The following is a 72,089-nucleotide window of genomic DNA, read 5'->3' on the forward strand; positions in this document are numbered from 1 at the left end:
ACTGGGCGACCAATCAAAAAATCCTCCAACGGATCACGCCAAAGAATACAAGCAGAAAGTACAAGTCACAGTGATTGTTTTCCCAAGATGTTGTCGGAAAGATCTGTGAAATTGATGCAAGACCAAGGAGTGCTGCAGAACAAAATACTGCAAGCCATCAAGGACAAGGCATCTATACCAGCAATAGAAGCATTGGTAGACCAATTTACTACTAACAACAATGCGCTGGTAAAATTGGGAGTTGGCGATCATCAATATTTTAATGATCAAATATTTATTAAAACTATGGATGCTGTCAAGGCCTACAAGGAGTCGCAATTAAAGGTAGAAACACTTGAAGAGATAAATATACCAAGTGGATCAAAATTATCTGATTCCGCATGAGCTCGGAGCTCCAGTCCAGTTGATAATCTAGTTCAACTGGTGGACAGAAGAGCGGACAGGGTGAGGCAACAGATAAGCCTAATATACGAAACCCTGGATAGTTCAAGTGAGATTGAACTAGTCAAGCAGCTGGAAATGATGAAAAGTCATTGGTCCAACGTGACGGACACACTGAAACTGCTTGAAAACAAGTATGACAGAACTGCCTTTGATCAAGATGAGGCAGACATTCTGCAATCTGATGTTGCCGCACTAGAGATGGTACTTCAGAGGAAGTTGGAACAGTTCAAAAGTTCCAACTACGTCGTGTTAGAACTCCCAAAAGTGGACCTTCCAACGTTCAATGGAAATGCGAAGGAATGGCTAACATTTTACGAGCTGTTCTCTGAACTAATAGACAGCAGGAAGGATCTCAGCAACACAAGGAAGCTGGGATATTTAAGAGCCTGCTTAAAAGGAGAAGCTTAAATGGTGGTTAGCTATTTGATAACGGGATCAGCGGCTAGCTATGCAGCAGCGTGGGAGCTTATCAGCAAACGCTATGAGAATAGCAGAAAAATATTCTCCCAACATGCCCCATGATGAGAAAAATGTAGGGAAGTTTTTGGATACTGCGACCGAGAGCATATTCATCATAAAGCAAAAAGGGAAAATAGGAAGTTTTGCTGACGTAATTTTAGCAGAAATTCTGCTGCGGAAATTTTCGCCAGAAGCCTTGCAGCTGTATGAACAGCATGTAAAAAAGGCAAGAGCTATACAGTCCTTACAAGATGTACTGGAGTTTATTGAGCAACAATACAACTCAGTAAATGCCATTACCAAAAATACCGCTCAGCTTGCTACAAGAAAAGTGCAAGTTAGATCGTGTGCCTTTTGCTCTAAGGATGGCCACGATATGATGAAGTGTCTCAAATTCAGAGCACAATCAATCGAAAAAAGAAAAGAATTCGTTCAAAAGAACAGCATGTGCTTTAGATGCTTTGGAAAGCATAATGCTATCGACTGCAGAAAGGAAATTACATGCAATCGATGCTCCAAAGGACACAACAGCCTTCTTCATAAAGACACAAAACGCAGTATCAACAGCAATAGCTCTAAGCAAGGCCAAGACACACTATTGGCTACAGCTGTTGTTTTAGTGAAAAACAAAGCTGGAGGTTACAACGAGTTAAGGGCGCTTATTGACGGTGGATCCCAGAAGACGCTGATTTCAGAGGAAGCAGCACAAATATTAAGGATTCCCAGAGTAAGGAGTACTATAGAGGTCGAAGGTATCTCCCAGACTACTCAATTATAGTGTCCACCTGACGATCAAACCAAAAATTCCAAGCAGCTTCAAAGCATCAACGGAAGCATTGGTTTTACCAACACTCCATAGAGCCCTTCCCAGCAAAAAGTTTAATATTGATATCAACAAAGATTGGAAGGGCTACAGGCTAGCAGATCCACGATTCAACGAACCAAGCAGAATTGACATGGTGATAGGTGTGGATCTATTTCCCCTGATTATGATGGAGAAAATAAAAACCGTGAATGGAATCTTGGGACAAAAAACCAGATTTGGATGGATTGTGTGCGGAAATATAACTCGAGCAGCAAAGCAAAAAATTATAAGTGCCACTACAACAATAAATCTAAAGGACCTGGATCGCTTTTGGGAATTGGAAGATGAAGCCGATGAGACGATTACAGACAATGCAGAATGCGAAAGAAAATTCCAAGAAACAACTGTCATCAACGAGGAAGGCAGATTTGTGGTTTCAATTCCATTCCACCAAGATGCAAAGCTGGGGGACTCTCGCAAACAGGCAATGGCAAGGCTTATGCAAATGGAAAAGAAGTTCCAAAGAAACCCAAAGAACTGGGCTGCATACAACGAATTCATGAAAGAATACCTTAAGATGGGACATATGGAATCTGTATAGACAACGGGTCAAGGTAAATACTATTTACCCCATCAAGCAAACATCAGGCCTGGAAGCTTAACTACGAAGCTACGAGTAGTTTTTGACGCATCCGCAAAGACGACAAATGGACTAAGCCTAAATGACGTTATTATAGCTGGTCCTAAGATTCAAAAGGATATATTAATTAAATAATTAAATGGCGCAAGTGGCAATATGTTATGTTAGCTGACATTGAAAAAATGTATCGCTAAATAAAGGTTGCTGAGAAAGACCAAGAATACCAATATATCCTATGGAGAGATGATCCAAAATTGCCGATCAGTGAGTTTAAGTTAACAACCGTAACTTATGGCACCTCGGCAGCACCTTTCTTAGCAGTCCGATGTCTACGAGAGTTGGCAGATCGCTTTTGCCAAGAGGATAGCGTCTTAGCAGAAACAATAAGAGACGACTTTTATATGGATGACCTCATAACTGTTGGAGACACAGTCAACGAGTGCTATGAACTTCAAAGGAAATTGAGACAAGTGATGGAGAAGGCATGCATCTGCGAAAATGGGTTGCAAATGACGAACGTATTTTAGCCGACATTCAGGACGACGGTGCTACGGAAAAAATCTGCATTGGGGAGAATGAATCGATCAAAACCTTAGGACTTCAATGGGATCCGAAGAAGGATACATTTACGTATTCAGCGTTAGTGTTATCACAGTTGTCCAGAATTTTCGACCCACTAGGATGGTTGGCACCTGTAACGATTCAAGGCAAATGTTTCATTCAGGAACTGTGGAAGTTACCGATGACTTGGGACGTTGAATTGGAATCCAACTTAGCTAACTGGTGGATGGAATATGCTAAAGGTCTATCCGATTTAGAAGAAATTAGCATTTCACGCTGGACTGGATGCTCCAAAGGTATTATGGAGCTACATGGATTCTGCGATGCATCAGAGAAAGCATATGCAGCGGCTGTGTATACAAAAGTAGGCGGCAGAGTTACCTTGCTAGCAGCAAAAAGCAAAGTAAATCCTATAAAAAACAGGAAAACAATTCCAAAGTTGGAATTATGTGCTGCGCATTTACTAGCAAAGTTATTAGCGAAAGTGCAGGCTATATGGAGCAACAAGATTACAACGCATGCATGGAGTGATTCGCAAATTACTATTGCTTGGATACAGAACAAGCGCAGCAAAGATAGGTTCGTCAGAACTAGAGTGGAAGATATCAATAAACTAATTCCCAATGTCAAATGGAATTACGCTAAATCGGAAGAAAATCCAGCAGACGTAGCTTCAAGAGGGATATCACCGCAAGCTCTTAAAATTTGTGAAATTTGGTGGAGAGGGCCGAATTGGCTATCTATAGATGCACAATACTGGCCCACTCAAAAGGAATCGGAAATTGTTGTGGTAAAATCCGAATATCTGCAAAACCATCTTTTATCGAAGTATTCATCGATCGACAAACTTCTTAGAGTAATGGCGTATGTAGTACGCTTCATAACAAAGCTGAGAGGAAAATCGCAACAGCCGTCACATCTTACGGTGGAGGAATTAAAGCTAGCGAAGATTGCTGTAGTAAAGATACAACAACAGCTAGATTTTGAACACGAAGTCAGACTACTCAAAAACAAAAGACCATTAGACCCAAAGAGTAAGTTACAGGCGCTAAATCCGTTTTTGGATAGTGTTGGCGTACTTCGAGTTGGTGGACGACTACAAAACGCAATGATACCGTATAATGTAAAACATCCAATTATACTGGATAAGTCACATTTGACTTGGTTAATTGTAAAGGATTCTCATAAAGAAACTCTGCATGGCGGAATTAACATTATGAGAACTTATATTCAGAGGGAGTTCTGGATATTTGGCATACAAAATTCCTTAAAGAAATATTTAAAGGAATGTATTGTATGCATACGCATACCCCGACTCGCGTCGGGGTAAGACGTATTTTCATCGAGCTCTGTACAAAATCAATTTATTTAAGTGAAGTGAATAAATAAAACAAAATAAATTACAAATATCAGCGAAAAGACGCTATTAGCAATGTTAAATTGCAAATCTATAATATTTGTTGTGTGTGGAAACATTAAATTAAAACAAAAGCTGATTTAAATAGACAACAAACAAATCGACAGTTCCAAAATGAGCCAACGCGAATTGCGCGCTCAGCGGCAAAAAGAGCAAGACGAGCGCCGGCTCTCTCTCCAACGAAACAATGCATACTTCACCTTCGTGTCTGACGCCCGTGAGTGCCAAACAACCCATCGAGTCAATGACCTAGCACCTGCAGAAAGCAAACAATCGCGGTCCTGCTCACCAATGCTTATGACTGCACGATGTGAACCCGAACGCATTGAGAGCGTCTCTCTCGCGAGCGTCTCTCTCGCGCAAACGGTGCCAAGCTCTGTAGCTACCAGCACAGTAACTTCGATATCTACTGCAACTGCACCTATAGCAACAACAACAACATCAACACTATGCGAGAGTTGTGTACATTTCAGCTGAAACAACAACAACCAAAGCAAGTGCACTCTCTCCGACTCTAGAAAACAAAAGCGGACAAGAACCAAAACAAAACACAAAACTGTTTCAAACAGGGCTGGATCGCTACATTCAAATAAAGCGAAAGCTAAGCCCACAACACAAACAGGCTGGCAATCAGCCGAAAATAAATCGCACCAACGTTGACAACTCAACTTCAAATAGGTTTGCACTACTGGATGACTGCGAAGTGCATCCAATGAAAGAACAGGAGCAGAAGAAGATTAAGCCGCCACCAATATATATACGAGAGAAAACCTCAAGCGCACTGGTTAACAAACTAGCTACGATCATCGGAGATAACAGGTTCCACGTTATACCTCTTACCAAGGGAAACATACATGAAACGAAAGTGCAGACTCCGGATGAGTCTAGCCATCGATCAGTGACCAAGTACCTGGATGAAGCTGGAAAGAGTTACTATACCTACCAGCTTAAAAGTGCCAAAGGATTGCAGGTCGTCATTAAAGGAATTGAATCATCAGTGACCCCATCCGAAATTATCGAGGCACTAAAGGAGAAAAACTTTAAGGCAAAAACGGCGATCAACATTCTTAACAGGAAGAAAGAGCCGCAGCCACTCTTCAAAGTCGAACTGGAGCCATCGAGTCAAAAAATCAGCAAAAATGAAGTACATCCTATTTATAAACTCCAGCTTCTACTGCACCGGAGAATAACCGTCGAAGAGCCACACAAGCGCAAGCAGCCTGTGCAGTGCACTAACTGCCAAGAATATGGCCACACCAAAGCGTACTGCACCCTAAAATCTATCTGCGTCGTTTGCAGCGATGCTCACAGTACCGCAAACTGTCCCAAGAACAAGGACGACAGCTCAATTAAATTATGCAGCAACTGTGGCGAAAACCACACAGCCAACTGGCGAGGATGCATTGTTTACAAGGAACTTAAGTGTCGCCTAAACAAACGAGTGACTTCAGTTCGTGATCGTACCACATCAGCAATTCACAAAGCAATGGAACCGAGTACAACTAACATCCCTCTGTCTACCAGCTACCGAACAGCGCCAAATATTTCCTTTGCAAGTGCACTAAAATCAGGGATCCAAACACCAGCAGCGGATACCCCCATTCATCAAACAAACACTCACGATAACATGCAACAGCAGCCAATTGGCGTTGAAGCGATTATGCTTTCGATGCAGCAAAGCATGAAAGACTTTATGGCCTTCATGCAAACAACTATGCAAGAGCTTATGAGGAACCAAAACATCCTTATTCAAATGCTCGTTTCCTCTAAAACAGTATAATGACTCCCCTAATAATAGCAACCTGGAACGCTAATGGCGTTTCGCGGCACAAGCTAGAACTTGCTCAGTTCTTAGCCGACAGAAACATTGATGTTATGCTACTCTCAGAGACTCACCTCACTGAAAAGTACAATTTTCAAATACCAGGATACAAATTTTACTTTACGAATCACCCGGATGGCAAGGCCCATGGAGGCACTGGCATACTAATACGATCGCGAATCAAACACCACTTTGCTAGTAATTGGCAAGAAGATTGCCTACAATCTACCTCTATAAGCCTCCAATGCTATAACGGTGCTCTCACACTGGCTGCTGTCTATTGCCCACCCCGCTTCACACTATCAGAGGACAAATTCACAACACTCTTCGACTCGCTCGGTGAAAGGTTTGTTGCAGCTGGTGATTGGAATGCCAAGCACATGTACTGGGGATCTCGGATAGCGACCCCTAAAGGAAAACAGCTATACAACGCAATTATTAAACCGCAAAACAAGCTTAATTATGTTTCTCCGGGTACGCCTACATAGTGGCCAGCAGATCCTAAAAAGCTTCCAGACTTGATTGACTTTGCCATCACCAAAAGGATATCCCAATCAATGATTACAGCTGAGGCACTTTCAGAACTTTCATCTGATCACTGCCCGGTGCTCTTTAATCTTTTGTACCAACTACAACACATCGAGCGGCCGTATAGACTCACAAGCAACAGGACCAACTGGGAGAGGTACAAAAAATATGTTTGTTCACATACCGACTTCTCAAGCTCATTGGAAACCGAGCAAGACATCGATCAGTTTGCTGGTAGCCTTGAATCAACACTAGTCGCAGCAGCAAAAGCGTCAACTCCACAAGATACCAACGGATGCAGTAAAAAGTTCAACATGACAAGTCGAGATACCGAACTCCTTGTGCTTGAAAAACGACGACTTCGAAGGGAGTGGCAGGAGCACAGATCACCTGGCGCAAAGAGTAGACTAAAAGCAGCTTCTCGCAGACTTACTAAAGCGCTTAAGAAAAAAGAAGCGGACGCACAACTGCGTTACATCGAGAACCTCACGCCCACCAGCACAAAAAACTCATTGTGGAAAGCCCACAGGAATCTGCAGGCACCAGCAGAAACTGTCGTACCCCTCCGTAACCCTACCGGAAACTGGTCTCGTAGTGACATGGGCAGAGCAAGAGTCTTCGCTGATCATCTCAAAAAGGTATTCCAACCCAATCCAGCCACTAACTCATTTACTCTCCCACCCTTAACTGCATCTGAATTAGCACCACAAGATCCCATAGAATTTCGGCCAAGCGAAATAACGAAAGTCATTAGAGACCAACTGAAGACTGGAAAATCGCCTGGCTTCGATTTAATAACACCGAAAATGATCATCGAGCTTCCAATGTGTGCAGTTCTACAAATCTGCCTACTCTTCAACGCTATTACCAAAATTGGATACTTTCCTCAAAAGTGGAAGAAATCAGTTATAGTTATGATCCCTAAGCCTGGGAAAGACAAAACACAGCCATCATCATACAGGCCAATAAGCCTACTTACTTGTCTCTCCAAGTTATTTGAAAAAGTACTGCTGCTACGAATCAGTCCCCACCTTAAAACAACGACACACTCCCATCGCACCAATTTGGTTTTCGGGCAAAACATGGAACTGTTGAGCAGGTTAACCGCATCACAACGGAAATTCGCACTGCTTTCGAGCATCGTGAATATTGTACAGCTTTATTCTTAGACGTTGCACAAGCATTCGATAGATTATGGTTGGATGGACTTATGTTTAAAATAACCAAACTGCTGCCCCAAAACTTACATAAGCTTCTAAAGATGTAGTTCAAGCACTTCAAGCGATTGTACTATAGAAGCTGGAGTGCCCCAAGGAAGTGTATTAGGTCCAATTCTATACACCCTATACAAGGCGGACATCCCAACAGACTACCAGCTAACAATATCCACATTCGCTGATGACACTGCAATACTGAGTCGATCCAGATGCCCAGTAAAAGCTACGATGCAACTAGCACGCTATTTAACATGTGTAGAGAATTGGCTTGCAAATTGGCGCATACGAGTAAACGAACAAAAATGCAAACAAGTTACGTTTCCCCTTAACAAACAAAGCTGCCCGCCCTTGGTTATGAACCACACGCGCATCCCACAAGCCGATGACGTAACATACTTAGGTATTCATCTGGACAAGCGGCTCACCTGGCGGAAACACATAGAGGCCAAGACGACGCACCTGAGACTAAAAGCAAAGGATCTACACTGGCTTATAAACGTTCGGTCTCCCCTAAGCCTGGAGTACAAAGTCCTTTTGTATAACTCCGTTCTTAAACCCATATGGACCTATGGCTCCGAGCTATGGGGCAATGCATCGAGAAGCAACATCGACATCATTCAGCGAGCACAGTCTAGGATTCTGAGAATCATAACCGGAGCTCCATGGTATCTTCGGAACGAGAATATACACAAAGACCTAAAAATAAAACTTGTCATTGAGACAATAACAGAGAGAAAAGTTAAATACAAGGAAAAACTAGGCTCACATCCAAATCCCCTGGCAAGAAAACTTCTTCGAGTATGCAGCCAAAGTCGACTGCACCGCAACGATCAACCAGCCCAGCGTTAAATTTGTTAGGCCACATAGCACAAATCATCTCATAAAAGGATAATTAGTTAGCTTAGAATAAGATTTGAAAACTTATTGTTAGTCTCTTAAGTAAAAGGGAAGATTCAATAAATAAGAGAAAGAAGGCAAAAAAAAAAAAAAAAAATGGTCAATGGGAAGAATCATTAGTACGACTAAAGGACGAGATGATAAAGTCCGGGTAGTCACGGTTAAAACAAGCGATGGCGAAGCAAAACCAGCTGGAGCTGCAACGCCATCTATAACGGAGTCAATTCAGCTAGGCAAGGACAAGAAGCTTAGGCAGCGAGTTCCAAAAGGCAAAAGGAATGGCACTGGAAGCATAGCTACTTTGCTATGCTGTTTATTGATTTTGCAAGCTACAACTGCGACAAAAAATTTGGAAAAAATTCCCAAAGAACTTGGGAAAATTTACGACATCGACGCAAAAGCTGCAGTTATGGTGAACAAAATTGGTAAAATTGAAGTCGCTACATCCAGTTGGCAATTATTGTTTTATTATGACATGGAAGCCTATTTTGATGTCATAAAACAATCAGAGGACTTCCTGGAAAAATCCCGCCTGGTTTGCAAAAAAATGGGAGACTTACGGACAAAAATTGACAACATAAAAGAAAAAGACAAAATACTACGGCACCGTACCAACCGAAAGAAAAGGTTTATACTGTTCTTTGACATCGGAAATGCAAATAGAATACAGGAAAATATGCAAACGATCATAAAAAACGAAAAACATCCAATGGAATATGTTGACAATCAGACCTCGGTCATCAACGCCACGGAAGAATTAGTAAGAGCAACTACGATAGAAACAAACCGGAATTTGAAAAACTGACCCTACAAGTCACTATTATTGCAGAAACCATGAAGGAGCTCTTTATGGTATATAAGGAGTCAATTAAATTCCTTATGTTATCAAATCAATTGCGAAACTGGATTGAAGAGGCAGAAAGCCTACAAGCAACAGCGATCTCAATGATAACGGACATTAGTGAAGGAAGAATTTATCCTACACTAATTGCGCCTAATAACATGCTAGAGGAGCTCGAAAAAGTTAAGCAAAAATTAGGACGAAAACAAATGCTACCGGGTGGAAATTCAGTTATACAATTACCACTGATCTATAAACTGATGAAGGCACAAGCTATGTTGAAGGATAATGTCCTATTCATTGAAGCAAAATTGCCGATATACAACAATCAGAAAACGGATCTCTTTGAAGTAATCCCAATACCACTGTGGACAAACGGAACAAAGCTTATTCCGAAATTGAATTCTACATTTTTTGCGTTCAATACAGACATTAACGCATATCACCTAATGTCTGAAATGGAAATTAACCAATGGAGACAAGAGGATTCGACAACATGGCTTTGCGAAAGTAATTGGGCATGGAAAATCGCGGATAATCACTCTTGCGAAATATCTCCATTGAAACCAAGCAAGGCACACTCATGCGAAATGATGGAATTCCAAGGCAATTCGTTCATCAAAGAGATAAGTGGATCCAATCGTTGGCTATTTAGACTGTTTCGGAATACAACTGCTAATATAAGATGCAACGAACAGCATCAAGTTATAAGACTGCCCAATCAAGGCATTATACAACTACTTGCAGGATGGACAGCAATATTAGGGGATACAACAATAATTACTCCTCAAAAAGTAATTTCAACAGCGTCTGAAATGTCTATCTTCCCCAGTTTACGAATTATAGATGACAAGGAGACATGGAACGTGGTCCCGCTGAAGCACTTGATTGTCAACAACACTAATGAACTGCAAAATCTTCAAACGCGCATCAAGACTCTGAAAAATAACAAAGTACACATTGATGACTCAATTTTCCACACGGCAAGCGGACACTCGGCTCTAGCGTTGACAACGATTATCATAATTATAATGGTCATTTATATCCGGAGGCAACGCATAAATGAGAGACAACTACTGGCCGTACATTTCCGTACGGCCGTACATTAGATGATAAGAACCTATGTAAGAATGAATAAAAGGCGATGCCCTCGCAGTAGCGAGTCAGTTAGATTCAAACACCCGAATTGAACTCATTAAGTGTACGCATTGGTTTATAGTGTGAACATACGGCTTAATGCAGTCAGGAAGGGCCTGGAACAAAATGCTAAATGGCGTTTTGGTGGATATGGGATTTATTTCCTGCAAAAACGAGCCATGTTTATACAAACAGAGCGGACAAGGTAGCCAATCGCACGAGGATTTGCAAGAAATTAAAAACAGCATTTCACAATCGTTTGAGTGCGTTGACAAGGGTCCGTTGAGCCATTTCCTGGGAATGGAAATTGAGCGAGAAGGCGACCTTGGAGGCATTACTTTGGGACACTCGGAATACATCAAGGATTTATTGCGAACCCATGGAAGCGAATTATGCATGTCGGCGAAAACTCCCCTGGATGCAGGTTTCCAGATAGATTGCACCAGCGACAAGTGCAATAAGGTGGATCCCACGGTCTATTAATCTGTGGTGGGAGAGCTTATGTGGCTAGCTCTGACAACAAGACCGGACATACTGCATTCGGTGTCCAAATTGGCTCAACGAAACCAAAATCCGCATGCTGAGCACATGGCTGGCATAAAGCACATCCTAAGGTATCTCTCGTCCACAGTTGACATGAAATTACATTATCAGCAATGAGGTCAATCGTTCTGTGGATACGTGAATGCGGATTGGGCAGGCGATAGGCTTGACAGGAAGTCTTACACTGGCTACATCTACTTGTTGGCCGGTGGTCCAATTTCTTGGCGTTCAGAGAAGCAGCGAAGCGTGGCGTTAAGCAGTACCGAGGCGGAGTACATGGCACTGTCGGCGGCTTTTAAGGAGGCGATAGTCATGCGAAGGCTAATTTTGGAAATTGGCTGCGGAGACGACAACACCCCGATCGTCGTGTATGGCGATAATCTGAGCGGGCAGGCGTTAACCAAGAATCCTGTTAACCATTCCAGAACGAAGCATATTGACATATTGACGTTATCATTTTGTTAGAGATGTCGTAAAGGAAGGGAAAGTTTTGTTAAATTATAAATGTACAACCGAAATGATAGCAGATATTTTGACCAAGAACCTTCCGAAGACCAAACACGAATTGTTTACAGAAATGCTAAATTTGTATTAAATATAATTTGTAAACATGCATGCATAACCATTTTGTCAGTTCTTTCATTCCATACTCAGTCGCATATAAAACAAGAAATTACGCTATAGTCGAGTTCCCCGACTATCTGATACCCGTTACTCAGCTAGTGGAAGTGCGAAGGAGAGTCTTCAGCACTGACAGTTTTTGGCGGTTTGTGGGCGTTAGAGTGGGCGTTAGAGTGGGCGTTAGAGTGGGCGTTAGAGTGGGCGTGGCAAAAAGTTTTTTAGCAAATCAATAGAAATTTAGAAGACTAATCCAAAAATGAAAAAATATCAAAACATTTTTCAAAAGTGTGGGCGTGGCAGATTTGTGCGGTTTGTCGGCGTTAGAGTGCGCGTGGCAAAAAGTTTTTTGGCAAATCGATAGAAATTTACAAGACTAATACAAAAATGAAAAAATGTCAAAACATTTTTTAAAAGTGTGGGCGTGGCAGTTTTGGGCGGTTTGTGGGCGTTAGAGTGGGCGTGGCAACATGAATCGACACACTTGCGCTGCGTCTTTGTCTCTGGACTCTGTAAGCTTATCTCATTTTTCTATCTTTTGTAGTTCCTGAGATCTCGACGTTCATCCGGACAGACAGACGGACAGACGGCCAGACGGACAGACGGACGGACAGACGGACGGACAGACGGACATGTCCAGATCGACTCGGCTATTGATCCTGATTATGAATATATATACTTTATATGGTCGGAAACGCTTCCTTCTGCCTGTTACATACTTTTCAACGAATCTAGTATACCCTTTTACTCTACGAGTAACGGGTATAATTACTCTACGAGTAACGGGTATAATTAGCAGCGAACACACGGTGTTTATACTTAGCTCTCATAGAATTCTGCCGCTCAATAAAATCCCATTAAAAAGGGAAGCAACTGGGACAGTAAGTCAACCAGCCCAGAAAGGTATGAGAATAAATAACACTGATGAGGATCATTTTTTAAATCAAAGTCCTAAAAAAAAAGACAGAAATACAAAAAAACAACTAAAAATATTAATTGACACAGGAGCCTCTTCTTGCTATATCAAAAAGGGATTAGAATCTGACTTATTAATTGGGTACAATCTATTAAGGAAAATTGGAGCTTTCAAAGAGATGTAGAAAAAGGTATTCTGGAATGTAATGGAAAAAAAGAAAAACTAGAATGTTATGACAATGAGGAGAAAAACGATTTGTGTTTAATTGGAGTAAATTATATTCTTCCATTAAAGAAATATATTATAAAAAAATAGAATATAAAACTGAATCAGTTATTGCAGAAAGAAGAAATTATAGCTGGAGATCTTATAATCTCGAGCACGCCGACGATGGTAATTCCGTGAAATTACAATTGAAAAGTTTGGGATCAAAAATTCCTGAACGCGCCGACGATGTTAATTCCGTCAAATTAAAATTTAAAAGTTTGGGATCAAAAAATCCTGAACACGCCGACGATGTTAATTCCGTCAAATTACAATTGAATCAAAAAGTCCTGATCACGCTGACGTTGAATTATCCGTCATTAATAAAACTAATAGTTTGGGATCCACAAATCCTGAACACGCCGTCGTTGAATTTTCCGACAAAGAAAAAATTCATAATCTAATAACAATTTCAAATCAATTTAAAGATTTCGAAAAGAAAATTATGAATAAAATTGAAAAGTAGCATTCTAAAATAAATATGCAAATCCCTTTTCGAACCGATATTTGAAGAGAAATAAATACTGACAATGACAGGGCAATTTCCAGCAAACAATATCCTTATGCTATGTCAGTCTCAGATTTCGTTCATAATGAAATCGATAGAATGTTAAAAGAACAAATTATAAGACCTAGTAGAAGCCCCTATAATTCACCAGTCTTAGTAGTACCCAAAAAGGGTCAAAACTAAGATGGACCTCTAAAACATCAACTAGTTATCGACTATAAAAAATATTTCTCAACAATTAATTTGGAATCAGGATTCCACCAAATTTTAATAAAAGAGTCAGATATTGAAAAAACAGCTTTTTCTATTAATAATGGGAAATTTGAATTTGAACAATTCCAATATTTAATATTTTACAACAAGCAAATATGAAAATTTCTCTTGAAAAGTCTTAATTCTTTAAATTAGAAACAGCATTTCTTGGTATGATGTAGCTACCGAAGCGGTATTATCACAGGATAATAAACGAATTACTTTCATATCTAAAACTTTTAATAAAACTGAACAACTTTACGCCACAAATAAAAAAGAATTGTTTTCCATAGTTTGGGCTCTTAAAAATCTCAGAAATTATTTATATGGAGTAATCGGTATAGAAATACAAACATACCATTAATTTTTATCTTTTACAATATCGGATAAAAACCCGAACGTAGAAATGAAAAGATGGTATTCTTTCATAAAAAGTTTCACCCCAAAAATAATATATAAACCCGAAACAACAAATGCCGTCGCTGACGCATTATCTCGAATAAAATTAAATACTATTTCAAACAGCGATATAGAACAATCAAGCTCTGAGAAAAATACACAGCATTCTGCCGAAAGTAGTTTTGAAAATGTAATACAAGAGACCCGTAAACCGCTAAATCAGTTTCAACAACAACTGTTATTAACATCGGGGAGGTATACAATACATGAGTCATTGAAAGTTGTTGATAAGACACGACATATAATCGAATATGATACGCCAGGAAATTTAATAACAATACTAAGAGAATATCTACCACCAAACATAACGGTACGAATTCATTGCACCTTCGAATTTCTTTATAATATTCAATTACCTTTAAAAATAATTTTACTAACAAATTTCTTTTTACCAAAATATTTCTACAAGACATGGAAAATAATGAAATAAGGCGATTATAATAATCACATAGAGGACGAGACGAAAATTACAAACAAATCAATAGATTATATTATTGGCCAAATTTGGAATACATAAAAAATTTTACAATTTGCATCGAAAATAAATATAACAGGCATCCAATTAAAATTCCAATTGGGGAAGCTCCTATTCTAACTAAAAAGGGAAAAAATTTACACATCGATATTTATTACAAGCAGAATCTTATTTTCTTGTATTGACGCATATTCAAAATTCCTAGTAGTAAAAGAAATTTAAATTAAACTAAACATCGAGAATTAAGTAATGGAATTACTTTAACAATTTCCCCACGCCAAAGTAATTATGACCGATAACGAACCGAGCTTTACCTCTGCTCAATTTAAATCCTTTGCACAAAGATGTGGTTTAACTCTACATTTCGCAGACCCCAGACGCAGTACCTCGAACGGACAAATTGAAAGAGCACATTCAACATTAACAGAATTAGCTCGTTGCATAAAGGAAGAATTTAATCTCATTGACTATTCTGAAAGAATTATTAGAGCCGCAAAAGAATTCAATCAGAGCATTCATTCTACAACAAACCAAAAACCTTTTGATATTCTCTATAATAAAATTGAACACGAAAACATTCCAAACATTCTAAAGAACACTCAGGAAAAAATGTTAGAAACACATAATGAAGGTCGTAAAGAAAAAGAATATCATGTAGGACAAGTTGTTTATGAAAAGAAACATGGAGAAAGAAATAAGCTAAAAACGAGATTTAAACAAGAGAGAACGCTATAGTCGAGTTCCCCGACTATCTGATACCCGTTACTCAGCTAGTGAAAGTGCGAAGGAGTCTTCAGCACTGACAGTTTTTGGCGGTTTGTGGGCGCTAGAGTGGGCGTGGCAAAAAGTTTTTTGGCAAATCGATAGAAATTTATAAGACTAATACAAAAATGAAAAAATATCAAAACATTTTTCAAAAGTGTGGGCGTAGCAGCTTTGGGCGGTTTGTGGGCGTTAGAGTGGGCGTGGCAAAAAGTTGTTTGGCAAATCGTAAGAAATTTATAAGACTAATACAAAAATGAAAAAATATCAAAACATTTTTCAAAAGTGTGGGCGTGGCAGTTTTTAGCGGTTTGTGGGCGTTAGAGTGGGCGTGGCAACATGAATCGACACACTTGCGCTGCGTCTTTGTCTCTGGACTCTGTAAGCTTATCTCATTTTTCTACCTTTTGTAGTTCCTGAGATCTCGACGTTCATACGGACAGACAGACGGACAGACGGCCAGACGGACAGACGGACGGACAGACGGACATGTCCAGATCGACTCGGCTATTGATCCTGATTAAGAATATATATACTTTATATGGTCGGAAACGCTTCCTTCTGCCTGTTACATACTTTTCAACGAATCTAGTATACCCTTTTACTCTACGAGTAACGGGTATAATTACTCTACGAGTAACGGGTATAATTAGCAGCGAACACACGGTGTTTATACTTAGCTCTCATAGAATTCTGCCGCTCAATAAAATCCCATTAAAAAGGGAAGCAACTGGGACAGTAAGTCAACCAGCCCAGAAAGGTATGAGAATAAATAACACTGATGAGGATCATTTTTTAAATCAAAGTCCTAAAAAAAAAGACAGAAATACAAAAAAACAACTAAAAATATTAATTGACACAGGAGCCTCTTCTTGCTATATCAAAAAGGGATTAGAATCTGACTTATTAATTGGGTACAATCTATTAAGGAAAATTGGAGCTTTCAAAGAGATGTAGAAAAAGGTATTCTGGAATGTAATGGAAAAAAAGAAAAACTAGAATGTTATGACAATGAGGAGAAAAACGATTTGTGTTTAATTGGAGTAAATTATATTCTTCCATTAAAGAAATATATTATAAAAAAATAGAATATAAAACTGAATCAGTTATTGCAGAAAGAAGAAATTATAGCTGGAGATCTTATAATCTCGAGCACGCCGACGATGGTAATTCCGTGAAATTACAATTGAAAAGTTTGGGATCAAAAATTCCTGAACGCGCCGACGATGTTAATTCCGTCAAATTAAAATTTAAAAGTTTGGGATCAAAAAATCCTGAACACGCCGACGATGTTAATTCCGTCAAATTACAATTGAATCAAAAAGTCCTGATCACGCTGACGTTGAATTATCCGTCATTAATAAAACTAATAGTTTGGGATCCACAAATCCTGAACACGCCGTCGTTGAATTTTCCGACAAAGAAAAAATTCATAATCTAATAACAATTTCAAATCAATTTAAAGATTTCGAAAAGAAAATTATGAATAAAATTGAAAAGTAGCATTCTAAAATAAATATGCAAATCCCTTTTCGAACCGATATTTGAAGAGAAATAAATACTGACAATGACAGGGCAATTTCCAGCAAACAATATCCTTATGCTATGTCAGTCTCAGATTTCGTTCATAATGAAATCGATAGAATGTTAAAAGAACAAATTATAAGACCTAGTAGAAGCCCCTATAATTCACCAGTCTTAGTAGTACCCAAAAAGGGTCAAAACTAAGATGGACCTCTAAAACATCAACTAGTTATCGACTATAAAAAATATTTCTCAACAATTAATTTGGAATCAGGATTCCACCAAATTTTAATAAAAGAGTCAGATATTGAAAAAACAGCTTTTTCTATTAATAATGGGAAATTTGAATTTGAACAATTCCAATATTTAATATTTTACAACAAGCAAATATGAAAATTTCTCTTGAAAAGTCTTAATTCTTTAAATTAGAAACAGCATTTCTTGGTATGATGTAGCTACCGAAGCGGTATTATCACAGGATAATAAACGAATTACTTTCATATCTAAAACTTTTAATAAAACTGAACAACTTTACGCCACAAATAAAAAAGAATTGTTTTCCATAGTTTGGGCTCTTAAAAATCTCAGAAATTATTTATATGGAGTAATCGGTATAGAAATACAAACATACCATTAATTTTTATCTTTTACAATATCGGATAAAAACCCGAACGTAGAAATGAAAAGATGGTATTCTTTCATAAAAAGTTTCACCCCAAAAATAATATATAAACCCGAAACAACAAATGCCGTCGCTGACGCATTATCTCGAATAAAATTAAATACTATTTCAAACAGCGATATAGAACAATCAAGCTCTGAGAAAAATACACAGCATTCTGCCGAAAGTAGTTTTGAAAATGTAATACAAGAGACCCGTAAACCGCTAAATCAGTTTCAACAACAACTGTTATTAACATCGGGGAGGTATACAATACATGAGTCATTGAAAGTTGTTGATAAGACACGACATATAATCGAATATGATACGCCAGGAAATTTAATAACAATACTAAGAGAATATCTACCACCAAACATAACGGTACGAATTCATTGCACCTTCGAATTTCTTTATAATATTCAATTACCTTTAAAAATAATTTTACTAACAAATTTCTTTTTACCAAAATATTTCTACAAGACATGGAAAATAATGAAATAAGGCGATTATAATAATCACATAGAGGACTAGACGAAAATTACAAACAAATCAATAGATTATATTATTGGCCAAATTTGGAATACATAAAAAATTTTACAATTTGCAACGAAAATAAATATAACAGGCATCCAATTAAAATTCCAATTGGGGAAGCTCCTATTCTAACTAAAAAGGGAAAAAATTTACACATCGATATTTATTACAAGCAGAATCTTATTTTCTTGTATTGACGCATATTCAAAATTCCTAGTAGTAAAAGAAATTTAAATTAAACTAAACATCGAGAATTAAGTAATGGAATTACTTTAACAATTTCCCCACGCCAAAGTAATTATGACCGATAACGAACCGAGCTTTACCTCTGCTCAATTTAAATCCTTTGCACAAAGATGTGGTTTAACTCTACATTTCGCAGACCCCAGACGCAGTACCTCGAACGGACAAATTGAAAGAGCACATTCAACATTAACAGAATTAGCTCGTTGCATAAAGGAAGAATTTAATCTCATTGACTATTCTGAAAGAATTATTAGAGCCGCAAAAGAATTCAATCAGAGCATTCATTCTACAACAAACCAAAAACCTTTTGATATTCTCTATAATAAAATTGAACACGAAAACATTCCAAACATTCTAAAGAACACTCAGGAAAAAATGTTAGAAACACATAATGAAGGTCGTAAAGAAAAAGAATATCATGTAGGACAAGTTGTTTATGAAAAGAAACATGGAGAAAGAAATAAGCTAAAAACGAGATTTAAACAAGAGAGAACGCTATAGTCGAGTTCCCCGACTATCTGATACCCGTTACTCAGCTAGTGAAAGTGCGAAGGAGTCTTCAGCACTGACAGTTTTTGGCGGTTTGTGGGCGCTAGAGTGGGCGTGGCAAAAAGTTTTTTGGCAAATCGATAGAAATTTATAAGACTAATACAAAAATGAAAAAATATCAAAACATTTTTCAAAAGTGTGGACGTAGCAGCTTTGGGCGGTTTGTGGGCGTTAGAGTGGGCGTGGCAAAAAGTTGTTTGGCAAATCGTAAGAAATTTATAAGACTAATACAAAAATGAAAAAATATCAAAACATTTTTCAAAAGTGTGGGCGTGGCAGTTTTTAGCGGTTTGTGGGCGTTAGAGTGGGCGTGGCAACATGAATCGACAAACTTGCGCTGCGTCTATGTCTCAGGAGTCAGTATGCTTAATCTCAACTTTCTACCTTTTGTAGTTCCTGAGATCTCGACGTTCATACGGACAGACAGACGGACAGACGGACAGACGGACGGACAGACGGACGGACAGACGGACATGGCCAGATCGACTCGGCTATTGATCCTGATCAAGAATATATATACTTTATATGGTCGGAAACGCTTCCTTCTGCCTGTTACATACTTTTCAACGAATCTAGTATACCCTTTTACTCTACGAGTAACGGGTATAAAAACAGGTTGTTAAGGAAAACTTACCTAACAAAAAAATAATCAATAGTAGAAACAGAACTATTCACAAGGACAATATTAAGTTTTAACAAATATTATATTTCTTTTAAAATTACAGACAATGCATTTCTTGTTACTTCTAATACCATTCGTAATAATAGCCACTTCAGAAATAATTGATTACTCCAATCACGAATTTTTCCTGTTCAAAGACCAAAAGGATGTTCTTACTAATGAATCCTAAAGTGATTTATTCCAGGTACCCAATTTAAGTTTTTATAAAGAAATAAACAATGTTGAATCACAAAACATAAAAAGAGACACTAACAAAAGGTCACAATCGGAAATCACATACGACTTAGAAGTTATCGAACTAATTTTATCACAGTTAATATCATCTAGGTCCAAATAGGGAACAATTACTGTACTATAAGAACCTGTTTTACCAAATTATTAAATGGTGAAAAATCCCTTCATTAAAATAAGTAATACCAAGATATCACTTTCTTTTATATTATTAATTTTATTCATTTTGTACTTGATTACTACATTAATAGTACAATTCAGATATTTTATATTTGTAACCAAACAAAAAAGGCTAAAACTAGAAAAATAATAAGGAAGTATTTTTAACAGAATTAAATGAACGTTTAAACGAAATTCGTAATGAAGCGGGACGCGGGGGAGAGTTATCCAACCCATTAACATAGCACTCTATCCCATAAATTTCAATCTAGGCGGCATTTCCTTTGTCTTTGTCATTGCCTTTGCCAGCGCTTAGCTATCCGCTTTTTTTTTTGTTGATAAGGAATCAATTAAATACACTTCCTTTAGGACAGTTCGAATTTTTAAGGATTCCGATGGGGTCGAAAATTCTCGAGGATATGGTAGGGCAGGATGTAATGATGCAACATATAATGATAGCTAGCAAATGAATAAAGAAACATAAGCATGTACATAGAGATGTTTTTGACAGATTAACGAGGAACAAATTAGAGCTAAGAATGGACAAATGTAAGTTTCTGCAATCGAGTGTACAATAATTAGGATTTTTAATAACAAGTAAGGGAATACAGGCCAATAAAAAGGGAATAGAAGCAATAAGGATTTTAAAGTACCAGATGCGGCGCATGGTGTCAGAAGCTTTTTGGGATTGTGTGCATAGAAGAAGATTCTCTAAGGCTTTTTCAACTTTTGCAAAACCTTTATATGACTTGTTGAAGAAAGACAAAGAATTTACGTTTGAGGAAAAAGAGTTAGAATACTTTGAGACAGTTAAGAAAAAGTTAGTGGAAGCTCCAGTGTTAGGTTTATATTATTATAAGGATGAAATAAAGTTACATACAGATGCAAGTGCACAAGGTTTTGGTGCAGTGTTATTGCAAAAGAAAGAGGATAAGAAAGCCACGACGAAGGATGAGGCCAAATATCATAGTTTCGAACTGGCAACATTAGCCATCCTGTATGCATTAAGAAGATTTAGAATTTATGTACAGGGAAAGAGATTTACAATTGTTACGGAATGAAACGCATTAACGTTAACGTTAAATAGAGTGGAATTAAACCTTTGGATTGGGGCAGATAGGGGCAGCTGTTTTACATCCGAAGATTTTGCAAAGTTTATGGAAGAATATAATATTAAGCACATAAAGATAGCGACAGGTTCACCCCAGGCCAATGGACAGGTAGAAAAAGTCAATAGAAAGTAGGGACTATGTTCGCTAAATTGACAGACATTGAAAATGGATTGCATTGAGATGCAGTTATTGAAGATGTAGAATTTTCTTTGAATTATACCAAACAAAGAAGTATAGCGCAATCTCCGAGCAAGATGTTGTTTGCAATTAATCAAAAGGGGAAAGTTATTGATGAGTTAAGACAAAAATTAGAAGAGACAGATAACCTTAGTGAAATTAGAGACTTGAAAGAAATAAGAATTAAAGGAGCGGAATCGCAATTAAAAGCAAAGAGTGATAATGAAAAAAGATATAATAGTAAGAAGAAAACAAGTAAGTTAAGAATTTCGATAGTACATAAGGGTCCATATGTAAAAGAGAAGGTATTAAAAAACAAGAGAGAACGCTATAGTCGAGTTCCCCGACTATCTGATACCCGTTACTCAGCTAGTGAAAGTGCGAAGGAGAATCTTCAACACTGACAATTTTTTGCGGTTTGTGGGCGTTAGAGTGTGCGTGGCAAATAGTTTTTCTGCAGATCAATAGAAATTGACAATACTAATACAAAAATGAAAAAATATCAAAACATTTTTCAAAAGTGTGGGCGTGGCAGTTTTGGGCGGTTTATGGGCGTTAGAGTGGCCGTTCCAACATGAATCAACAAACAGATATGTCTCTGGAGTTAGCCTAATCTCAACTTTCTAGCTTTTTTAGTTCCTGAGATCTCGACGTTCATACGAACAGACGGACATGGCCATATCGACTTGGCTATTGATCCTGATCAATAATATATATACTTTATATACATAGTCGGAAACGCTTCCTTCTGCCTGTTACATACTTTTCTTTTTTGTGATATTTTAAATATTATCATCATTTTGTTTTGATAAAAAAAATTTCATCGATACGATATTTTTTTAAATCAAGCCTGAATCAAGCCTTAAGTCAAATTAAACAAATACCAACATTCAGTGGCGACACTCAAGAGCTCAGTGCCTTTATCCGAAGGATCGAGTTTATACTTCAACTTTACCCATCAACTGACACCAGACAAAGACAGGTGTTCTTCAGCGCAATTGAGATGCAACTTGCAGGAGATGCTCAACGAGTATCCCAGTTATCCGGAGCAACAACCTGGCCAAATCTAATGAACGCGCTCATCAGCGAATATAAAACACAAACACCATTTGAAGAACTACTCCGTCGTTTTTACAACACACCTTTCAGCGGAACTATCCGTAAGTTAGAAATTAAATCATTCACAATATCAAATAAGCTTATGTTACACAAAAGCGTTAAATAATACAATTAAAGATGTAATCATGAGCAAATTGCCCGATAGGTTATGTATGACTCTTGCTAGACATGACATCACGACAATATCTAAACTCAAACAAATAGCACCACAAGAAGGTGTTTACGAAATAACTTTCAACGACCGAACAAAAAATTAAAAGAACTCCCACTCTAACACAATACCATCCCAAACCTCTAAGAATAAAGGAAACTATCAAAATTTCGTGAACAATGCTATGCATAAAAGAAATAAATCAAATACAAACACTAATTCAAAACCTTCCGAATCAAATCCGAATGAATTCACACAAAAGCTAAATACAGGTAGAGTCCAGAATCTTTTAAATTTTCAAGAACGAAGTAATAATGCACCAAACCCTCCCGTCAAACGGCAGAGAGAAAGTGCTAGTGCCCAATACAGAACGGAAACATGCACAAATTTTCTTCAACCAGCCGCGGAATCTGAAAGCGATTTAGAGGAGGAGGTTACCCATTCTTAAAAAATAAAATTAATAATATTACTCTCAAATGCCTAGTAGACACTGGTTCGTCTATTAATATTTTTTTTAATTTCCCAATCAAACCTTCTAAAGTAAAAGTCCACACCATAAATGGCATTATAACATTGAACCAAATGCAATGAAACTCATTTAAGCAAACTTTGTCCCATTAAACAAACATTCTATATTCACAACTTTTCAAAAATATATGACTTACTATTAGGTAGAAACTATTTAGAGCCAACCAACACTCAAATTAATTATTCAACACAAACAGTCAATATAAATAGCCATACATTCAAAATGTGGTACGACTACATCCAAGCAGATGAGAACAAGGCTATCAATGAGTACCCCAGGATATCTAACCCAGAGGAAACCCCTCTACATACCCCAAAAAAGGAGAAAACCGTCCGGAAAATTAAGCGTAAACCCCACATAAAATCAGATGAGTCAAATGCTACCAAGGAGTGCCACAGATCATCTAATTCAGAAGAGTCCAAGACTACCTATGAGTGTCCCAAGTCTTCTAAATCTGAGGAAAACCCCTTACACGTTTTGCTCGAATACGGTGATATCCAGTACACAAAAGGTGAACATTTGACCTTTACAAGTACGATTAAATCTATTCATACAAAAAAAACCCTGTCTATAAAAAAACATATAAAACTGTCTTTGACCGCTCAAAAAAAAAAATTTTTTTTTTTTAATGAATAATCTGTTTTTTTAACTTATATAATCGGAACACAAGAGTTTTAAGAAGGTTTAATTGTAGTACAACAATAGAAAACCCTTTAGTCGAGCTCCCCGTGACCCAGATACCCGTGACTCAGTTACTGCAAGTGCCAACCAAGCGTTGTTAACTTCTTGATCAAACGCTTGGAGGTCGTTTGATCAAGAAGTTAACAACGCTTATTTATTTAAAAAAAAATGTTTTTTATTTGAGCGGTCAAAAACAGTCCGTTTTATTTGATTATATTTTTAAGACTAAATTATCAATCTGGCCCTAAGAAAAAGTTGTCGCCGTCGTCGGTCGCGGCAGAGGCCTCGTTGCTGAGGAATCTTGGAAGTGTCGCAGACGCTGGGTAAGCGATTTGGGCAGGTGCATTGTAACGAACTGTTTTGTTACTTTCTGCTCGCTACGAATTGCAACGGCTAGCTCAGAGAGTTTCTTTGTTCGTCCCACCAAATTTATGATTTATGTGATTGCCCGACCATAAAGAAGACAGAGTTTCAGATTTAATCCACCTTTATTCAGTGACGCTTGCTAAAGAGAATCCTGTGATCCTCGCCTTCAGATGCGCGTCGTCGCTCCTTCGCCGTCCTCCTTTCGGCGTCCTGCGACGCTCTCGATGGCGGATCCGTGCCGGCTCGACTGGGGCTTAGGATGTTATGGTGACAGGGTGTATCGTCCGTGAGATAAGCTACCGCTCCTCCCCGAACCACCTTTGCGACCACTGACTCCACCGTCCCTTTCTGACCACGCTAGGTCCTGGTGTTTGCGTGTCCTTCGCTGGTCCTTGCTTGCGGGGATCCTCTTGGCACTCCGCGTGCTCTCCTGATCGACTGTCCCTCACTTCCTGAATCTGCTCCGACCGTCTGTTCGCACGCCCGTGTCCGGACTGAGCGACTCGCGCCCGTACTCTGACTGACTGTCCCGAGCTGCGCCTGCGCCGCACGTTAGTTCACGGTGTGTCCTCTCTGTGCTTGTCCAAAGTCCACACCGTTACCGTTCGACCCTTGGCTGGCTCGAGTCCAAGGTCCAGCGCGGTACCGTTAGTTCACGGTGCGTCCTCTTTGTGCTTGTTCGAAGTCCACACCGTTACCGTACGACCTCTGCGCCCTTGGCCGGTTACAGTCCAAGGTCCAGCGCGGTACCGTTAGTTCACTGTCTCTCCGCTTTGCCGGGGTCCAAGGTCCATTATTTCCCGTTTGACCTGACCGCCCTTGACTCCTCTCGCATTCCGGCCGACATCTCCGTTGCTATGCCGATCTCCTGCACCCGTATTTGTGGGGAGTTTTAAGACTCCTCACAGCATTTTGTGGAGCGGATGCTAGTGTGGTGGAGCGTGCGCTCGTGTGGTCATGGCTCAGCGTTTTGGCGAAGTGCATTGCACTTTACATGTAGAACATTTGATTACGCAGTAGCGGGTGTCAGGTGACTTATGTTTTATTACTAATATATATCTTAACTAATACTAACTTTATATACTTACTAATATATAAGCAATAATTACTAATATATATACTAACTAATACTAACTATATATACTTACTAATAAATAAGCAATAAACAAACATAAGAAAAATGAAGTCCAGAATTTTTAAGAAATTTAAAGATACAAGTGATCGGGCTTTCGTTTTGCTTAGAGAAATCCTCGACCATAATGGAACCGAAGAATCTATAGCTCTGTGAAATATATCAGTCATGGTATTGAGCCGACTATATTTCCTTAAATGCGACAATCTATCTTTATTGTAAACTTTGTTGCGTGCTTCAGAAGCATTTTCGCCTAAGCATCCTAGTCGAACTAAGCTCGAATTATTAATTTGGTAACCGTGAACCAATGTTTTATGAATTGTTGGTGACATCGGATACCATGGGTAGCTACGCATATATAATAAAAAAGTGGTTTCACAAAATGACCGAAATTTTTACGAATTTATATAATAATTGAAAGAAATGACGGTGATAATGGCGAAAAATTTATTTTAAACTTTGCTGAAGTTTGTAATAGATGCAAATTTTTTAGTATTGACCAAAGCTCTCCTAGCTCGCTGGGAAGATATTAAGAATGTAACTAATAAAATAACTGATTTTTTTTTCCATTTCCTTTATCTTTCTTGGAGACCATGGCGTTTTTATTAATTTTTGTGTATATCCAATTTGATACACATTGCATCGCCATATTTCGAAATGCTCGCTGTAACTAAAATCCAACGTGCCTATATATTTCCAAAATGTGAGAAATGAGGAAGGTATGGTTATGAGTTTTTAGTTTATGGCTAATGACTCACTCGCAAGTACAATCTGCTTTCAGCATAGAACAGCTTATTAGTTATAATCCACGAAACACGGTGAACGCATGTTAGTTTTTTAAAAGACACTCAAGTGTCTGGGGTAACATTTTTACTGAATAACGAAATACATTATGCCCAGAATCTGTAGATAGCCTCCTGTTTGGTCTTAATTTTACAAAAATTTAAACAACACGAAATGGACATTTCTTTTTTATATCTTATATTATTTTTAATTTTAATTTTTAATATTTGCTTCATATATTTAACTTTGTAAATGTATAATTTTTCTTTAAAAAAATAAACAAAAAAACAATAGAAATAAAATAGTGTTAATTAAGTACACAAATTATTTAATAATCTATATATAATATATTATTTAATAATATATAAGTTTGTTTTTTGTTAAGACATTAGATACATCAAAACGCAAAAACATGTGCACGACCTCTTCCTTGGGTGTTCCCTTTTAACCCTTCATTTCTGAGATCGTCTCGCTTCCACCCATACAAATTTTATGCATACAGAAAAGTACCTGCGACCGATCGTTGCTTGCGCGTCACTCACCTTAAACTTTGTTGCACAGCAGACACGAGGGTGTTTTTGTGCAACTAACAAAAGACACCCGGGTGGCAAAACACCCGGGTGTTTGTCTTTGCTGAAAATAGAGTGTCTACAAACACCCGGGTGCTGAGACACCCGGTGTTTAGCGGGTGCACTTAGGGTGCCGGTGGCTTGCTGCAGTTCTCTGACTCGTACATCAGTAACCAACCTTTGAATTCTAAAGGGTGTTTTTTAGAGGCATAGAACTTTAAATTGCAATAAAACAACGATATATTATTCGATTGACATGATTTTTTTTATCTGAACGATAATCTTGTAACAAATGTAATTACATATGATCTCTGGCATATGACCGCTACGTCTGGCTCGGATGTAGTCCAATTTTCGATGACTTGTCAACATCTGTGGGCGTAGATCTTCAATACCACGGCGAATGTTGTCATTTTGTGGCTTAGGCAATGCACTTTACATAGCCCTACAGAAAGTTTAGATGTTAAATCACAAGATTTGGAAGGCCAATTCACAGGTCGTGAAATTAGGCGGTCACCAAACGTATCTTTCGATAAATCGATTGTGGCACGATCTGTCTGACATGTTGCACCGCCTTGTTGGAACCACAGTTTCTGGACATCATGGTTGTTCAATTCAGCAATAAGCATGGCTCTATACCGATCACCACTACTGTAACGTTTAGGACATTATCATTATCATTTTGAAGAAGTATGGATCAATGATTCCACCAGCCCATAAATGGATGTGTTTCGACATAAACTTGAGGAGTAGCGTCACTCCAAATGCGGCAGATTTGTTTGTTGACGTGGCTTGACAAGACGTGCGCTTTATCGCTAATTATCGCAAACTATAAGAAAGCAAATTACGGTAGAAAACGGTCCATGGTTAAACGAATTAACTGCTCAGATGGACGAACAGTAATGCCAACTTAAAGAAAATCTATAAAATAATCTACAACGCATAAAAAAATATTGGTGTTAAAAAGTGTTTATAAATTTTTAAAATAAAACATATATTGCAACTTTCATTTTAAGGTCGTTACATACTTTTATGTAACAATTTAATATAATTTTATTGAATACTACTCAGCAGGTAGCGAGCAACATTGTAATTGTAATTTGCGCAATTCCACAATTTTGTGTGTCCTCACGCCTTTTGCCTAGAAATTTAAATCAGTTTACAAATTTTAATTAATATTTCCGATATTTTAAGCTTTTTCCCGAAATATATTTATAAAAAAGTAAAGCAATTACTTTTGTAGTTTTTATGGTAAATATTGTTAGAATTAATTATACATAAATATATTTTAAGTAAAACTGCGGTTTTAGGTTTTAATATTTTTACAAATATACTTTTTTATATAACACGAAGTGAGTATAGTTTTTAAATAATGCTACATGAAGAAACACGATTCTCCAATTTATTGCAAAATGAGATGTCATTCCGTGTACATACTATTATTTGAATGCTTCTTAATATTCAATAAATCTTTATAGCTAAAGTAAAGTATTATTACGAATTGTATACCTATGATTTTCCTGTTGGAGGACAGACAAACATTGATCTAATACTATTATAAGCTAACACAATTAGTTTTTGCTGCTTTCATCACATGCAGCAAAAATTTAAATTGCTTCTCCATCTACTTAACAAAACTATTATCTACAGTTTTTATACAATAAATATGTTTTCATTGATAAAGGAAGTTGAAGCTGTTGAATGCGCTCCTCCAAGTTCGTGCGACCAATTTTTTGACGAATTGTTCTTCGGCAAAGATCCATTAAAGGCAAAGGTTCGGCTTAAAAGATACAAGAAATTGTTTGATTTTTTGTAATATATATATATATGTTTCATGAAAACCTTAGGAACTCTAAATGCTTAAACCTATAAGATTATGTACTTTTTATGTAATTTTCACAAAGGTAACTTTCTATAACAAATAGAATATTATTAAAAAAAATTTTTAATTTTTCAAAAGAATTGACGTGGGAGTTTTCAGTGGTTTGTGGGCGTTAAAGTGGGCGTAGCTAAAAGTTTTTTTTGCAGATTGATGAAAGTTTACAAGACTAATAAAAAAAGAAAAAATATAGTTATAAAAATATAGTTTCTGAGATCTCGACGTTCATACGAATGAACAGACACACGTACAGACGGACATGGCCAGTTCGACTCGGCTATTGATCCTGATTAGGATTTTCAAGGAAACTAGTATACTCTACGAGTAAGGGAACTAAAAATTCAGAACAATTATAGTATCGTCGTCTGTGCAAAAAAAAACCCTATTTTAACCGGTGGTGATTTTTGGGTGGGGAGAGCGAGAACAATACACACATTGGTCAAAGTGACAAAATAATCGTTTAATGAGGAAAATAAATAAATATGCCTTCACTTATAAATGGTGATATTTATTTGAATTTATTTATTATGGTGATATTTATATTTACAACTTCTTTCAACGCAATCTTGAACACATTAAGCTTTAGAAAAAAAAGAATTATTTTAATAAAAAAACAAGAGCGAACCCTATAGTCGAGTTCCCCGACTATCTGATACCTGTTACTCAGCTAGAGGAAGTGCGAAGGAGAAATTTCAACACTGACAGTTGTTGGCGGTTTGTGGGCGTGGCAAAAAGTTTTTTGACAAATCAATATACTTTTTCAAGACTAATTCAAAAATAAAAAAATATCAAAACATTTTTCAAAAGTGTGGGCGTGGCAGCTTTGGGCGGTTTGTGGGCGTTAGAGTGGGCGTGGCAAAAAGTTTTTTGACAAATCAATATACATTTTCAAGACTAATTCAAAAATAAAAAAATATCAAAACATTTTTCAAAATTGTGGGCATGGCAGTTTTAGGCGATTTGTGGGCGTTAGAGTGGGCGTGGCAACAAACTTGCGCTGCGTCTATGTCCCTGGAGTCTGTATGCTTACTCTCAACTTTCTAGCTTTTGTAGTTCCTGAGATCTCGACGTTCATACGGACAGACGGACATGGCCAGATCGGCTCGGCTACTGATCCTGATCAAGAATATATATACTTTATATGGTCGGTAACGCTTCCTTCTGCCTGTTACATACTTTTCAACGAATCTAGTATACCCTTTTACTCTACGAGTAACAGGAATAAAAACATATCCCCGCAACTGCAGAGGACGTGTCCATCCCGAAGGCTATTTCGAAGATGCTTTTAGGCGGGAGTACTTTATAGTTCACAGCATTTTTTTCGCTGCTACATCCAGTAATATAGAAGCCGATATACATGTGGACTTTAAAGCAGTATTCGATTGAATTGTTGTAAAGCAACACCATTATGAAACAGTACATATCTGTCAAGAACTTGGGATTAATTGGGGATTGGGAAGAAGTCGTCCGGGAGAAAACGAAAACTGACTGGATGGAGGGAAACATAAATACTTTTCCAAAATGTGAACTTTGAAAGGAATACACAAATCAGGATTGCAAAGGTGCCTAAAACATCACGTTACAGTGACAGCGTCCATATCAATGGGTTATGTTGCAGAACTAAGGCGATATGAACGAAAAATTGTTTCGACTTCCAATGAACGCAAAGACTTACAAAATCCATATTAAAACTGATGTCCTCACGAGATGCATTTACAACCTTCGAAAGCACTTTAGATATATAAAGAAAATAATGAAAATGCCGGGATGACTCTCGAAGCATCGGAGACTTGACCACACAGCGCTAGCAAAGAAAGATTATGTTTTCAAAAGTTATGGAAGAGTTTGCGTCTGTAAATCAAGACCTCTGTATAGCCGATTTCAGCATACTCTCAGAACCCCGAACTACTTCATCGAACCTAGGAACATACTCTATTCCTTTATATTCAAAGAACACAGAAATTTTGTCTATCAACGCGGAAGAGCCCCCCTCGACACTCAGAATTTTCTTTTTAAAGGAGATTCTCCAGCACTTTTATGATAAAGCGACACTCACAGACAACAAGGTTGCTCTGATACTTTTGATCTTTTGATTTCACTCATCCGAACAAACCTTATTCAACCATATGGTCTTGTGCGGAAAAAAAATTAATTTAGAAAAACAGACCTTCTCTTACTTCAGTTCCCTCATCAAACACTATCATCTAACCTTCTTTTTTCTATTCTGATGGGATTCTACTTCACCTGATTTACATAAATACTTTTACAACCTCCAGTTCCTTAAAGCCGGATATTTTAATCTAAAGGTTTTTATTGTATGAATTACCAATCAAACAAAAACAGAATGTCAAAAAGCCGATTATACGATAAGTATCGCTTAGAATTCTTTAGAGTTTTCGTTTTATACGCATCTATACGATATTTGGGAGCCAAAATCTCGATTTTATAACAGAAGAAAATATAAAAGTTTTAACGTCATAAAAGTCGTTGGTAGTGACGGCAGTATATCCCAGTTGAAGGAATACAGAAGATTTTGGAAAGACAAAAACTAAAATAGAAACCTGTTTCAAGCTGATATGTACCGAATGAGAACACTGTAACCAAAAAAGGGAAAAATAAAAAGTAACTAACCTATTCCTTTCTTTTTTAATATATCCAATAAATACTCAAAATACTCTTATGACTTTTTATATTCTTTTATATGTCTTTTTATATTGTTCCTTGAAATCTAGTCCTGAATACAGGGGGCGTGTCATACACTGTAATGCCTTGAGGCTAAACAACCCAAGTTATTGGTCAAAAAGTTGGGTCATTGCTTAGGAGGATTCGGAACGCAAAAAGAATTTATCGTTATCTATAAGTCAAAATTTTTAACAACGTGATGCCTTGGAGGACACTTTACTTGTTTAGACGTTCTAACAGGACAAGGATCCAAAACATACGAGTAATCTTGCCAAACAGTGCTTTGCGACCAATCCAGCCAATGTCATTGAATGGCCCAGTAACTCAATTTCAATCCAATTGCAAATTTTTTATTGATGCGGTAGGAGAAGTCTCAGAAATAAAAGCAAGTGATAACTTTTAACTTTTGGCTAGCAATGCCAGATTTAGTTGATAGAAAAAAAGGATATAAAACAAAATACGAAAAAAAACCTTAAATATAGGTTCATTGTCTTGATCATTAAATTCTTAAACGATTTTGTTTGGCTGTAATAAATTTTGAAAGATTTACTATTATTATTTTGACCGAGTTATTTTTCGTCCCATTTCAAATTTTTTTTTGAGAAATCAAATGAATTAACCTAATTTTTTTTGTATTAACGTCTTATGTACAGCTGTGTTCATTAAAATAACAGTGGATAAGAAACTAAGATATATAAAGGTATTATTCCGTATCCCTTTTCGTGAGCGACTTTTTATACCCGTTACTCGTAGAGTAAAAGGGTATACTAGATTCGTTGAAAAGTATGTAACAGGCAGAAGGAAGCGTTTCCGACCATATAAAGTATATATATTCTTGATCAGGATCAGTAGCCGAGTCGATCTGGCCATGTCCGTCTGTCCGTCCGTCTGTCTGTCCGTCTGTCTGTCCGTCCGTATGAACGTCGAGATCTCAGGAACTACAAAAGCTAGAAAGTTGAGATTAGGCATACAGACTCCAGGGACATAGACGCAGCGCAAGTTTGTCGATTCATGTTGCCACGCCCACTCTAACGCCCACAAACCGCCTAAAACTGCCACGCCCACACTTTTGAAAAAGGTTTTGATATTTTTTCATTTTTGTATTAGTCTTGTAAATTTCTATCGATTTGCTGAAAAACTTTTTGCCACGCCCACTATAACGCCCACAAACCGCCAAAAACTCTCCTTTGCACTTCCACTAGCTGAGTAACGGGTATCAGATAGTCGGGGAACTCGACTATTTCATTTATTTTTGTAAAATTGAAAAAAAAAAAAGTCCCGTTAGTTTTTCAAGTTATCCTTATTATCTTTACATTCTTAAACAAATTCACAATTTGTAGGCAGATCATTAGAATAACATTGTCTGGTTTTGTCCAACGAAAAGTCCCGAAATGATCAACACTTTGTAAAATGTTAGTTTGGTTAAGTTGATTAGTATATTAAAAAGGGCAATAAATTAAAAAAAAATAAGCTTAGAAAGGAAGGAAAAACATATTGAGACAGTCCAAAAATCCTTCAATGTTCTGTGAAAATGGTATCCAATACCATTAAATATGATTTGAAGCCCGTAAATTGTGGTGCCTCACGTAAAACATCAGATACAGAGGATCGACACAAAGTTCGTTTGAGCAAGGTTAATCCTTTTGCTTTCTCTAGATACATAAGCTTTGAGTTAAACTTGGAAATCAAGGACGTTACTATTCGACGACGACTACTGAATGAAAACAAGAGAGAACGCTATAGTCGGGTTTCCCGACTATCTGATACCCGTTACTCAGCTAGTGAAAGAGCGAAGAGAAATTACTACACTGACTGTTTTTAGCGGTTTGTGGGCGTTAGAAAGGGCGTGGCAAAAAGATTTTTGGTATATAGAGTTAATTTTACAAGACGAACAAAAATGTGAAAAAATTGTTTTGGGCGGTTTGTAGGCGTTACCGTGGGCGTGGCAAATTGTTTTTCTGCAGATCAACAGAAATTGACAATACTAACAAGAAAGAATGCTATAGTCGAATTCCCCGACTATCTGATACCCGTTACTCAGCTAGTGGAAGTGCGAAGGATAGTCTTTAACACTGACTGTTTTTGGCGGCTTGTAGACGTTAGAGTGGGCGTGGCAAAAAGTTTTTTGGCAAATCGATAGAAATTTACAAGACTAATACAAAAATGAAAAAATATCAAAACCTTTTTTAAAAGTGTGGACGTGGCAGTTTTAGGCGGTTTGTGGGCGTTAGAGTGGGCGTGGCAACATGAATCGACAAACTTGCGCTGCGTCTATGTCCCTGGAGTCTGTATGCTTAATCTCAACTTTCTAGCTTTTGTAGTTCCTGAGATCGCGACGTTCATACGGACGGACAGACGGACATGGCCAGATCGACTCGGCTATTGATCCTGATCAAGAATATATATACTTCATATGGTCGGAAACGCTTCCTTTTGCCTGTACATACTTTTCAACGGTTCTAGTATACCCTTTTACTCTTCGAGTAACGGGTATAATTAAAGTGCCAGGAGCCCATGAAAGGTGCCCCCACTTAGTCAAAGGCATATTATGGCATGGTTAGACTTCGCCAAAACCCAATTAAACTGGCCAGTCTCCAAATGGCGTAATATCCTCTTGACTGATGAGTCGAAAATACTGCTATTTGGTGGAACAGGTTTCTGACAGTATGTTAGTCGACTTAGAACACTTAGAACCACCCAAAACACTCACTCAGGACTGTTAAGCATGGTGGACCTAATATCCTGGTATAATATGAGTCCCAAAAATATGATTGATGGTATTATGGATCAAAACGTACATACACAAGTGGGCATAAGTATATGGACACCATTAACTTGCAACTGTCGAGCAATGCTTTTCATAGTACAGTCAAATAAACAGTAATCTATTGATATTAAAGCAAATAGTGCAATTACAGTTACACGCGAGAGGTATGTTTTGCCGTTTACCTTTTCAATTTTGCTTCTGCTGATAAGAAAGCTAGACAGACAACGATTTTGGCGATGGCAAAAGTACTTAGACATCACTTTAAATTAGTTCGCATTGATCTGTTGTTCGAAGAATATCAAATTTTTGACTTTTTTTTAGATCAATTGAACATTTTTTCTTGATCACGTGTTACTACCTACTTGTATTTCATTCATAAATTTGTTAAATATGGTAAAAACAAAGGAACTGAGCGAATTTATAAAAAATGAAATAATAATTAAGTATAACTCTGGTATTTCGGTAAAAAATATCATTGATTTATACAAAATTCCACGGGCAACTGTTTATTACCAAATAAATAAATATAAAAAAACACACAACCAAAAACGTTGCCCGTAGTGGCCGACCACGTAAAACAACTAAAAAGGACGATGGTTATATTTTACGGAAGTTTAAGCAGAATGTTCTACAAACTCCCCGATCGGTTGTCAAAGAACTAAAAGAAGGAGCCGAAATCGATATTAGTGAAAGAACGGTTCGCAGACGTCTAAAGGAAGCCGATTTTGGAACATATGTTAGCAGAGTTATACCAAAGACATTAGAATAACAAGATGCGTAACGCCATACGATTTTTTTGCACACGATTTTTTCGTGGTGGCTTTTCAAGTGGCTCCAGGCTTTCTCGAAATTTTATTCAAAAGCCAGAGAGCGGAGAGCTCTAGAGCCACCAGCTCTCTTGTACGCATACAGCGACAGCTGACCACTGTATTGGTGCACACGTATGCACATGCATTGTAAAAATGACAAAATATGCCCTTCATCTTAGAAGTTCTTAGACTTTAAATCTATATTATTTTTTATAAATTGACACCACTTAAAAACTCTAGTCTTGCATTGCCTTAACATAACAATTATTCAAATTTAACACAGAAATAATAATAGCCAATCTATGTACAAAAAAATGCATAATAATTTTAAAAGATGACTTTATATTAGAATAATTGTCATTAGAGTATTCAGCGTGCGACGTGTGAAAAATATAAGACAATGATTCTTCGGTGCTTATGTCCGCACTTCGTGCTTCAAGAAATCAATTTTGCAATAAACAGATTCCATATTTTTATTTATTTTATAAATATTAATTTTTTAATATGAATTATTTGTATGAAATATTTACTTTTGAAATGTAATTTCTTTTTTTGGAAATTCTTTGTTTTAAATTACAGTAGTAATAATAATTTACTTTGTATACGTTTTCATTATTTACTGTAGTTATTTGGTCAAATTACTAGTATGAAAATTAAGCATTTTCAGTATTTAAAATGCAACTAAGATTCATTTAAATTATTTTCTTATATTTCATTTTGTTGTTTTTAAAACAGCGCGCAATTATGGGTAGGCAGAAAAGCGCGCCAATTTTTTTTGTTTTTTCTTTTAATACGTTTTTTTTTTCTCTTAAAACGTTTGCTTAAAGCTGACTATACGTATAGCTCCTCGATTTTTTTAAATTTCGCTATATAATTGTATTTATAATCAATTAAAGTCGTTTTGTTGCATTGGTAAAGTACGGAAATATATTACATATATTACATATTAATAATTATCAATATAAATATAAATATGTAACCGGTAGCTAATTCGAGCGGCGATTTTATCAAACGAATATTAAAAAAACTTCTTTCAAACCATAATAGTTTTGAATCGAAATTGACCAAAACATTAATCAAATTCGTTTCTTAGATCAAAATTGATTTCGGCCCGAAAAACGTCTTCTAGCAGAAGCACGCACACATACACACTATCTCCTTTAATGTTTTAACTCACACAAGTAAGACAATTCTATTTTTAGATTTTTACGCTCTCAATTTTAGGCGAGCGAAAAGAGAGCAATTTTGGTCGTCACCAAAAAAGTGGCTGCATAGTGCAAAACTAATGTATGGCCGTTACGCATCTTGTTATTATAATGTCTTTGGTTATACCACTTATAACTCCACGAAATAAGTTAAAGCGCCTCGATTTTGCCAAAAAATATGTTGGTCAGCCTGCATCGTTCTGGAACAATGTATTGTGGAGCGATGAAAGCTCTTTTGAGTTTCACTGCTCAAAAAAAAAAATTTATGTTCGACTACCGAAACAATATCGGAAAAAAGTGGCACCCGTATGTCCGAGAATAAGTCATTCAGGAGGGTCTGTTATGTTTTGGGGATGCGTAGCCTTCACTGGATTGGGAGATTTAGTTCCCGTTGATGGAACCATGAATCAAACAAAATATTTGGATGTCCTAAATAATCATGCATTCCCCTCTGGTGATAAATTGATCGGGGAGTCCTTCATACTCCAGCAGGATAATGCCCCCTGTCATAAGGCCAAACGGATTACGCAGTTTCTGAGAGATGTTGGCGTAAACACATTGGATTGGCCACCTCAAAGTCCAGACCTCAACATAATAGAAAACCTCTGGTCATATATAAAGAAAAAAAGATGTGCAAACTTATCTAGAAGTCGCGAAGAAACGATTTTGGAGATTCAAGCCTTATGGAAGGATATTTCAATAGATTATATCCACAGCTTGGTACAGTCTGTACCAAAACGTCTCCAAAAAGTGATAGACGCTAAAGGGGGATATATTTTTTATTAATTTGTTATAATTTTTTAGTTCACATTTTTCTCTTTTCAATTTATGAAATTTAAATAATTTGTCTAAATACTTATGCCACCGATAATTTATAGAAAAGTAATTTTTCTTAAATCAACAATGAAGTTATCCCTATGTTTATATTACCTAATTTAACTAAGATAGTCTACCTATTTACTAAAATTATTAAACAATTTTCCAGTAAGTAAACAATAAGTTACAAACAAATATAATGAATATTTTTCTTGTCTAAATACTTATGCCCACTTGTGTATATGTAAATATACTTCCAAATGTTTTGCTGTCTTATACTAAATTTAATATTGTCCATATTTGTTCCAAAAAAAGGGAAACATTTGTTGAATTGTTTGAAATTAAATACCTAATGATATTATAAAGAAATTTGTTCCATTAAAAGTGTAAATCATAGTTTAATTATAGATTAAACTCGCAGATCATAAGCACTAAGATCATTTCAATGAACACAGCTGTATGTTGAGTTTCATTGATAATTAAATATATTAATAAAAGAAATTTAAAACGTTGCAAAAGATGTTTATTGTTTTGTTGTTTGAAAAGTCTGTGGGCCCTACTATAATTTTGACTGCAGCTGTATATATATATATGTATATGTATATTTGTGTATACTTTTATATATATATTTAATAGTATACATACATATATATTTATATATGGAAAATTGCACATCGTAGGCCTTACTAGAATCGCCATACCTAATCTCAACGTTTTACCTCGTCCCGATACCACAGTATTCACCCTAACTGACAGACACACAGATAGACATGGTCAGATCGTTTTGGCTAGTAACCCTGATAAAGAATGCATATACTTAATAGGGTCGGAAACACTTTTTTCTACTTTTCAACGAAAAGTATCGTTATACTTAACTTAAATTAAATATTTCAAATGTACTCACGATCTAATCCACCAATATAACGCATTGTTATTTCACAGTGTCCCCAAACCGCCGAAACAACTGGATATAGTTTTTTTCCTCGCAGTCCTCTAAACGCAATTCCGAGGTACTGCTGATCAACAATGAAGCTTAGTGTTCCTTCGTCCATATCTAAGGCTACTAAGAACTTATCTGGAACTAAAAAAGCTTCGTCGTTTTTAAGAATGGCTGGATATGTGACTCCAGCGCAGTTTTTTGAGTCATGGTATAATTTATTTCTTCCTAAGTCCCAGCCCCAACTTTGCTCAGTTGATCCGACCAAACTTTGGTATCCAACTGAATGTAATGGTGCATCTGCAGTGCATACGCCAACAACAGCGTGTGTTCCTCTTTGCCTTGTTGGCCAATAAATTTCCCAAATGTGCAATCCCTTTGTAAGTCCGACTTTTCCGCGAATGCAATCAGTACTTTGAGCCACTGGGTGCCTATGAAATGTCAACTTGTCGTCCTCTTTTACAAAAATGTTTAAAGACCGATCTTCGGAGTTCCATGAATGCTTCAATTGAAGATCTCGAGATGCTGGCGGCATATCAAGTAAAATATCGATTCGCGCTGGTTTAACGAAATCAGCTTGCAACTCTCTTGGTATTATTGGTTTGAATGTAGATTGTGAATCATTACGACTAACTGTTTTGACTCCGCCACTAATTTTTTGACCCATGTTCATGCCACGGCAGCTTCTGGATCTTCTTTGGTCGATTGCAATTTTGTAGGATAGTCGAAGACGCTCAAACTCCCTCGGCTCCAATCTTGACAAAACAACTCTCGGGGATAGTGTGGATATTGATGAAACACTTTGAGGACGACGCCTTTCACTGGACCTAATAGAAGGTGTCCGACCACCCTTATACCTTTAAAGAAATAAAGTTATAGATTTTGTGTTACCTTGAAATGAAACACGTTATGTATACACATAAAAGAGCATACATACGTACATATATAAACATATAAATTTACATATACATACATAAATAGACATGTATATGCATATGTGCATTCGCAGTTAAAGACACTTCTACATTCCATGTACTTTACATTACCTTTAAACAATAATACAGACAAACTTCGTTAATATTTTAAAACATTTTGTACATATTTACATATTTTATACTTTTAGCAAAACACATACAAAATATATTTAATATTTACTAGTTAAATTGGCAATAAACTTAAACAAAATTTACCTTTTTTTACCAAATTCCATTTATAAAGCAGTATATAAAAAGTTTTACAAAATGGCGTCACCGAGTGAAGTTAATTTCTTCTCTTGCTTAGTTGTGAAATCGTAATGTTCATTATGCACAAAAACATGTAGAAATTTTTAAAATATAAACGAAAAAAACAACTATTATCCAACTTAAATACAAAAATTTGATATTCAAGATAACACACGGGTTGTCCGATCACAATATATGTAGGCTTACAAGCAGTACTACTAAAGCAAGCCAACAAAACAGGGTGTTTATGGCATCAATCATAAAAGATTTCTTTTGGGCGAAATACACGGTACAATTTTCGTTAAATACTAAATCTACTAGGATACATTATAAACAATCTACAATTAACTTTGCATATTCAGGGCAAAATCTGAAACAAATAAGATAGATTTATAAATATAAACTGAATGTGAAGTATTCCATCCCGTAATTTTACCTTTCGATATAAATGACCGAAAAAATCAATTTATGGTGCCTTTACAATTTCGGCACCTCAATTTGTGGTCAATAGAAACAAGACTTATTGCTCCACCCGCTTACACGCTTAAATAGGGAATGTATTCTGTGGTTATCGTAGTCTCACATTTGTCAAATATTCTGTTTCACGGGAATGTGCTATTTCTGACAAACAAATGAGAGAAATCGGTTGGATTTATTCATTTATTAACGCCAATATGCTTATCTGGCATTTTATTCAGTTTTTGAAGTAAGGCAATTTTTCCACGTAAAAGAAAAGATTTTACCATATTTTATTTAAAAACACAAATTGCTATAAATTGTGCCTTAACGAAAACAATTCGTTTATGTCTCTTTAAATTAACAAAAATTTGTGTATCGGCATTTTGAGCAAACTGTTGTTGTAAGCGGACCAAGAAATGCTGCAAAGCAACAAAACAAAATACATTTTGTACAGAAACTGCATAGCTACAAAAAATAAAATAATAATTGTTTCGTTCTCAAACTAATTTTTTCGGCTTTAATTATGTTACATCGACCTCCCTGTGTGCCCTTGCAGAAGATGCATTGATTTCAGTCAGAAGTTTTCAACGCAATGCAGAAGATATTTGCGTCTACAATAAAGAGTCGATATAGCCATGTCCGTCCCTCACTATGTCAAATAGCTGCTATTGGAATATTCCAAAAACAAATGGAATGTGCCTTCGTTGTTCTCTTTATCAGTATACACCAGTTTTCATACAAAAAAGATAATTTCGGTTTTAGTTTAATCAAAATCGACCGCCATAGGAACAGTTGGTAGATCACTAGCTAATTGATAGAAACAAAATTCTAGCTTTTGTTGTTTCCAAATAAATACGCAGATGGCGTAAAGGTTATAAGTGCTCGGCGCTATAAAACAAAATTTGATGAAAATCCTTTGATCCATATTTTTTGAATTTTGTTGAACTAAACATGAAAATTAATAAATCAAAAAATCAAAGGTATGAAAAAAAAACGAAAATGCATTATTTTTAATAAATTGTTACTTTCTTGCAAAATATAAATAAGATAAAAGGGGATTGCATAGCAAGCTTTTTAAATTGTTTTCTGATAGATTTTCGTTGGATACCTTATTGTTATGTTTACAGACACAGGGTTAAAGCCAGAGATCCTAAGCTTAAAAGTTTTCACAGTTTGACTAATGGTCTTCAGAATTTCCAGAATTTTTTAAACATTTATTCTATTGGTAGGCCTGAGAGATTTTAATATACCTGAGCTACGTGGTCCATCTGACTTTATTGATCTAATCTGACTTTATTGACAATTTTTTGACATATCGCTAGCATAAGCTTCGTATATATACAAATTTCATTAATTTACCTTTAAATTTACCTTTGTTTATTAAAGATTTTTTCAATAGGGAGTTTTTCAAAGGTACTTTCTTTATTATTATATTGTGGTTCTACTAAGCGTAAGTTAATCTATTTTACAGCCGATCTTTTTGACCACATTTTTAACCGACATATTCTACGTTACCTAATTCTAATAAGCGTTATTCCTATCTCCCAAATACTTGGCTGTGTGCACAGCACGCACGGTCGCCTTGTGCAAGCCCCTTGTCAAAATACCCACCTTATCTGTAGAAACTTTACAGTTTTCCATATGTGAAAGGGGTCGATTCTCTTGCCTGTCTACAAAAAAGCTATCAAATTATTTATCGATTTATTTCTAAATTTTCGCCTATTCTTATTTTTTCCCATTTGCCGCCACAGTTAACCCATTCTTGCAATATTGTATTACTTAATCACACAAAAGTTACGCCTACGAATATCCACTTTTGCCGACGATACAGCTATCCTTGGCCGCTCAAGGTCTGCAAAAATGCAAGCGTGTATCGATCACTCATCGGTGTGCCGCCAATGGTAGGCCACCTAGACATATTGAGAGACATATTAATACAGTTGTAGTGCAATCTCCAAGGAAAGAGAAGATTTTTTAAAGCTCTTTAAATTTTTTATTCCTTACGTAAGGAATGGCAATCTTCACACGGAAACTGACCAATGCTCTGTAACAAGAAGAGGTATACGCTCAACGCCGATATATAGAGCACCTATCACCAACAGACACTAAACCGTCACTTTGGAGAGCTCGCTCGCCGAATGAAACCGTTTTGCCTCACCTAAAAAATGTGATCAGGCCAAACATTCGCGCAAAAATTTTAAAAGACAACTTATAACTCCGAAAATTATCATTGAGCTGCTTCTTTGTGCAGTTCACTACATCACTTTTTAATGCCATCTCCAATTTGGTTACTTTCCACAACAATGGAAGAAATCAACCATCATATTGTTTCCAAAGCGCAAGAAGGATCATACCATTCCTTCATCGTAAAGACCAAAAAGTCTACTCTTTTGAAATTATTTGATAGATTATGTTAAAAAGCAAAACAGCTGTGCCCGAAAACACACAAAAGTTACGCTTACGAATATCCACTTTTGCCGACGATACAGCTATCCTTCGCCGCTCAAGGTCTGCAAAAATGCAAGCGTGTAACGATGACGCTAAACATAACAAATAGTCCATCCCATCGTTGAACTAGGGGGTAACTTACCTAGGAGTACACCTTGGAGTACACAGAAGACTCACATGGCACAGGCATATTGGAGCCAAAAAACTTATCTAAAACTAAAAGCCCTGTCTACACTGGCTCATTAAGGGCCCCTACCCGTCTACCCTGGACCACAAATTCCTACTATACATTTTAGTACTGAAACCATTTTGAGCCTACGGCTCACAGCTATGGAGGAATGCCAGCGACAGCAACTTAGCCATCCGCTGTATGATGGCACAATCAACGATCTTGAGAACCATTACTGGGGCACCGTTGAACATCTAAAGAGACTTTAACATTACATCAGTAATAAATTTAATTTTAGAACTCAAAGAAATATACCACAACTAGCTTTCTTCGCACCCTAGCCAGTTGGATTGAGTATAATCGAATTTTTGAAATTTGAAAGCTGGATTGGTTTCCCCAACAATTAGTTTTTCTTGCCCATTTCCAGTTTTGAAGATATGGAATTCCTAAAATCCTAAAACATGTGTGAATTGGTTCCAGAACTTACAGAAAATACATACACACATAAGTACAAACTTTTTTATAAAGGGACGACTCAAAGTGAACGCCCGAAAGTCAATATCAGGGAAGACTCGAACTGACTACCCGAAAGCCAATACTGGAGAATCACCTCAGTCAAAGGAAAGGTGTCGAGTACCGAGGACTGTATCAACCCTTAGAATAACAGGACGTATTTTGGAAGGATCCAGAACCAATACAAGGAACACGCTTGAAGGGAAATACTAATTCTATAGAAGTATCAAGATGGGCGGCAAGGAGTCTAAAGTAGAGGTGGGCGCGGGCCTGCACGATCACGAAACCTAGTCCCAAAAAAAAAGCACGAGGCCCGCACGACTTTTTTTGAAAAAGCACGGCCTGTTTTGCCGCCAAAACACATCTGTGTCGGGCGAGTGTGCCCGTTCCATGCCTAGATGCATATGCAATTACGTTCTTGCATTCGCGGCAGCATACAGCGGGCCTTCGGGCTTTTGCGGGCCTCCGGGCTTTTCTCTTAGGCCTGGGGCCCGCACGAAACTCGATTTTAGGCACGAGCACCTTTTTTTTTGGCAAAAGCCCGCGGGCCGCGAAAAAAAGCACGGCCCGCGCCCACCTCTAGTCTAAAGCCTCCGACAACACCGCCAATGTGATAAACACCGTGGAGGTCGTAGACCTCAGAGAGGAAATAGCAGGTGTGCAGCATACCCTGGAGTTAATCGCCGCTCTATTAATATTGCTGGCACTATTGAAGCCAGTAAAAATGTACAAAAGATCAGTACAGCCATGCCCTGGAAAGATTCGTATCCAGTATTCCACAACCCCAATAAGTGCATAATTAAAACGCAAACGGCTAAACAAATAAACAAAGAATAAGTGAACCGGTGGATTTTTGTTAATGTGTTAATGTTAAACAAAGTAACAGCGTGGACTTCCCAAACAAGTGCATAATCCAAGTAATAGAGAGTCGGATAGCAGCCGAAGCGTGCCGCAGAAAAACAACTCATTTATACATTCATATATATATCTAGAGAAAGATGACCTTTACTTAGTGTATTTTTTTTTCTATTTGTTTGTGTATATTTTCTTATTGTTCGGTTACAAATTATTGGTGCACGAATGTATATGTATGTATAACTCCATCACTATATATATAGCAACACCCAGGATTTAACGCGTCGAGATCTCATCGCTCCGGATTAAAGTGGGGTAAGTTTGCCAGAACACTGTTACCAAATTTTCTCTATATTTTTATATATGCATATACTCTCGTGCTTATTTTATTTTCACACAATTAGTAAATATAAGTATATTTTTGTAACAATGGTAACCGAAGGGTGTCAAGTATAGGAAAAAATATTTTATTGTTAGCCTCTTCCAGGCAATGTATTTCATTGATAGAAATTAAATATTTAATGTTCGATATTCTGTAAATAAAAATAACTTTTCGGCGAGTATCCGCCTTGTTTTTGTTATACAAATAGCCAACGTGAAAAGCCAACAATTTTTGTTGACGTGCGCACTGTTGCCTGATGATGAATTGTATACTCCTCGCACAGAACAATTATAGTCAACTTATCATAATCTTTGTATGCTAGCCTTTAATTTTTCTGTATTACACATGGCAATAGCCAACAATTTATTAATCAATAAAATTATGCTATTATTTTAGCTACAACAAAATGAGTAGGTAAGGAAATGCTTCTTGCTGACGCGAGAAGCGGAGTAGGTCAAAAACGATGACATAACTTTTGACGGATAGCCTTGACAAAAGGGGACGTAACAAATATTCAGTTTGGCAAACGTTTTTTACTGAAAATATTTGGTTTTAAGATGAGGACAAACGAACATTCTGTGTTCCATGCATTGCAGAGGAAGAACATAAACTAGAAAGTCCGCGAGCATTCGACGCAATTACAGATGCACACCACGTCGACGAATACATAGACAGCCTATCTAATGAAACAGGAAAAGAAACTTCTCCGAAGTCGCAAAACCAACGAAATGAGAGGTTTTTAAGTCTTAATGTCTATATGAGAGCCTTTAGGCCTGCTTCACCATTGGCCTTAATATGATTCTTTAAGAAATCCATTCGCACACGAATGGGTGACGATATTACGGCATTACCGGTTGCAGCAAAAAGCAAAGTGGCTGCGCTTAAGCTACTTTCTATTCCCCGCATGGAACTAATCGCTGCACTAGTCGGCGTTCGCCTGGATAAAAGGGTCCGATATAACCGATCAACCCAAATATTAGACTGATTCAAGGACGGTACTTTTCTGACTGACAATGAACCCGCGCTACTTGTACTTATTTGAGAAATTATGGATACAACGCTAATAAATGGCACTGGGTCCCGACGAAGCTAAACGTAGCAGTCTCAGCTTCAAAATTTGATCTCTAAGCCCAACGTCGCCGAATGGGTTAATGGTCCGTTGTTCCTTCGACAACCAAACGAGCCGCCACTGGACGCACCGTTTCTGATAACGAGCGTAACGGGATTCGAAAAAACATCTTGAAATCGAAGAGGCCCATTCTACAAGCGATTCACTTAATGTCGATTGTTTCTCCGACTGGAAGCGCTGATATAGGGCCACCATTCTTCGAGCTAGATGCAAAAAATTGATCAAACTCTCAGTATTTAACAAATAGTATGAGTAAATGATCTACTTTTCAAAGAAGCTCAAAGAGATACCTTAAAATTAGAACTTGGCGTACTTTAATCAATCGGAGTCATAGAAAAGCAGCTTTTTTGTATTGCCAAAGACTTTCACGAAAGAAACCATCAACAGCTTCACGAAGGAACCATTAATACGAAGCCATTATTGTATTCCTCAATTGAGTTTCGTATTTAAATCGGTCCGAAAATCTTTTCAGAAATATAAAAACAATTCTGCCGTCCACCGCAATTGGCACCACTGCCACCTGATATGAGATATGAGAGGTTATCTACCTACACAGGAGTATAGTTATCGTGGGACGACAGAAAGAAAAACATTGGGGTGTTATTTTATACATGCCTGACTTTTCGCTCTATTCTCGACGGGGAAATATTCTCATATAATGGCGCAGACTTAAGGCAACGGAGAAGATCGTAACTTCAATTTCGCCAAACTCCAACTGCAACGACGAGACTCCTAAAAAATGCTTTAAGACCTTTAGACACTTAAAAAATCCATAGGTATATTACCTCAGAATATCGTGTCAAAGTTTCAAAAGCTAATTCTCAAAATTGTGGAAGAGGTGCCTTCCGGTAGTTACGCCGAGCCAGTTCTCCATGACCGCAAACTTTAAACGTAATTTTCTTAAAACCACGTTTTTCACATTTTTATACCCGTTACTCGTAGAGTAAAAGGGTATACTAGATTCGTTGAAAAGTATGTAACAGGCAGAAGGAAGCGTTTCCGACCATATTAAGTATATATATTCTTGATCAGGATCAATAGCCGAGTCGATCTGGCCATGTCCGTCTGTCCGTCCGTCTGTCCGTCCGTCTGTCTGTCCGTATGAACGTCGAGATCTCAGGAACTACAAAAGGTAGAAAGTTGAGATTAAGCATACTGCCTCCTGAGACATAGACGCAGCGCAAGTTTGTCGATTCATGTTGCCACGCCCACTTTAACGCCCACAAACCGCCCAAAGCTGCTACGCCCACACTTTTGAAAAATGTTTTGATATTTTTTCATTTCTGTATTAGTCTTCTAAATTTCTATCGATTTGCCAAAAAACTTTTTGCCACGCCCACTCTAGCGCCCACAAACCGCCAAAAACTGTCAGTGCTGAAGACTCCTTCGCACTTTCACTAGCTGAGTAACGGGTATCAGATAGTCGGGGAACTCGACTATAGCGTTCTCTCTTGTTTTATATATGTTCTATATAATTTTTCGATTTTTTTTGACAGCCACTACAACAAAATTTTTTGTGAAACTCAAGAATTTTGATTTTTGGAGCCTGTTTGACAGACTTTTTTTCGAATTAAGAAAAGATATTGGTTTATCGACGACAAAAAACCCTCTTGAATAAGAAATTTTTGGATTGTTGACTTTAGACTAAAATTGTGGCCAACATCACTTACAAACATTTTGATATATCCGCGGCGATATGACTTACAAGACCCTTGTAAAATTTGATAAAAACCAAGCTTCACTTTTGAAAAATTATTTTTTTTTGATTATCTCAGAGATTACTCTTTGTCGGCCTCTAAAGGTAGTTCCCCCTTAATGAGTGCAGACTACATAAAAAACTCGCTTCCCTTAACCTTTGCATCCCTTTAGGCGCCTACTGCTTAAATCTGCAGATGGCTACAAGCTACCGGTTACAAGTGATTCAGACGCTATTGTAAGATTAACGAATAAGCAGACCTGTTTTGGAAGGGGTCGTTAAGGGAGTACACGCAAATGATCAAATGAGCAAATGATGATTAAACGACCACCACTATCCGTTGGAGAATATATAATTATAGTGGATAAGAAGCCTTTGGGCCAAAAGACAAATTATAGTAATATGTACAGCTAAAGATTTATTTGTAACCACCTTAAATATAAAAAAAAGACTATAAATTCAAAAAGTGCTGCTATAAACTTCGTAATTTAATCGTTGGCTGCAACAACATATTATATTACACACCGGTTACCTTAAACGTTACTTTTAAGATTTGTATAATTTGTACAAAAGTAAAGAGAATGTTTTTTATAGCCGTTACTCGTAGAGTAAAAGGGTATATTAGATTTGTTGAAAAGTATGTAACCGGCAGAAGGAAGCGTTTTCGACCGTATAAAATACATATATATATATTTGATCAGGATGAATAGCCGAGTCGATCTGGCCATGTCCGTCAATCTGTCCGTCCGTATGAACGTCGAGATCTCAGGAACTACAAAAGCTAGAAAGTTGAGATTAAGCATACAGACTCCAGAGACATAGACGCAGCGCAAGTTTGTTGTTTGCCACGCTCACTATAATGCCCACAAACTGCACAAAACTGGCACGCCCACACTTTTAAAAAATGTTTTCATTTTTGTATTAGTCTTGTCATTTTCTATCGATTTGCCAAAAAACTTTTTGCTACGCCCACTTTAACGCCCACAAACCGCCAATAACTGTCAGTGTGGAAATTCTCCTTTGCACTTCCACCAGCTGAGTAACGGGTTTCAAATAGTCGGGGAACTCGGCTAGAGCGTTCTCTTTTTTTTTCGATTTTGTAATGGCCCCAACGATGATGATTTCACCTTTGCCATTTAGATTACACAACTTTTATTATTTGAAAATTCTCTTTCTTGAGTTATTTGCAATAAAAAAATGTGAAACTTTTTTTTGATCTAGAGGCATAGAAAAAAAGTTGTACGCTTTTTTAAAAATTTTACTTTAGTTTTGTTTCAGTTTTATGCAATGCACTGGTCTCATTATATTGACATTCAACTCTCACGTACTCCCTGAATATGTAATGATTGGCTATCAAAGAACCTCAAACCGCGAGTATATTTCTTTACCAACTAGATGCAATAACTGCTTCAAATTCGGCCATTTGTACAAAACTTGTAAAAACAACTAAACTTGCCACAACTGCGGATACGACTACTACCTCTTCCCCTACTAAAAAGTGTATAAGACCCCCAAAATGCACAAATTGAAGTAAAGGTCAAACCACAAACCCCCACAACTCCATAAGCAGAACTTGCCCAGTCTTCAAAATACAACAAGAATTAATAGCAATCAAGATCACTAACAAATGCGAAAACAAAACTTCTTAGGACTCGTAACACTAAAACCACTCCGCTCCCATTCGCATCGGTTACCAAAAACCACAAATCAGCTACACCAAAACGCAGAACCTCAGCATCTCAACAAACCCAAAGGACAACAAAAATCTCCTCCCTCCAGGACTCCAGCATCATACGCATAAAAATAGTAAACTAGAAAGTATAAGCTTACCTTTAACTAACCATAAACAATACCCAAACCCCGTGCATTCCCATCAATACATCTAAACGCATGATCGCATCGCACAAAGCAGCTAATAAAATTCGCAATAAGAAATCTAAAACAAACAAATCGATCCATTGGACGGGTCTAGCGACTCTTGCGACATGGAAACTTACTTATCTTACCAACCTATTTATTTACTACTATTTTAATGATAAATATAGTACAAATTAAAAAGTTTCGACCATACATGATTCAGGAAACCCACATATCCCACACCTAATCCCTTCCTATCCCCATAAACTTATAAATTTACTGTAGTTTCTGTTCGAATGCATTCGGTGACACATCCATTTTAGTGCAAAAATCTATCTCCCACAGACAACACCAACTAAACCCTGACTTCGAAACCATCGGTATTTCGATCAATTCAAAACCTAACATTACTCTATATTCTTCCTACATCTCACTTAACCATCAATTCCGCCTTAACAACCTACAAAACGTCCTTTCCCGAAATAATTTACCCACCCTAGCAGGCATCCTTACTGGGCTTTCCCCAGAGCCAACCCAACAGCCAAACATTTATAGATCTTTCAGATTTATTCTCATAAACGACAAATCTCCTACCCACTACTCAACCCACAACGCGTTCTCGCATATAGACCTTTCGCTTGTATCTGCCGAACTAGTCCTCAAAAGTAAATGGAAAGTGACCTTAATGGTAGCGACCACTTTCCAATCCTTATTTCAATGTTTCCTCGCCCTTCCTCCACAACCTTCATTGACAAACCTTCTATCAACCTTAAAAAAACAAAGTCTGAACTCTTTAGCAATAAAATCTTATATTTCAACTCAAATACCCAACTCTGTAACAGTAACGTGAACAAAGATGGTGCGCTCATTAAAAAAATGTTAATACAAGACGCACACACCTCTATTCTACAGAACCCAACTTTCTCCCTATCCCGTACAGTTTCGTGGTGAAACCAGGAATTTTTTTTATTAAACAAATTGAAAAACAATAATTGGAAAATACTTTAAAGAAACATTAACAAACATATTAGAGTTTAACAAGGCCAACGCAAAGTATCGAAGAGAAATTAAAGAAGCAAAAAAAAAAAAAGGGCTATTCAAAAATTCCCCTCCCACATATACCCCAAATCGCACCCTTCTAGAATGTGGACAAATATTAAAACTACCTATTCCTCTTGGGAAATCGCAAACACATTCGGCAACCTATTGTCACAAGAAGCTGACAGGAACTTTTCCAGCATCTTCAGAACCAACAAGCTGGTCTTAAACACTTAATCAAACTATACGCCATCTCAAGCAGCCTGCCAAATACAACCCCACCACCTTTAAACTCAGATATCCTAAATTTCCACATTACTCAAGCCTACAAAGTTAGCCTAGTTTTTCCTATATTAAGGCCACAAAAACCGATACTAGAAGCTAAATCCTGCAGATAAGCCGACAAAACAGCTTAATATGCGCACAGATACCCTCTCGTCTACTCCCCAAATTACAACTGTGGCACATAAAAAATACGTCGATTCCAAACAAACAGAACTGCATAACAGCATAACTCCCTTGTACAAGCTCATCCTTCAAGCTACCAACTCCTCCTACAACACCACATCACACAACAGGAAAACACAAATCCTTATGAGCCGACTCAGGTTTGGACACACCAACCTTACCAATGCCCACTACATGAACATATGCCCTCTCTGCAATAATCATCAGTTAGACGTTAAACACATCCTAGTCCCTCCCTTTCCCTTTATAGAAGAGTTGCCTTTCAATCAATCAACCCAATAACCGTACTTGCTAACCCATCTTACGATAGCATCAACAAAATTAAAACCTTTTTGCTAAACTCCAACTTAATTGATAAAATATAAATCTATATTTTCCTCTCACTCTGTATAAACCACTGTCACCGTAGTCGAGCGGAAGGCATTAGCTGCTAATGCTCCTACTTCTCAGTTACCTTATTGTTTTATACTTTAAGTTAGCTGTAAATAAATAAATAAAATAAATAATTTTGTTCATTCATTACTTTGAAATAACATAAATTTTCCTAAAATTTGATATATATAATAATGATAAATGACAATTTAAAAATTTGAATTTAATATTTAAATTGTACGAAGAATCTATTTCGATTATGGACCTACATATGTACGTCATCATACACGTACACACGTGCGCTGCGTCTGATGCCCTAGATCTTAACGTTCTAAGGAAGGAGTTGGCCAGATCGACTCATCTTGTGATCCTGATCAAGAATGCAGAGACGGAAACGGGTCCTTCAACCTGTTACATATTTTTCAACGAATCTACTTCTACCATTAAGTAACGGGTAATACTATACAGAACGCTGTGGGCGTGTAAATATATTTATTTATGTTTGAGTATGTATGAAATAAGCCGGTAGCTTTAATGAAAAAAGTATTATGCAGCCTTAAATTTAATGTAATTTTCATACAACAACCAACATTTCGTATTCAACGTTACCTTCTAAGTTATGAGCAAATAACTGAGAAGTTGTTTATGCACAGACGAATCAGAACTTTTAAAAAAACAAATTGGTGAAAAGTGCAACGCATTTCGCAGTCGGAAATGCATCCTTCCCTATGATATATGTATGTATTTTCCAACGAATCTTTATTAAGATTGTATGAAACTACGTATACATGTATGTATGTATATACATATGTGTCTTTATAAGTGTGGTGCAAATTCGTACATCAGTACAACATCCACCTACATTTATGGGAGTGAATTAATATTTGTACACTTATACAAAGTCTAAACGAGCAGATTGAATATAATAAACTACATATGTACAAACATGTTTTCACATATAAATGTTTTTATCTGATACATCGACATTTTAGTTGTTTAATGTTTATAAATATGTACATATATATATACATTACATATATACAAAAAACTTAGTAATACCGATGGTTAGATTTGTTTTAAGTTCAGTTATCAGTTTCAAAAAACTTACATTACTTTTTTCTTGATGATTTTCTATGATTAAAATAAAACAACACATAAAGCAAAATATCAGTCAGGAACCTTTGATGCACAAAATATTCATATGTATGTACACATATATGTAGGCATACATCAGCAGTGTTGTGACATGTAACGATTTTTGTCACGCTCCAAAATTATTTATTATTTGAAAGTGGACATAAAATAACTTTTAGTTGCTACTTTTAATTTTCTAAGCCGTGAACTTTCCAAGACATAGATATAGCAAAAGAAAATGTAAATTGAAATCATATATTTTTTGTCACACTACGCCGATGCTGTTAAGAAATGTTTTTTTTTTTTCCCATTTTATTATTTCGAATGCCAATTACTCTCGATGAAGGGCCTGAAGGGTGGGAAAAAAATTGCATATGTATATTATGTGTATATTATTTGCGTGGAACTATCCAACAGCTGTCGTAGACGTTAAATTTCAAATGTATACACAAAATATAAAATAATCACATAGTTACATTCAATCTCAACCCAGATAAAATATTTATTATACTCGTTGTTAATACTTGAAAATCGGGGTCCTCCTTTCCACGTCAAAACATATCGGTCTATAACTTATGTTATAGCAATGTAAGTGCCCTTGTGCAGCGCTTTCTGCGATGTCATCTGGTACCTCTTCTTAGTGTGATATAAATTTGTTATTCCTTTAAATGCTTTTAACATAAATATATAAGTTAAGCGAGACTATTTCTCGCAGTGTAGCAACGGCTGTCGTAGCCGCATAGCTTACCTAGTAACTATGAACAGCATTCCAAATGTTTTAGTGAATCGATGGCTGGTCCTGAGATTGGTTCCCCCAATGTAGAGAAGAGTTCGTAGTAGCTCCGTTATAATTTTAATTAGTTTAACTTAAGTTTTATATTTTACAAGAGAATATAATTGGAATTGAATTCGAATTGTTCGTTAAGGTTTTCAAGTTGCAAGATCAATAGCGGTCGATAGGGGAGGGGGGAAGGTACTTGAAGAGGGTTCATAACGTATATTTAATATATATAATGTTTTTGTTGAGCTAATTGGCTTTTTTATTAACTATTTTCGAGAAATGAAAAGACAATCGCCTTTGTAGCGACTTCAATTTTTTATATTATTTATATTAGCAGGGTATAGCATCGATGCGCGAGTTACCGGTCCCAACCGGCACTCAGACCCTCCAGCGAAGCCACCCCGGCTTACCCTGGAATTGGTACAAAGCAACCAAAATGTTAACACCGGTTTGAATGAGGACACTCAACGACCGTTCAGCGAACGGCCGTTGCCAACAGCGGAGAAATGTTTACATTACATTTCCTACTCCTCCGGGCTGGGTAATAGGAGCACGACATCAGCAAAGAATTAACCCACTCAAGAATAGGCAACACAGCACTTCACAATTTCGGCTACCCGACTCACCCACTCAAGAGTCTGTGACGCAGCATTTAAGGATAACACTTACACATGTAATATTAAGGCACTATGTATTTCCTATTTACTTCTCTCAGCGGAGGTCTCATTTTGACCGCCGCTGAAATAAAGAATCAGATCAGTTTTGTCATCGAACAAGAACCAACGTCTTCTCACTCTAAAAAACCAAACTCGGAACTTCGGGCAACTAACATCAAACCCTCAACACCAGCAAACTACTTTAAGGACTTAGCATCCTGAATCATAACTGGCGCAGCCGACGACTACGAACCGGGATGGGTCGCTTCATAATGATGTTATTGTAAGCTTACACATACACTAATTGATGGTTATCTGTGAGTAGTAAAATTTTGTTTTAAATTAAAATACCTGAGTATAAAGTAATACTAAAGAAAATAAGGTGCGGCATGGGAAGCAAGAAAAGAAAGAGAGCAAGTAAAGTGTCCTTTTGGTGTTGTGATAAAAGTGAGTGTGCAGTCGTAAAAAATTATTTGGCTAGAAAAAGAAAGAATTTTGTGATAATATAATCGAACAAAAAAAAGAAAAAGAATAAATAATGATAAATAATAAAGGTTGTAAAGAATACGAAATAATTTAATATTGGCCAAATGATTTTTGATACCCACAGTGCATGTGACACTTAGCTTGAGTCAGAAAACAATTTTTTTTGGATTGGCGCTGATCGGGAAAATTAATTGGAAGTGCTTCTTCAGTCCCATCGCGGTTCTGCAGAGTGCGGCCAATTTGTTTTTGTTGTGTCACAAAAGAAAATAGAGATAGGTCAGGAATAGCCTCTGCAGTCACATCGTGTGTTCTGCAGAGCGCTGTAAAATGTACGTTTTATTGATGAAGTAATAAAGAAAGAAAGAAAAAGATAAAAAAACAAAGGAATATAAAGAGAAAATTTAAAGATATTGCTGAAACAACTCTGCAGTCCCATCGTGTGTTCTGCAGATTGTTGCAATATTTTTCTTTTAGCGTCAATTGATGAATAAAATAAGAACAAGTAAAAAAAAAAAAGAAAATATAGAAAGAAAAGTTAAAAAAATTGGTAAAATAACACTGCAGTCCCATCGTGTGTTCTGTAGATTATTGCCATATTTTTCTTTTCGTGTAATTGATGAATAAAAAAAAAAAGAAAGGAAAATAAAGGAATATGAACACCACTTCCTTAGATAAAAACAAGAGAGAACGCTATAGTCGAGTTCCCCGACTATCTGATACCCGTTACTAAGCTATTGGAAGTGCGCAGGAGAGTCTTCAACACTGACAGTTTTTGACGGTTTGTGGGCGTTAGAGTGGACGTGGCAAAAAGTTTTTTTTGGCAAATCGATAGAAATTTACAAGACTAATACAGTAGTTCCTGAGATCTTAGCGTTCATACGGACGGACAGACCAACGGACAGACGGACGGACAGACGGACATGGTTAGATCGACTCGGCTTTTGATCCTGATCAAGAATATATATACTTTATACGCTTCCTTCTGCCTGTTACATACTTTTCAACGAATCTAGTATACCCTTTTACTCTACGAGTAACGGGTATAATTACATCTGGACAAGAGCGGGGACGTCTGCTGTATTATGTGTTTGGCCTCTTCTTTGGAGTTGGCGGCAGATATCACATTATCAACATAAAAGTCCCGGCGAAGAATATCAGCACCCACTGAAAATGCATCGACCTCACAGCTAGATAGGAAGCAGACCTCGTGGCTTCCGTAACATGCACTTGAATATGCACAGATCATCTTGAGGAGAATCTCACACAAAATGCAATGGGAGTAGCTATCCTCAAAGAAAGGAAAATAAAGGAATATAAGAAAGATCAAAAGATAAATATGAACATAGAGTTAGCTCCTGCAAATCCCATCGCGTGTTCTGCAGAGGGCTGCTCAAAGTGTTAGGGGTACTTGTAAAAAGGGCCGTGCACTCCCATGTCGTAGCTTAAAAGGAAGGAACTAGTATAGAAATAGACTGGATATTTTTAATAATTTTTGCTCATTATGTTAGCTTTTAAATACAAAAAAAAGAGAAGAAAAGAGCCTGAGAAAATACAAATATACGCTAGCTTGTCCTTAAGTATTTACAATTACGAATTTTATACCTTCACAGGTAAAAATCAAGAACACAACACTTGAGAGCCTCAACCACGACCTTACATTACTAAATATACAAATTCTACACATCATAGTACCTAAGTATAATAAGTACACTTGTTAAGAATTCAGAGTTATTCACAATTGAGCGTGCCTTTCTTTAAAGAAATAATAAAAGTGGACTTAATGCCTAACATAAGTAAAGTTTATAAATCTAATTAAGGCCACCCAAATTACCACTAGAGCAGTCAGTAAAGGGAAAGTTGTTATTGAGGAGGAAGTAGAAATAATCAGAAAAGAGTTTGACCCGGAGTTACGGGAGCTATCGGATGAATATATATTTCAAATGTTAGAATTAGACACCTTCATGATTGGAATTAAGATACACTTTAGGATAAGAATACCTACATTTAGCCAACACTTTTATAAATTCACACACATTGTTCCACTACCCATTAATGAATCCAAGTTTTTAATTGTCCCTAATTATATGGCCTATTTTAATGCTAAGGCAGCTTTAATTTTAGGCAACTAAAAAATAATAACAGAAATAGAACCAGCACACATTTTAATATTAAATACATAAAACACAATTATTGGATCTAATTGTATCCATAAAAGGGTTCGCTATAGTAACGTTGGAGAACTGTAAAGTTTGATAAACCGAATTCCTTATGACAAGGAACTATCATTATATGAGGAGAAGTTAGATGCCCATATCCCAATTATAAACAAGAGAGAACGCTATAGTCGAGTTTTCCGACTATCTGATACCCGTTACTCAGCTAGTAAAAGTGCAAAGGAGTCTTCAGCACTGACAGTTTTTGGCGGTTTGTGGGCGCTAGAGTGGGCGTGGCAAAATTTTTTTTGTCAAATTGATAGAAATTTACAAGACTAATACAAAAATGAAAAAATATCAAAATATTTTTCAAAAGTGTGGGCGTTGCAGCTTTGGGCGGTCTGTGGGCGTTAGTGTGGGATTGGCAAAAAAGTTGTTTGGCAAATCGTTAGAAATTTATAAGACTAATACAAAAATAAAAAAATATCAAAACATTTTTAAAAAGTGTGGGCGTAGCAGCTTTGGGCGGTTTGTAGGCGTTAGAGTGGGAGTGGCATTGATCCTGATCAAGAATATATAAGTTAACAACGAACTCCCAGGTTAGCATCAGCAGGCCTATTTTTATTCCTCCTATTAATATTAATCATATTACCCATAATTTATTAATATTAAGCATTTAATATTATAATTATTACTCCACTCATGTATGGACCACCCCAAATTGGGTCCACCCTAATTGGCCCGAGAGCTGAGCCAACATATTGCGCCCTTATGGGCTGTGGCTTTGTCCCATTGGCTAGCAGCGATCGTATGACTTCTGCAAAATGTGCATGGTCAGCGGTCTGCCACGGGCATCCGGTCATGCATGAGCTTTTGTTAGTTCTTAAGTTCAGTTCTGATTTTATATTCAATTAATAAAGAGCACAAGCTCATATAACGAAACTCCGGCACTTAGCCGTTAAACCTTTTTATTACAAAATATACCGGCTGAGTCTCTAGGCCAGCGGTATTGAAGGACAGTCTCCTTCCAACGTAATCATCCTATTTCATCATAGAAACAGGACGGCCAACCGGCCCCCCACTGGACAACCAGCAACAGCCAACCGGCTACCTACACTGGGAGACAACGGCGAGGGATATATTATTACCAACCTCCCACTCCACTTTATAACTGACGCCCAACTACTCTTCGAACCTACCCTGAAGATCATAAAATGTAAGTGACTGTGCGACTAAGATAGCACCAGGTCGTGATACTGTAATAAACGAATAAATAAAGTGTGCCTGTGAGTTCTGCATACCTCGCCAGAAAAATTCCGTACAGTGTAAAATCCCGATATATATATTTCTTTGCATTTTGGTGTGGCGATTATGCCCCGCACCTTTCCCCTGGAGTATTCTGTGGATTTACTTAATTTGCATGTGTCTAATTTTAAATAAAGAAACGTAGAAATTTTGTGCCCAGTGTATCTGTGTGTTTGCTAAGCCTGTGCTTCGCTCCAACCATTTCCCAACTGGAATTTTTCTTGGGATGTATAACTCAGCGTTTTTATTGTGATGTTTTCTCGAATTTTCTGTGACTCCACTCTCTGTGCAGCAACTCCAGCAAACGATTGCTAAGTTTTACACATAAAAATTCTGCGGGTTTATTATTATATTTTCTCTCAAATTTGTTATACTTCGCCCACTGTGTTGTGACTCCTCTAAAATATTGTACATCGTCGCCAGACCCTGACTTAGCTACAAGTGTTGGCCAACTAAAAGCGGTGCGCGAAACGCAAATTTTACCTTTATTCGCCACCCATATTACTGCCAATTAATTCACTCAGCTTCATTTGCGGCCGATGAATTGGGAATATAGGGAAGTGAAGCAAGAAGTAGACAGTGACGATAGTGAAGAAATCGGATTTTGCCCCGCAGTGAGACAACCAGACTCATCAGAAATGAATGCAGAAATGGTCCAAGCGCTCATAACAAATGCCGTCAACGCCGCGCTAACCGCACAGGAGCAGCGCTGGCGGGCAGAAATTGAATCAGTTAGAAACCAGGTCAGCTCGTTAACTGTGCAGGCACCCCAAGTAGAAGTTTATGAAAGGGTAACGCCGGACCCCAGCATAAAGTGTGATGTCAAGTTAGATATTGTGAAATCGCTCCCAACCTTTAGCGGCAGCCACGATGAATACGTGTCTTGGAGGCAGGCCGCATCAGATGCGTACGAGGTATTCAAGAGATACAAGGGCAGCGAGGCCCACTATGAAGCAGTGGTAATTATTAAAAACAAAATTTGTGGTAACGCGCGAGCGCTCCTCACGTCACATAATACTGTGCTAAATTTCGATGCAATTCTGGCTAGGCTGGACTGCACATACGCGGACAAAACGTTCCTACGAGTATTACGTCAAAATCTCGAGATGGTTCAACAACGTGATGCCGATCTTATGGCATACTATGACGAAGTCGAGAGGAAACTCACGCTCGTCACGAACAAAATAGTTATGTCGCATAGTCCAGACACGGCAACTATCTTAAATAAGGAGGTTAGGGACGATGCCCTACACGCATTTATTGCTGGGCTGAAAAGACCGCTCAAAGCACTGGTGCTACCAGCACAACCAAAAGACCTTACGACTGCGTTAGCGCTTGCGCGGGAGGCTGAAAATAGCATTGAAAGAAGTGCATTCGCGGCGTCATACGCGAAGGCCATCGAAGACAAGGCTCTTGTGCACGATGGCAACAGGCGTACTAATAAATTTCAGGGAAAGCAATGGAAAGGAGAGGATAAAAATCCACACTTCATTCCTAAGCAATTCCAAAGCAAGCCCCAAGAGGACAGCCCTTGGCAGAAGCGCGGGGACCCCGAAATTGTAGACCATAACAAAGTACAGCCTATGGAGATCGAACCTTCGACAGCCAAATCTAGGCAGGAAACAAATTGGGGAAAGCCTCAGAATAATAGCAACAACAAAAGACGGAATTCATCTCAGCGTTATTCGGGACAAAGACGCCAGCGTGTTAATAATATAACTCAATCCCACGAGCAGGAAGGGTCAGGGTATTCCGTCACAGCTGAAGCGGAAGTCGCCAGCATTGAAGAAGGTAACGACTCCGACGAACTTAAAGATCTGCTACATTTTTTAGGGAACGCTCCCGACTGCCGTTCATCGAACGACAGTTGGCTGGTAGAACACTAAAAATACTTATCGACACGGGGGCGGCAAAGAATTACCTTACCTTATAAATGTAATGCCGGTCGAGAAACTAAATGAACAAACAATTGCTGACCGCTACCCTATGCCAATCATTCCCATGATTTTAGCGAACTTGGGAAAAGCCAGATACTTTACTACCCTAGACTTAAGGTCAGGGTATCACCAGATATACTTGGCCGAGAAGGACCGGGAAAAACCTCTTTCTCAGTTAACGGAGGGAAATACGAGTTTTGCCGATTACCTTTCGGATTAAAAAACGCAGGTAGCATATTCCAAAGAGCCATCGATGATGTGCTGAGGGAAGAAATAGGCAAGATATGTTACGTCTATGTCGATGACGTCATTATATTTTCAGAAAACGAAACCGAACATGTTAAGCACATCGATATAGTGCTTAAGCGACTGCTCGAGGCCAACATGAAGGTGGCACGAGAAAAGACTAAATTCTTTAAAGAAAGCGTAGAATTCTTAGGCTTCATAGTCACTAGGGGGGGAACGAAAACAGACCTTGAAAAAGTCAGGGCGATACAAGAGTTCCCCGAACACAAAAATCTGTTTAGCCTTAGGTCTTTCCTCGGCCTGGCGAGCTATTACAGAAGCTTTGTGAAGAATTTTGTCTCCATTGCCAGGCCTCTCACTCATATTCTCATAGGGGAAAACGGTAAAGTGAGTAAAAACATGTCGAAAAAAGTTCCTGTTACATTTGATGAAACCCAGCGTAATGCGTTTGATCACCTGCGTAACATCAGAAGATGTAATTTGACGTACCCCGATTTCAAATTACCATTTGACCTAACCACCGACGCTTCAGGCAGTGGTATAGGCGCGGTATTGTCCCAGAACAAGAGGCCCATGATCTCTCGTACGCTGAAAGACTGCGAACTGAACTACGCCACCAACGAAAGAGAATTGTTGGCGATAGTCTGGGCAATAGGCAAACTTCAAAATTACCTATACGGTACCAAAGAGGTAAGGATCTTTACAGATCACCAGCCCTCACATACGCGGTATCCGAGAAAAACACCAACGCTAAGATTAAGCGATGGAAAGCATTTATTGATGAGAACAAGGGAAAGTATTTTACACACCGGGAAAACAAAACCTGGTAGTGGACGCGCTATCTAGACAACCCCTGAACAACTTAGAGGCTGAGGCCCAGTCCGATCCAGCCACGGTGCATAGTGAGCTTTCCCTTTCGTACACTATAGAAACCACAGACAAACCTCTGAACTGCTTCAGAAACCAAATCATTTTGGAAGAAGCAAACCAACCGCTTCGGCGAGACTTCATAATCTTCGGAAATAGAACTCGCCATATCATTAACTTTAATGACAAAGACTCGCTTGTAGAATCCGTTAAAGAAATTGTCAACGCCAATGTCGTGAACGCGATTCACTGTGTTTTCCCTACCCTGGCGCGTATTCAACATGCCTTGAGGCAGGAGTTTCCTGCGACAAAGTTTTGGCATTGTAAAGCCTTCGTCAGTGATATTACCAACGTCAATGAACAGCTTGAAATCCCATCGGGCTGCACAAGAGAACGCTAAACAAATCCTCCGGGATTATTACTTCCCGAATATGTCTAAACTAGCTAGCAAAGTGGTCGCAAATTGCAAAGTCTGCAATAAAGCCAAATACGACCGCCATCCTAAGAAACAGGAATTAGGAAATACCCCTATACCTTCATACGTTGGAGAAATGTTGCATATCGACATATTTTCCACTGACAGAAAAATCTTCTTAACCTGTATTGACAAATTGTCCAAATTCGCCATCGTACAACCCTTAGTTTCTAGGGCAATCATCGATGTACGAGCCCCTATTCTCCAATTGGTAAACTTCTACCCAAATATCAAAACCGTATACTGCGACAACGAAGCCTCTTTCAACTCTGAGACAATCACGTCGTTGCTTAAAAACCAATACAGCATCGATGTTGTCAATGCGCCACCGCTACACAGTAGCTCCAATGGCCAAATTGAAAGGTTTCTCAGTACACTGGCAGAAATCGCCAGATGCCTCAAAATTGATAAAAAAAATAGAGGATACTGTGGAATTGATCTCACGGGCTACGATAGAATACAAGAGGTTGCTACATTCGGTCACAAAGTTTAGACCAGTGGAGGTTATCCACGCTGGCAATGACGAGATCATGTTGGCAATCAAAGATAGAATTGACAAGGCACAACAAGCTAACCTGGACAGAATTAACCCTTCTAGACAAAACCGAATCTTTGAAGTTGGTGAAAAAGTACACCTACGTAACAACAAATGGTTAGGTAACAAATTGACTCCGCTTTATTCAGTAGAGCGTGTGGAAGCAGATCTGGGAACATCTGTTCTCATTAGGGGGAGGGTGGTCCATAAGGACAATATCAAATAGGCATTTCAAATGCCACATTCACCCTTATATTAAACACTCACCATTTGCTATAATTTCCACAGGCTTGCCGTAATATCGATCATACTTCTAACCACCGCAAGCGCGCGAGTCACCGACTTCTCGCATGCAAAATACATCCCGGTGTTAGACGGGAATGTATTAGTATGGGAACAGTATGGCCTGATTAGGCACTCGACAAATCTGTCTGAGTTTTCTAGCATATGACTCTACAGTCAGAATGCTTGAACTGTTCCCACAGTCCCACATGAGGAAACTTCTGGAAGTCGACATTAACCATGCCCAGAACATGCTGGATGAAATTACCGTGCACCGTAGAATGGCCAGGAGCCTGGATTTCCTGGGCTCGGCACTCAACGTCGTGGCGGGCACGCCCGACGCGGAGGACTTCTTTAGAATCAAAAATAACGAAGCAGCCCTAATAGAGGCAAACAATAGGCAGGTAGTAATAAACACTGAAACGCAAAAACATATTAACCAACTCACAGACACAGTAAACAGAATCCTCAAAGAGAAAAGGGACGGGTTGGTTGACGCCGGCCACCTTTTCGAGACCCTCTTAGCCAGAAATAGAATAGAAATACTAATTTCAGAAATACAAAATTGCATGCTCACGATCACACTCGCAAAAAACAATATGATAAATCCAGTTATTTTTAATCACAATGACCTTAAATCTATCTTCGACGAACAGCTCACAGAGGTCCCCATAGTTAGTCTTATGGATGTATCTAAGATTAAGATTTTTCAATCTAATATTTTTATCCATGTAATTGTTCAATATCCTAAAGTTAAGTTTATTTGTAAAAAAGTCCTGCTCTTTCCTGTCCATACCATGTTACAAATTGAAGAAAACGTCTCGGCGGAATGTGATGACGGAGTCCTAGCAGTTTCAGATTGCGCGTCTACCAACTTGGCCACATTCTGCAAAATGGCGGTTCTCGACACCTGCGCCAGGCAGTGTGCCGGCGGTGTGGCTACATGCCGGACGCAGCCCAGCAATCTAGAGCCCCTTACAATCGTGGACGATGGAGTAATAATCGTCAACGAGAAATTTACGAGGATTACTATCGATGACGGGCCTACAACAACCGTAATAGGGACCCACCTTATTACCTTCGAACGGAAGGCAGTCATCAACGACTCAGTGAACCTCAATAACGCTGTGGATAAGAGCCCTGGAATCACCGGACATGATCAAATACTGAGTCTGCCGCTACTAAAGCGGATGAACGAGCACAACCTGCGGCTGATGCAGGAGCTCAGAGAGGACGTGTCCGCGGGAGGTGCACCAAAAATCTGGTTCGTCGCGGGAGTCGCCGTTAGCTTCACGTTATGCGGCTTGGTCCTGCTGCAACAACACTGCAGGCGCAAACGGGAGGCATCCCAGTTGCAAAAATCCATTGACGAATTGGCTGTCACCGAGGACGGCGTCTAATTTAAGGGGGGAGTAGTTAACAACGAACTCCCAGGTTAGCATCAGCAGGCCTATTTTTATTCCTCCTATTAATATTAATCATTACCCATAATTTATTAATATTAAGCATTTAATATTATAATTATTACTCCACTCATGTATGGACCACCCCAAATTGGGTCCACCCTAATTGGCCCGAGAGCTGAGCCAACATATTGCGCCCTTATGGGCCGTGGCTTTGTCCCATTGGCTAGCAGCGATCGTATGACTTCTGCAAAATGTGCATGGTCAGCGGTCTGCCACAGGCATCCGGTCATGCATGAGCTTTTGTTAGTTCTTAAGTTCAGTTCTGATTTTATCAATTAATAAAGAGCACAAGCTCATATAACGAAACTCCGGCACTTTGCCGTTAAACCTTTTTATTACAAAATATACCGGCTGAGTCTCTAGGCCAGCGGTATTGAAGGACAGTCTCCTTCCAACGTAATCATCCTATTTCATCATAGAAACAGGACGGCCAACCGGCCCCCCACTGGACAACCAGCAACAGCCAACCGGCTACCTACACTGGGAGACAACGGCGAGGGATATATTATTACCAACCTCCCACTCCACTTTATAACTGACGCCCAACTACTCTTCGAACCTACCCTGAAGATCATAAAATGTAAGTGACTGTGCGACTAAGATAGCACCAGGTCGTGATACTGTAATAAACGAATAAATAAAGTGTGCCTGTGAGTTCTGCATACCTCGCCAGAAAAATTCCGTACAGTGTAAAATCCCGATATATATATTTCTTTGCATTTTGGTGTGGCGATTATGCCCCGCACCTTTCCCCTGGAGTATTCTGTGGATTTACTTAATTTGCATGTGTCTAATTTTAAATAAAGAAACGTAGAAATTTTGTGCCCAGTGTATCTGTGTGTTTGCTAAGCCTGTGCTTCGCTCCAACCATTTCCCAACTGGAATTTTTCTTGGGATGTATAACTCAGCGTTTTTATTGTGATGTTTTCTCGAATTTTCTGTGACTCCACTCTCTGTGCAGCAACTCCAGCAAACGATTGCTAAGTTTTACACATAAAAATTCTGCGGGTTTATTATTATATTTTCTCTCAAATTTGTTATACTTCGCCCACTGTGTTGTGACTCCTCTAAAATATTGTACATCGTCGCCAGACCCTGACTTAGCTACAAGTGTTGGCCAACTAAAAGCGGTGCGCGAAATGCAAATTTTACCTTTATTCGCCACCCATATTACTGCCAATTAATTCACTCAGCTTCATTTGCGGCCGATGAATTGGGAATATAGGGAAGTGAAGCAAGAAGTAGACAGTGACGATAGTGAAGAAATCGGATTTTGCCCCGCAATGAGACAACCAGACTCATCAGAAATGAATGCAGAAATGGTCCAAGCGCTCATAACAAATGCCGTCAACGCCGCGCTAACCGCACAGGAGCAGCGCTGGCGGGCAGAAATTGAATCAGTTAGAAACCAGGTCAGCTCGTTAACTGTGCAGGCACCCCAAGTAGAAGTTTATGAAAGGGTAACGCCAGACCCCAGCATAAAGTGTGATGTCAAGTTAGATATTGTGAAATCGCTCCCAACCTTTAGCGGCAGCCACGATGAATACGTGTCTTGGAGGCAGGCCGCATCAGATGCGTACGAGGTATTCAAGAGATACAAGGGCAGCGAGGCCCACTATGAAGCAGTGGTAATTATTAAAAACAAAATTTGTGGTAACGCGCGAGCGCTCCTCACGTCACATAATACTGTGCTAAATTTCGATGCAATTCTGGCTAGGCTGGACTGCACATACGCGGACAAAACGTTCCTACGAGTATTACGTCAAAATCTCGAGATGGTTCAACAACGTGATGCCGATCTTATGGCATACTATGACGAAGTCGAGAGGAAACTCACGCTCGTCACGAACAAAATAGTTATGTCGCATAGTCCAGACACGGCAACTATCTTAAATAAGGAGGTTAGGGACGATGCCCTACACGCATTTATTGCTGGGCTGAAAAGACCGCTCAAAGCACTGGTGCTACCAGCACAACCAAAAGACCTTACGACTGCGTTAGCGCTTGCGCGGGAGGCTGAAAATAGCATTGAAAGAAGTGCATTCGCGGCGTCATACGCGAAGGCCATCGAAGACAAGGCTCTTGTGCACGATGGCAACAGGCGTACTAATAAATTTCAGGGAAAGCAATGGAAAGGAGAGGATAAAAATCCACACTTCATTCCTAAGCAATTCCAAAGCAAGCCCCAAGAGGACAGCCCTTGGCAGAAGCGCGGGGACCCCGAAATTGTAGACCATAACAAAGTACAGCCTATGGAGATCGAACCTTCGACAGCCAAATCTAGGCAGGAAACAAATTGGGGAAAGCCTCAGAATAATAGCAACAACAAAAGACGGAATTCATCTCAGCGTTATTCGGGACAAAGACGCCAGCGTGTTAATAATATAACTCAATCCCACGAGCAGGAAGGGTCAGGGTATTCCGTCACAGCTGAAGCGGAAGTCGCCAGCATTGAAGAAGGTAACGACTCCGACGAACTTAAAGATCTGCTACATTTTTTAGGGAACGCTCCCGACTGCCGTTCATCGAACGACAGTTGGCTGGTAGAACACTAAAAATACTTATCGACACGGGGGCGGCAAAGAATTACCTTACCTTATAAATGTAATGCCGGTCGAGAAACTAAATGAACAAACAATTGCTGACCGCTATCCTATGCCAATCATTCCCATGATTTTAGCGAACTTGGGAAAAGCCAGATACTTTACTACCCTAGACTTAAGGTCAGGGTATCACCAGATATACTTGGCCGAGAAGGACCGGGAAAAAACCTCTTTCTCAGTTAACGGAGGGAAATACGAGTTTTGCCGATTACCTTTCGGATTAAAAAACGCAGGTAGCATATTCCAAAGAGCCATCGATGATGTGCTGAGGGAAGAAATAGGCAAGATATGTTACGTCTATGTCGATGACGTCATTATATTTTCAGAAAACGAAACCGAACATGTTAAGCACATCGATATAGTGCTTAAGCGACTGCTCGAGGCCAACATGAAGGTGGCACGAGAAAAGACTAAATTCTTTAAAGAAAGCGTAGAATTCTTAGGCTTCATAGTCACTAGGGGGGGAACGAAAACAGACCTTGAAAAAGTCAGGGCGATACAAGAGTTCCCCGAACACAAAAATCTGTTTAGCCTTAGGTCTTTCCTCGGCCTGGCGAGCTATTACAGAAGCTTTGTGAAGAATTTTGTCTCCATTGCCAGGCCTCTCACTCATATTCTCATAGGGGAAAACGGTAAAGTGAGTAAAAACATGTCGAAAAAAGTTCCTGTTACATTTGATGAAACCCAGCGTAATGCGTTTGATCACCTGCGTAACATCAGAAGATGTAATTTGACGTACCCCGATTTCAAATTACCATTTGACCTAACCACCGACGCTTCAGGCAGTGGTATAGGCGCGGTATTGTCCCAGAACAAGAGGCCCATGATCTCTCGTACGCTGAAAGACTGCGAACTGAACTACGCCACCAACGAAAGAGAATTGTTGGCGATAGTCTGGGCAATAGGCAAACTTCAAAATTACCTATACGGTACCAAAGAGGTAAGGATCTTTACAGATCACCAGCCTCTCACATACGCGGTATCCGAGAAAAACACCAACGCTAAGATTAAGCGATGGAAAGCATTTATTGATGAGAACAACGGGAAAGTATTTTACACACCGGGAAAACAAAACCTGGTAGTGGACGCGCTATCTAGACAACCCCTGAACAACTTAGAGGCTGAGGCCCAGTCCGATCCAGCCACGGTGCATAGTGAGCTTTCCCTTTCGTACACTATAGAAACCACAGACAAACCTCTGAACTGCTTCAGAAACCAAATCATTTTGGAAGAAGCAAACCAACCGCTTCGGCGAGACTTCATAATCTTCGGAAATAGAACTCGCCATATCATTAACTTTAATGACAAAGACTCGCTTGTAGAATCCGTTAAAGAAATTGTCAACGCCAATGTCGTGAACGCGATTCACTGTGTTTTCCCTACCCTGGCGCGTATTCAACATGCCTTGAGGCAGGAGTTTCCTGCGACAAAGTTTTGGCATTGTAAAGCCTTCGTCAGTGATATTACCAACGTCAATGAACAGCTTGAAATCCCATCGGGCTGCACAAGAGAACGCTAAACAAATCCTCCGGGATTATTACTTCCCGAATATGTCTAAACTAGCTAGCAAAGTGGTCGCAAATTGCAAAGTCTGCAATAAAGCCAAATACGACCGCCATCCTAAGAAACAGGAATTAGGAAATACCCCTATACCTTCATACGTTGGAGAAATGTTGCATATCGACATATTTTCCACTGACAGAAAAATCTTCTTAACCTGTATTGACAAATTGTCCAAATTCGCCATCGTACAACCCTTAGTTTCTAGGGCAATCATCGATGTACGAGCCCCTATTCTCCAATTGGTAAACTTCTACCCAAATATCAAAACCGTATACTGCGACAACGAAGCCTCTTTCAACTCTGAGACAATCACGTCGTTGCTTAAAAACCAATACAGCATCGATGTTGTCAATGCGCCACCGCTACACAGTAGCTCCAATGGCCAAATTGAAAGGTTTCTCAGTACACTGGCAGAAATCGCCAGATGCCTCAAAATTGATAAAAAAAATAGAGGATACTGTGGAATTGATCTCACGGGCTACGATAGAATACAACAGGTTGCTACATTCGGTCACAAAGTTTAGACCAGTGGAGGTTATCCACGCTGGCAATGACGAGATCATGTTGGCAATCAAAGATAGAATTGACAAGGCACAACAAGCTAACCTGGACAGAATTAACCCTTCTAGACAAAACCGAATCTTTGAAGTTGGTGAAAAAGTACACCTACGTAACAACAAATGGTTAGGTAACAAATTGACTCCGCTTTATTCAGTAGAGCGTGTGGAAGCAGATCTGGGAACATCTGTTCTCATTAGGGGGAGGGTGGTCCATAAGGACAATATCAAATAGGCATTTCAAATGCCACATTCACCCTTATATTAAACACTCACCATTTGCTATAATTTCCACAGGCTTGCCGTAATATCGATCATACTTCTAACCACCGCAAGCGCGCGAGTCACCGACTTCTCGCATGCAAAATACATCCCGGTGTTAGACGGGAATGTATTAGTATGGGAACAGTATGGCCTGATTAGGCACTCGACAAATCTGTCTGAGTTTTCTAGCATATGACTCTACAGTCAGAATGCTTGAACTGTTCCCACAGTCCCACATGAGGAAACTTCTGGAAGTCGACATTAACCATGCCCAGAACATGCTGGATGAAATTACCGTGCACCGTAGAATGGCCAGGAGCCTGGATTTCCTGGGCTCGGCACTCAACGTCGTGGCGGGCACGCCCGACGCGGAGGACCTCTTTAGAATCAAAACTAACGAAGCAGCCCTAATAGAGGCAAACAATAGGCAGGTAGTAATAAACACTGAAACGCAAAAACATATTAACCAACTCACAGACACAGTAAACAGAATCCTCAAAGAGATAAGGGACGGGTTGGTTGACGCCGGCCACCTTTTCGAGACCCTCTTAGCCAGAAATAGAATAGAAATACTAATTTCAGAAATACAAAATTGCATGCTCACGATCACACTCGCAAAAAACAATATGATAAATCCAGTTATTTTTAATCACAATGACCTTAAATCTATCTTCGACGAACAGCTCACAGAGGTCCCCATAGTTAGTCTTATGGATGTATCTAAAATTAAGATTTTTCAATCTAATATTTTTATCCATGTAATTGTTCAATATCCTAAAGTTAAGTTTATTTGTAAAAAAGTCCTGCTCTTTCCTGTCCATACCATGTTACAAATTGAAGAAAACGTCTTGGCGGAATGTGATGACGGAGTCCTAGCAGTTTCAGATTGCGCGTCTACCAACTTGGCCACATTCTGCAAAATGGCGGTTCTCGACACCTGCGCCAGGCAGTGTGCCGGCGGTGTGGCTACATGCCGGACGCAGCCCAGCAATCTAGAGCCCCCTACAATCGTGGGCGATGGGGGAATAATCGTCAACGAGAAATTTACGAGGATTACTATCGATGACGGGCCTACAACAACCGTAATAGGGACCCACCTTATTACCTTCGAACGGAAGGCAGTCATCAACGACTCAGTGAACCTCAATAACGCTGTGGATAAGAGCCCTGGAATCACCGGACATGATCAAATACTGAGTCTGCCGCTACTAAAGCGGATGAACGAGCACAACCTGCGGCTGATGCAGGAGCTCAGAGAGGACGTGTCCGCGGGAGGTGCACCAAAAATCTGGTTCGTCGCGGGAGTCGCCGTTAGCTTCACGTTATGCGGCTTGGTCCTGCTGCAACAACACTGCAGGCGCAAACGGGAGGCATCCCAGTTGCAAAAATCCATTGACGAATTGGCTGTCACCGAGGACGGCGTCTAATTTAAGGGGGGAGTAGTTAACAACGAACTCCCAGGTTAGCATCAGCAGGCCTATTTTTATTCCTCCTATTAATATTAATCATTACCCATAATTTATTAATATTAAGCATTTAATATTATAATTATTACTCCACTCATGTATGGTCCACCCCAAATTGGGTCCACCCTAATTGGCCCGAGAGCTGAGCCAACATATTGCGCCCTTATGGGCCGTGGCTTTGTCCCATTGGCTAGCAGCGATCGTATGACTTCTGCAAAATGTGCATGGTCAGCGGTCTGCCACAGGCATCCGGTCATGCATGAGCTTTTGTTAGTTCTTAAGTTCAGTTCTGATTTTATCAATTAATAAAGAGCACAAGCTCATATAACGAAACTCCGGCACTTTGCCGTTAAACCTTTTTATTACAAAATATACCGGCTGAGTCTCTAGGCCAGCGGTATTGAAGGACAGTCTCCTTCCAACGTAATCATTCTATTTCATCATAGAAACAGGACGGCCAACCGGCCCCCCACTGGACAACCAGCAACAGCCAACCGGCTACCTACACTGGGAGACAACGGCGAGGGATATATTATTGCCAACCTCCCACTCCACTTAATAACTGACGCCCAACTACTCTTCGAACATACCCTGAAGATCATAAAATGTAAGTGACTGTGCGACTAAGATAGCACCAGGTCGTGATACTGTAATAAACGAATAAATAAAGTGTGCCTGTGAGTTCTGCATACCTCGCCAGAAAAATTCCGTACAGTGTAAAATCCCGATATATATATTTCTTTGCATTTTTGTGTGGCGATTATGCCCCGCACCTTTCCCCTGGAGTATTCTGTGAATTTATTTAATTTGCATGTGTCTAATTTTAAATAAAGAAACGTAGAAATTTTGTGCCCAGTGTATCTGTGTGTTTGCTAAGCCTGTGCTTCGCTCCAACCATTTCCCAACTGGAATTTTTCTTGGGATGTATAACTCAGCGTTTTTATTGTGATGTTTTCACGAATTTTCTGTGACTCCACTCTCTGTGCAGCAACTCCAGCAAACGATTGCTAAGTTTTACACATAAAAATTCTGCGGGTTTATTATTATATTTTCTCTCAAATTTGTTATACTTCGCCCACTGTGTTGTGACTCCTCTAAAATATTGTACATCGTCGCCAGACCCTGACTTAGCTACAAGTGTTGGCCAACTAAAAGCGGTGCGCGAAACGCAAATTTTACCTTTATTCGCCACCCATATTACTGCCAATTAATTCACTCAGCTTCATTTGCGGCCGATGAATTGGGAATATAGGGAAGTGAAGCAAGAAGTAGACAGTGACGATAGTGAAGAAATCGGATTTTGCCCCGCAATGAGACAACCAGACTCATCAGAAATGAATGCAGAAATGGTCCAAGCGCTCATAACAAATGCCGTCAACGCCGCGCTAACCGCACAGGAGCAGCGCTGGCGGGCAGAAATTGAATCAGTTAGAAACCAGGTCAGCTCGTTAACTGTGCAGGCACCCCAAGTAGAAGTTTATGAAAGGGTAATGCCGGACCCCAGCATAAAGTGTGATGTCAAGTTAGATATTGTGAAATCGCTCCCAACCTTTAGCGGCAGCCACGATGAATACGTGTCTTGGAGGCAGGCCGCATCAGATGCGTACGAGGTATTCAAGAGATACAAGGGCAGCGAGGCCCACTATGAAGCAGTGGTAATTATTAAAAACAAAATTTGTGGTAACGCGCGAGCGCTCCTCACGTCACATAATACTGTGCTAAATTTCGATGCAATTCTGGCTAGGCTGGACTGCACATACGCGGACAAAACGTCCCTACGAGTATTACGTCAAAATCTCGAGATGGTTCAACAACGTGATGCCGATCTTATGGCATACTATGACGAAGTCGAGAGGAAACTCACGCTCGTCACGAACAAAATAGTTATGTCGCATAGTGCGGACACGGCAACTATCTTAAATAAGGAGGTTAGGGACGATGCCCTACACGCATTTATTGCTGGGCTGAAAAGACCGCTCAAAGCACTGGTGCTACCAGCACAACCAAAAGACCTTATGACTGCGTTAGCGCTTGCGCGGGAGGCTGAAAATAGCATTGAAAGAAGTGCATTCGCGGCGTCATACGCGAAGGCCATCGAAGACAAGGCTCTTGTGCACGATGGCAACAGGCGTACTAATAAATTTCAGGGAAAGCAATGGAAAGGAGAGGATAAAAATCCACACTTCATTCCTAAGCAATTCCAAAGCAAGCCCCAAGAGGACAGCCCCTGGCAGAAGCGCGGGGACCCCGAAATTGTAGACCATAACAAAGTACAGCCTATGGAGATCAACCCTTCGACAGCCAAATCTAGGCAGGAAACAAATTGGGGAAAGCCTCAGAATAATAGCAACATCAAAAGACGGAATTCATCTCAGCGTTATTCGCCAGCGTGTTAATAATATAACTCAATCCCACGAGCAGGAAGAGTCAGGGTATTCCGTCACAGCTGAAGCGGAAGTCGCCAGCATTGAAGAAGGTAACGACTCCGACGAACTTAAAGATCTGCTACATTTTTTAGGGAACGCTCCCGACTGCCGTTCATCGAACGACAGTTGGCTGGTAGAACACTAAAAATACTTATCGACACGGGGGCGGCACAGAATTACCTTAAGCCCGTAAAGGAGCTAAGAAATGTAATGCCGGTCGAGAAACTCAATGAACAAACAATTGCTGACCGCTACCCTATGCCAATCATTCCTATGATTTTAGCGAACTTGGGAAAAGTCAGATACTTTACTACCCTAGACTTAAGGTCAGGGTATCACCAGATATACTTGGCCGAGAAGGACCGGGAAAAAACCTCTTTCTCAGTTAACGGAGGGAAATACGAGTTTTGCCG

At 38.7% G+C, this 72,089-nt stretch overlaps 2 protein-coding genes and 1 long non-coding RNA gene across 4 annotated transcripts; 1 reads left to right on the forward strand and 2 right to left on the reverse strand.

Moving 5' to 3' along the window:
• Nucleotides 1-28,132: 28,132 nt before the first annotated feature.
• LOC122617412 (protein gustavus) lies at nucleotides 28,133-51,718 on the reverse strand. Of its 2 annotated transcripts, none has more exons than XM_043793382.1 (3): nucleotides 51,583-51,718; nucleotides 37,833-38,722; nucleotides 28,133-28,550 (listed from the first exon to the last, which is right to left on the reverse strand). In XM_043793382.1, coding segments are annotated over exons 1-3 (1,032 nt in total). In that variant the 5' UTR covers nucleotides 51,585-51,718; the 3' UTR covers nucleotides 28,133-28,410. The 2 variants fall into 2 exon arrangements, with proteins under 2 accessions (XP_043649317.1, XP_043649236.1); XM_043793301.1 differs by lacking the exon at nucleotides 51,583-51,718 and adding an exon at nucleotides 39,056-39,309.
• LOC122617559 lies at nucleotides 44,668-45,238 on the reverse strand. The gene is made up of 2 exons (XM_043793505.1): nucleotides 44,988-45,238; nucleotides 44,668-44,881 (listed from the first exon to the last, which is right to left on the reverse strand). Exons 1-2 carry the CDS (start codon nucleotides 45,236-45,238, stop codon nucleotides 44,668-44,670), a joined length of 465 nt encoding a protein of 154 aa, XP_043649440.1.
• Nucleotides 45,820-47,374, forward strand: LOC122617653. The gene is made up of 3 exons (XR_006325965.1): nucleotides 45,820-45,934; nucleotides 46,540-46,844; nucleotides 46,913-47,374. It is a non-coding gene; the product is annotated as an uncharacterized LOC122617653 (long non-coding RNA).
• Nucleotides 51,719-72,089: the final 20,371 nt, after the last annotated feature.

Source organism: Drosophila teissieri, chromosome 2L, assembly GCF_016746235.2.
Source record: "Drosophila teissieri strain GT53w chromosome 2L, Prin_Dtei_1.1, whole genome shotgun sequence".
Classification (NCBI taxonomy): domain Eukaryota; kingdom Metazoa; phylum Arthropoda; class Insecta; order Diptera; family Drosophilidae; genus Drosophila; species Drosophila teissieri.

Bases quoted from the DNA above. Each gene is read 5' to 3' on its own strand.
- LOC122617412 (XM_043793301.1), bottom strand. From the start codon at position 39,075: ATGGAATTTGGTAAAAAAAG. The intron at 38,723-39,055 runs GTAAATTTTGTT...ATTTCTTTAAAG, and splicing joins ATGGAATTTGGTAAAAAAAG to GTATAAGGGTGGTCGGACAC. The intron at 28,551-37,832 runs GTGAGTACATTT...GTATCTTTTAAG, and splicing joins TTATATTGGTGGATTAGATC to CCGAACCTTTGCCTTTAATG.
- LOC122617559 (XM_043793505.1), bottom strand. From the start codon at position 45,238: ATGGTGGCCCTATATCAGCGCTTCCAGTCGGAGAAACAATCGACATTA. The intron at 44,882-44,987 runs TGCCATTTATTA...TAATATTTGGGT, and splicing joins TTAGCTTCGTCGGGACCCAG to TGATCGGTTATATCGGACCC.